The sequence below is a fragment of the Magallana gigas genome, chromosome 7 (assembly GCF_963853765.1).
Source record: "Magallana gigas chromosome 7, xbMagGiga1.1, whole genome shotgun sequence".
NCBI classification, from domain to species: domain Eukaryota; kingdom Metazoa; phylum Mollusca; class Bivalvia; order Ostreida; family Ostreidae; genus Magallana; species Magallana gigas.
Window position 1 is genome coordinate 15,166,095 of NC_088859.1, and position 60,948 is coordinate 15,227,042.

Genomic DNA, 60,948 nt, shown 5'->3' on the forward strand with positions numbered 1-60,948 from the left:
ATGAATATAAGAATAAAACTATTACAACTTTGAATTTTAAAAAATTGGATTTTATCTTTACTAAAGAACTGTTTTCAGTTAAGGGCAAAAATTAACATATTTAAGATTTTAAGGTATATCTTATAAATGAGTAAATTGTTGACCACTGAGCCTCCTTAAACACGTACAACTATGCTACATTAAAAGGAAGGGGGAAGCAGAAGTAAAGTGAGGTTACTGTTTTCGATAACGTGCGCTCCTTGCCGAGGTGTTGCACTACAGCAAGGATGAAAGGTGATACAAGGATGTGTCTGCGTTCGTGACAAAGTTTGTGATAATTGCGTGGTCTCAGTTTCAAATTCCTTAATTATGTTGCCTGTTTTGTGGGAAATGTCAAAACCAATATAATTTTAGATAATTTGTCATGATTGTAGCCTTTTCAGTGGGAACAAATTATCATTGTTCTAAAAAAATATGTGAAAGTTTTAAATTTAATACATACCAGAAGTTTCTGAGCTGTCAGATGTATTTCTTAACCCTAATTAACTTTGCTGAGAAAATGATGTAGATTTTGATCCATGTACATGTTTGTTTGAATACGGAAATATACTTTGGCAATACATTGTATTACTTTTTTTTTTTACAGTCCAAAGCCCTATTTACAGAGCTAATATTGCCATTGGAACAGAAGCTAGAAAATGAATTTAAAAGATCCTCGGTAGGTATCTTTCACGAATCGCAGATCCTTATTCTTTATAGTGCAAACTTTCTCAGCATTGATCGAATGCTTGTTCAAACATAGATTATGTAATATTGATAAAAAAATATATTTTCATGTGTATATATATGAATGGGTGGATGAATAAGAACTTGACATGCTAAATTCGAAGTTCGTCAAACAGGCTTGTCTCGATACTTGGTTGTTAGTAAACACAGTCAAAACACAAACTGCAGATCGAGAAAGGACCTAAGCGTACCTTATCAATATGCACTGTGATTCACTCCGTATACTTTCTTAACAGGGTGCGGAGGTGAACTTTTGTGAATAGTTGAGTTGGGTGGGAGGGATATGGGCCATTAACAGATACACATCTCTCAAATTTGGAACTCTTCACAACCTTGTTTATTCAGGACAAACAATACCCCCACCTCTTGACTTTCTCTATTGAGCACAAGTGTCAACATATCACTGTCTGATGGCAGAGACGAAATGTTGAAACTGGTTTTCATCAGTTGTGTGAATGAGCATATTGAATGTGATGAATATATGTTAAGGATATTTCTTGTTGAGTATCCATTCCTGTCAATGATTCTTAAAGTACATATTTATGAACATGATATTATATATTGCTACTTACATGTCACCTTATAAAAGAATTTTATGTCAATAATAAAATTAAAGGTTGTGTGTGAATGCTGTGTTTTATGAGTATACCATATATTTTCTCCGATCATATTTATTTTTGCCCCGGAAGGAAATGGAAAACAGCTAGCCGGGCTAATTCAATATACTGCAAGCTGCTTCTCTTTAAATGTATAACTGTGTTAGGATGAATTAGATTTAACCAAATTCTTCTACAACTGTTTTGGGGAACATATAACATTGGGCAAAAATAATCCTTTGTACAATAATACTAGTTAAACTTACGAATTTTGTGCTATCAGACTGACTCTGCACCAAGTTAGATTTAGTCAAAATCATTTGACAATGCACAGACTGTTCTGGATAGATTATACATATACTCCTACTTGAATAAAAAGTCATCTCACGGTAATAAGAATCCTGTCATTATTTTCAGTCCCAGTACAAAAAATATTCTAATGGTCACAAGGTCGTTTGGGCTCCCTACAGTAAAGCAGTGGAATCGCTGAAGAAATTTCGCAAAAAAAGTCGAAACAAACCCATGTTTGAAGAGCAAAAGGAATCCCAGGTACATTTTTTTATATGTGAAATGATTGGCAAATAATTATTGCAATTCAAATTGACAAAATATCAGGTTAAGTGCATGCATGCATGGTCATGCAGACAATTGTACATATGTCCTGTTGTTTGAATCATAAACCGGTAAATATTCATACTTTTTTTTCAAAAAATCATGGAGGAAAAAAGTAAAGATGCATTAAATTCATTTCTTAATGGTACAGATTGCGTTTGAAATTTTACACTTTTATTGACTTTCCTGCAAGTCTTATGATAAATATCAAGAGTATTCTTAAATATCTTTTCAGCACATGAAAACACTTGAAAGATGTCAAGAAAAGTTGGATGAATTCAGAATGAATGGACTTAAACTGGTAAGAGAGAAACAGGATCTCACCGAGTTAACAGGTGTGTGACTGTTAGTCAATATTTTGGGTCTCAATATCTCAGTGGTTAGAGTGCTGGCACGGTATGCCAGAGGCCCTGGGTTTGAGTTCCGGTTGGGACTTGACTTTTCACCACCTGTTACATTTTGCGCCCAACGTACAAATCTGACGGTCACTCCTTTGTAGCATGTTTCACAACATTTCCTTCACTCATAGAATTCTCCTCGTAAATTCAAGGATGAATTTCTACCATGAAAGGGGGAGTATGTAGCTCAGTGGTTAGAGTGCTGGCACATTACGCCAGAGGCCCTGGGTTCAAGTCTCGGTTGATACTTGACGTTTCACCACCTGTTACAAACATTAAAAAGAGAAAACAGAATTTGTTGATTTTTTGAAAGCGATTGAATTATTATCTTCATGCATAGTCATTTAGTCTCAGCAAGGGGCTGTTGTAAATCAAATTGAAGCAATAATGGAAACTTAAATTGTGCAGCAAGACAGAAAAAGAGAAGGAATGTTATGCGGCTGCATGAGTTGCTTGTTGTAATCTCATAAATAATATGATCTGCTCAAACTTTTTGTACCTTCAGGCTCTTCTTGAGGAGAGGAAATGTCACTGTTTTCTATTGGACAGACTAAATGCCATGGCAACACTTTATGCTAATCACCATAAACAGGTGAGATACTGAATATTTTGTATTTGTGGTGAATGAAAAAAAGGAATGTCTGATGTTGGTATGGATGACCCAAAACGCAATCCCTTTTGATAGATTATTGTACAGGAGACATTTTTCCTATGTATTAAAACAATGTAAAAGGAAGAGTAATCTCCCTTTAAATGATTTTTATGTGCCTTGTTCAATTATAGTCTGCTGAAACTTTGATGATCGGACTCACAAAATGGAAGCAGCTCTCTGTCAAACCTCACATCTTGCCACCAGAAGCGGAGCGACTTTTAATGATTCAGGTACACACATCAGTAACAACTACAAAATCTGATATATTCAAGCTATATTCCATATGCTGCATATGATAATTCAGAGATAGCCTTCTAGATATTACATCAAAAAGAGTGGATATTTTCTGTTTTTATGTCTTTGGATCAGCTTACTTCTGTAGCTGATCAGATTTCCCCGTTTTCAATACAGTATGTCGATCAGTTCGTCAGTAAATTCCTGTCAAATTATTGACAGTTTTGTGAAGCTATATAAGTGTCACAGATAGACTCATGATTGGATTAGTATACTTTCATACAGTTAATGGTATTTCTCTGTCTGAATCAATGAGGCAGGTGGATGGTAAAATGGTTTCATTTAAAAACAAGCAGGATCAATTGGTATTGAGAAAGATACAGTAATTAAAACATATACATTTACCGGTACATTCAACATCAAAATTGGCAAATGCCTATCTACACAATATTGAGTTACTGACCAGCACATTACTCTCTGTGTAGATTTCCTCACATTAATGATCCATTCTCTTTGATTTATCAGCATAAAGAGGTAAGTTATGTGCCCTCTACTTGGCTATAGAAAATTAAGATGGCAAGCTATCTGTGACTCTTTCATGAATGTCATTGACATATTAGTTCATGTACGTACTTCAGTTTAGGCAATGTCGTCAAGGTCTGTCTATCATCAAAATGAAACTTGTTGGTATAGGCTGAAAATGTTATTCTTCTTACTTTGCTGTGCATATCTGGCTTATGGTAGATATTCGTTAATGCATTTTTCATAAAATTCGGTAAAAAAAGAATTTGTTTAGGTGTAGTAAATGTCCTTCACAATAGATAAGTTCTCTATGGAGACATATCTAAAGAATTTCTTTATCCCTGTGAATTATATTGTCAAGATTAACAAGAAAAATCAATGTCATTATTGATCACTCAATCTCACATTACCAGGTGAAAGACACAACTTTATACCTACCTGTCTGAGAATAACCTTGTATTTTAATGATGTCAAGGTCAATGACCTCATCTTTTTGTCTAGTCAATGCTAACAAATTTAGTTAATGGATGTGAGTTCAGATCACTAAATAGTACTTGTTAAGCAACAAGGATCTATATTCCCTGAAGAAATATATGATTGTAAGTTATTAAAGACATGTTGGCCATATTGTTTTTTACCTTTTGATGTAGGATCGGGATCACATGAGTGAAATAAATGGAGGACTGTACAGAAATGACCTTGAGACGAGGTCATTAGGAAGTCCGTACCGGAGGTCACAGAGTATTCACGATGTCCACAGACGCCCAATACCTATACACTCCGAGGGCGGATCAGACATTTACAGTAAGCCTACGATTTATCTTCTCCTCTTATAAAGTTATCTGTCAAGTTAATTTGTCAGAATAGCTATTCATCATGTAACGGTTATTAATTAGCAATACATGTAATTCCTTATTTTTTTTTTTAATCATATCTATCATAGTTAAAGATAGGTTATGTTGGCATTACAGCAAGACTTTAATTAAATTTATTAGCAAATTTTTATGATCCTGCACAATATATTTTTTTTCATTATTAATATTTGTTCATAACTGCTGCAGAAATCAATTTATCAGAACTTTTCAGCTAAATGTTTTAAGCTTATGAAAACAATTAGTTCAGTTACATAAATCCCTTTTTGAGTCATGAGACAGAACTTTTTACCATGGTTTCCATGGTGCTAAAAGAATGTGAGTCATTGACTTCCCCTGAATGGAACACTAATTCATCATATGAAGACAACATCAATGCTTCTTAAAATAAGAATGAAATGGCATTTAAAAAAAGACATTTATTTACAGCAAAGACTCTGCCTCATGGGCGGGTAGTGCCGCCACCTCCACCGACGTCGGGGCTACAGGTCAGGGCGGTGTACTCACACGACGGGGAGGGAGAAACCAAGATGTCATTTATGGAGGGTGACATGATCAACATCATTGGGGAGAAAGCCTCAGATGGCTGGCAGTATGGTCTCAACACAAAAACTGGAAAGTATGGAACTCTCTTAGAAATTTTTTGAAATGCAAGTACATAATTGAAAATTAAATTAAAGATACAAAAAGTGTAAAGTATTTAATTCTATCCTATTATTTGAAATTTGCTGAACATAAAATTGAAAAATCAAATACAGAATTTGTAACCATCAGCTTATTATATTTTTGGCATGATGAATTTTGGCTAGAGGTTCAATTTTGTTGCTTCTTCTTGTAATTTTTTCAAAGTAAATACTTAACTTCTGTAGCATTTAATTAGTATTTAAGTTGAGCTTGTATAAAAGTACTGCATGTTTATGCGTGTTATTGTAGATATGGTTGGTTTCCACTGTCTTTCACAGAACCATTCCATATGCCCCCTATGAGAGATGGGCATTCCATGTAAGTAAAACACTACGTTGTACAAAGGGAAACAACTCTTTTCATTTTTAAATACATGTATAGTACCGGTACCTAAAATACTTTAAAAACTTTTCCTTTAAACCTTGCCTATTAAACCCTGCATAATTGCAACTTTGTTTAGTAAAATTGTAAATAATAGCAGTATTTGGAAAGCATATTATGGATCAATTTTTAATTAGTGGTTACGTTGTCAGGATGAACGGTAGAGTGAAGAGTATGGGTGATTTATTGGATGATTCGCCGGAAAATGGAAGTTATTTCATGGAACACAGTATGCCAGGAAGTGCTCAAAGACCGAAATCCCTGTACGAGGGCTCGGGAACTAGATTACCCATGAACAGTAGCCCACCAGCTATGAGGGTAATTAAGAGAGTAAAGGAATTTAACTGGTGCAGGAACCCTTGATTATGGAGTAGGGTTTAGTAATGTTAATTTAGAATTAAAATCTAAAGGTAATTTTGTTAGATATTTGTAAGAAAAATATTCCATAAACTTGATGACTTTTAATTTGTTACTGATGGATACTGATATGTCCTCTATTGCAAATGATAATATTATGCATGCATGATTTATTAAATTGATTTTAAAAATTTGTGCTCATTTTATGCTGCTGTGCTTAGTCAATCTCTCATTTCATTAGTTGTAGAAACTGTAGATTTTAGCTCATATATTCTCAAACAAGCATCTGCTTGCTGCTTGGTCTGTTAACCAAATAGACTAGTTTTACTGTTACATATTGTATTCACCAATCCGTAACTTTTCAGTCACAAAACCATCACCCTGGGTGGAATGGGCCACACCCTAACGTTATGGGGTCTTATTCTTTACCACGGCAATTCACAGGGCAAGGGCCATATATGAGCTCTGATACGGACCACCTTTACCAATTTCTGCCCTCAGACCAACAGGTATATTGCCTGCTGGAATGTTGTCATATGGACCTGTATTATATATGGATACCGCCATACCTTGCATGTTTATAACAAGAAAAGGTGTATACTAACTAGATGGGATGGGGTTTATTAATTATTGAATTTTGGAAGGATCTTTGGAGTGGTGGATAAAACTAGATGATCTTTTTTTATGAATAGAAAATTCATTTATATAAAGGGAAATAATCCCGATCTGAATGTGCCATTTTTTTAATAATAAGCAAGAATATGGTTATGCTCACGGATAGCTTATTGATAAACAAAAGCAGATTTTATATCTGAAAAATCAAGATACCTGTAGATAATTATTAGAAAAAATATGTTTATTTTTTATATTTTCTGTCTTTTCAAATAGATGGCCTATCTGGATTACAATTTTAACTCCTTCCTCTATTAATGTTGTTCAACAGACTTGTTAATTAATATTAATGTTCATCATGTCACGTTTTTTATCGTCTTTTATGTACCAGTACTAAAAACACAACGGTGAACATGAAAAGAAAATAACCAGCAAATCCTATTAATTCTTAACAGAGTTTTAATAAATGTACTAAATTTTTTTTTTTATTTGTGTTATAATAGCGATATTTTGGAACAGCAATATTTTTCTCCTGAATTTTACCTCTTTGTATACAGCATACTGGAGACAGAGCACCCAATGCTTATCATCATCAGGACCCTCATTTTACTGAGGCCAGGGGCACTAACCCCCCTTCTCCCCCTTTACCCCCACCCCCTTCCCCCCTCGCCTCCAAACAATCCTCCCCGAGGAATGGTACTCCCTCCTCCTCCCATTCTTCTGCCTCTCCTAGCATAAGCTCCTCCTTCAGATCAGAATCTCCAATCAGAAGAAACGCTGCACAACAAAGTCAAAAATTCAACCAATCAGCTTTCACCATTCCACCAGCACCCCCTCTTGCTCCTCCTACTTCTGCACCAATCACAAACACTCATGCTTCAACTGCACAGTCTGAGAATTCAGTTTACCACAATTTATACCAGAGCACCCAAGGAAGCATGCCGGGGTATGGGCACCTGTCTCGTCAACAACACAGCATCCCCCCACCCCTTCCTCCCGCCCCTCCCGGGCCCCCTCCCATCGGTGGACAACAGCGAGGACCGGCAATGAATTATGGGACAGATGAAGAGGATTCAGAGTAATATACACTAGAGATATTTATGAGTGAACTATTGTAAATCATTTAACATATGTATGGTAAACCTTTGATAACATCGATTCTAGATGACATTACCTGCATTTCTAGACACAATTAAAACTGACAACATTGATTGAGGATAAACATGATCAATTAAACTCCTTTGGAACCTGTTGCTAATTTTTCTGTATGTGTATTCCATTTAGCAATAGAACCCTCTAGTAAGAGTGCTGCTAAATCTGATGTACTTGAGTAGATTTATTAAAACCATATTTCCACCGCATGATATATATTTACATAAATCCAAAAATATTCAAGCAATGCAACTGTTTTGTTCTCCTGGGCTGCATGTTACTAACCATCAGGTCTATATAATGCTATTGAATAAAAAGTGCAGTACTAATTTCTGTGTTTAGTTTTGGTTAAATTATCTCATATTTTTGCATGGGGTTGTTTAAATCAATCTTCAGTTTTAATTTAATTTATGTATTGGAATTGAATGCATTCACAGGCAAGAAGGAAAACCAAAAGTGCATGTAAAACATGAATCGGAAAAAAAAAATAGAAAATACATGTCAATAAAAATGACACAGTATCAAACATGTGGTATAAAGTTATAGTGTTTAGTTATGATTTGTACCCGATTTTTATTTCAAGTAGAGAAACCAATTTTCCTTAGGATTTTCAAAATCTTGATTCCCCAGGGAAGAGGCTTACCGTAATTATTTCTGCAATGCTGGAGCCAAAATTTTCTAACATGTTTTAACAATAAGAACAATGCTAATGATATTAAAATAGGATAATGATATTAATATTGAACTTTAAAAAAACTAAAAAAATTATTTTAAGACAATGATCTTTGTATAGATTTTGAGTAAATACTCTGTAATTATTAAGATTTAGAAAATTTGCATTTGCTTTTGTGATGAAAATGACAAATGGTGTACATATTTATGACAGATTTGTATTATTTTCTATTGACAGTTTCAGAAGAAATCCTAATTTTGCCCACGTCAGTTTGAGGAGAACGGTGACCAATGACAGATCAAAACCTCGATTTTAGTTAACGGATGGACATTAAACCTCATATTTTATCTATGGATGGATGTTAACCTCACTCTACTCCATGGATGGATCTACAGCTCATATTAACATCGCTAATTTGGATCTAAAACTTGGCTGGAATCTGTGAATTGCAGGATTATTAAATTTATAGATTGGTTCAGTTCGTGAATTTGAAACTGATATGTCAAAATGGTCTATAGATATGAATATTGATTTTATTCTATGGATGTAAGTTTTAGATCACGGAATAGGTGCTATTACATTAAATGATTGACTCTCGGAACAAATTTGTACATGAACAGATACATATTGAACATCTTATTTGTATTGATTCCTGATGCCTTTTCATGTCCTTTAATATCGAACCCTTTTAATGCTTCCATCTCTGTAAATTCAATGTCTAACTCCATAAACCGGTATTTATATGTTATACGGTAAGGTTCTTGAAATCTATATCAATATACAGTGTATCAAGTGCTGTCATATGAAAGTTACGACTATATGCTACCTTAATCATGTTTCTAACATTACTATGCATAAAAAACCTTTTTGTGTACACTATATCATTCAGTGAAAAATGTATATTCTACATGAAATTATAATCAGTAAATGCATGTACATCATAAATGAATTGGTTGGAGTCACATACCCTTAAATATACCTTCGACTTTCGTATCCTAATTAATAATGTCAAGATGCATTGTGAATTTCAGCAATTTGTGTAAATTAATGTATGTCCCTGCTGCATCTTTAAGTCAGTGGTATCCACTGAACAACAATGTAAGATGAACAAATCTTTTTCAATTAAATGCAAATTTAATTGTAACACACTTTTATAAAAAATGTAGTGCATAGGGCTTAGAGGTACCTTAACTATAATCTATTCAAAAAAATTGTATATCCTTAAAATTACTCTCCTTCCAAACTTTGGATGATCATTAAAACTGGTTCCCAAAAATTAAGATTCTCTTTATACATCTGATATTGATATTGAACATTGATTTTTAAGTGCTGGTGTTCATAATTTGATAAAAGTCCCCATAAAATATTTTTGTTTTATTTTCTAATCATGCTTGTATCATTTTTCAATTACAGCATTATATTTTCACACAATTTTTATATTGCCAGCATACAATTTTCTTAACTTGACTTTTTGCATTGGATAAACAAATGATGATTTTTTTAAAGATAACCTATCTGTAATGCCTACATATGTAATTACAATAATGAAAGTGTTCAATGAAGACAATGTATCTAGGATATGTTCGTATAGACTCAGGGATACAATAATTAAAGGCTAGTTGGCCAGTTTTTACAGGTGCATTACAAATGGACCAAACCCACTAACCCCTAAAACTTGCCATGATGCACACATCTTTAAATATTAATATTTATATTCAGAATATATGTACTTACCAAAAAGAAAATGTAATATTTGAATACGTTCTGTTAAACTAAACAAATGTAAACCAAGAAAATTCATTATATATGGTACTTTTAAAAAGATTTTTAAATGATAAGGTTCCTTTATATTGTATATTCCGGTTGTTGTTTCTTGTACATTTTATCATGATCAAGTTTTTTTTTTCTATATTTGATATTATATTTCATGTGTGGTTATATCAAACTAACAATGTCTATGATGAATAATATTTTTGACAATATTCTGATATGTACCTGAACTTGTAAAATCACTGAATATACAATACTAAAACTGTATGTACAAGCATACAATGTATATCATCAAGTAGTTACTGTATACAGGGTTATTTTCGCCCCGTGTAATTTTCGCCCTTCTACACTTGAAAAGAGTTTCGCCGAGTCTTGAATTCGCCAAGAAACAGTTATGTTTAAAGAAAGATAATATGAGACATTGGCATTCGTCCAGTCTTAAATTCGTCCGCTGGCAACGAACCAGGGCAACGAGGGTGATAGGGGCGTAAAATAAAATGGGGACGAATTTTTCTCTGTACATACAGTAGAATCTACTTAAATATGTATGCATATATACATTGTGAAGAAGGGTATTTCATCATCTTTTGAACACAAATATATATATATATATATGAACAAGTATAGTAATACTTTCTCTCTCAGAAATCTGACATCATGTATTTTCACAATTTTCTTCCAAAATTCTCCAATATTTCACTATTATTATTAATCTGTGACCTTACATTGTTGAACAATGCTTGCAGCTTTAGGTATCAATATATATGCAAAACCTGCACAGAAAAGCTGAGTATGTTGTTACAAATTGTTATATATATTATCTATAATATCCATTGTTTAATGTTAATAAACAAATATCTATAAAATGTACGTCTTCCTTATGTAATATTTGGTAATTTAATTCCACAAGGTTGCCCAGGCCACGGCCTCTTGTTTCTGCGATAAAGATTAACACTTTCATAATTATTATTATACTGTCAGGAGTAAACTTTATCGCAAAAAAGTGCCTGTTCCCCAGGCACGTAACAACGGGGGGGGGGGGGGGGGGGTAATTTAATTTGACTACGTACCTGTTTCTTTAAATTTTTTTTTAAGAGTACAAAGTACAAGCCACTCGCCCTTCCAAAATCATTTTTAGCCTCTCCACTTTGAAAAAACGTGTATGTAGCTTTAAACAAATTTTTGTTTGTTGTCTAAAACGCACGGATAGAACCTTTACTGGTATCAGACGTTGCAACTTTTGAAATTTGCACGTAAATATAGAGCAATTAATATATTTTAATTTCTGACAAAAACAGGATGAAATAACGGTGGTCACATAATTTATTCACATTGCGAACTCCAAATTTCTATGATTTTTTCGGGAGACAATCCATGCACAGTGAACACAAAAGGCCCCTTGTACCAGCAAGAGGGTTTGAAGCGAGGGTTGTAGTGATAGAATCCAGCAAACTTGGTCACCTTCAGGTTCAGCTGTTCAAGACACAGACCTATGTACACGTCCTCCAGCGGGAAAAACGGCACGTTTTCCGCCATATCGTGGATCCGTTTCACCACTGGCAGTGACGTCATGTAACCAGTGCCACTGCAAAATGGCGGGAAAATTTTCTTGCTGTATAAGGTCTCTGGTATGTAATACTTGGACTTTGGGTCTCTGTGAGGCTTTTCGTCCTTCAGGCATACACCCCCGATTTGCTCTTGGAATATTTTTCCAAATCTTGGCAAAGCTATGGACATGATATTGGGAACATTGATCCACATGTCGTCATCAGTTTTCATGACGTATTTGGCACTAGGACAGTCTTCGACCGTCCATTTCAGGGCCATTCTTGTTTTCAGCGTAAGATTGCCGTAACTGTCCAAGAAGCTCCCTTGTATGATGTCACGATGACGCTCATTTTCTTCCACAATCATATCATTGACAGAACCCTTGGAAGACTCCCCAAGCAAAAACACGTGCTTAACCAGACGATCTAACTCTCCGGTTAGATTTAACCACGTCATACGTAAGGCATTCCGTTGGTTAAATCCATCCACTGCAGACGCGATCAAAAACACTAATTCTGTCGAATTGTCGCATATGTTCGAGTTTTTAATCACATATTCGTTAGTGTATTTAAAACAACCTTTGCATGTAAGATTCCGTGTTGGAATTAAGGGTGTACTGCTGATGTGAGCGTATGGATCCATCAGTGCAGTGGTATGCGAATCGTGTGTATCGTCTGTTGTTCGAATCCTAAAGCCTTTATCATTAAGTATTCCAATATTCTGAACGTGAATCAATGATAAGTCGGTACCCAGAAATGGATTTATTATCACTATGGCGTGGGTCTTCAGATACCTGTGGGTAAAAGTGAATATTGCAAAAAGAATGAAGTTTACAATCACCGCTCCTAGAAGCCCGTATTGCAAACAAGCACCAAGGTTGCTTCTTGTTTTCCAATAGATCATCTTTGATCATCTGAAATGACAATACTGTTTCAAAGTACAGGCGTTGATAATAACATATGTATTATTTTCTTCTAAGGCGGTATTGTTATAGAATTAGGTAGTGCCAATAGATAACAATGACCCCAAATGTTGGAAATGTTTGCTCAAGATATTTTTTCGAGGAAAAAAATGGGAGACTCCATAGCTTTAGCCATACCTATTCTAAGAACAAATTAACAAATGAACTTATAATAATGAAAAAGAATAATTATATAGAAATTTACCTCATTTGATAAATAAAATCTTCATGACCATATCTCTGTAACCTTATCTGACTTTGATCACACTGAGGGATATAGAACCAGTATTATGATAAAAATATCAGTGAATTCACGACAAACATGTTCGGCGATTTTCAAATAACCATGTTGCTGCGATGTTTGAACCTTTTTTTTAAAAGATGCCTCACGTTTATTTTTTGTTATGGTATTGAGAAGAAGAAAAAAGCCCAAAATTGCAGATAACCTTTGAATTTCTGAATGTTGATTATCAAAAGGACCGCTAAAAGGTCTGGATGTCATGGGAATATTTTGAATTGTGGATAAGGAGAGAACTAATTGGTTTTGTCAATCACTCGCTTAATAAAATTGTCACCCGACGTTCTTATAAGTAACGGTATAACTAAATAAGATTATTCTAATAAAAAAAAGGTTAGCTCTTGAATAAAAGAAAAACGAACAGACAAAATAAGCCATACAGCAAAGATATTTTTTAAGTCCTCAAAAGAGCTATGATTCGCTTGAATGTAATTCGAAACAAAGTGAATGGTTTATTTCACTGGGAGGGTAAGTATGAGCAGTTTGAGAACGAGAAAGATGTGGACTCCCATCAAACGCAAAGTAATGTTGATGATGGTAAAATCACGGTGTGGCAAGCAGGATGGAATATTACAAACGCTATTCAGGTAAATTCAAACTTCGTTGCTTTGGAATAAATACTTTTTAGGACCGATTTCTGAGAACAAATATTTGTGAGCAACGCGAAAAACTCGCAAATCACATACATTTTTTTCTCTTGCAAATTCATAAGATGTCAGAACTGCTTACTGGATGTTTCGAATGCATTTTCTATAAAATTCTAAACGCAAAAAGATGTTGGAGTAAATATGAAATATTCTGATATACATGTAAGACATGGTTTCTTTGACATTTTTTTCTTTTTTTTTAGAGAAAAAAATATCGTAAGCTTAAGGAAATATACACTGTAAGGTCTCAATATTCTTTTCAGGGGATGTTTCTGGTGAGTTTTCCATACGCTCTTGTACAAGGAGGGTACTGGACACTACTAGTCATCAGCGTTACCGCCGCTATCTGCGCCCATACCAGTCAAATCATCGTGGAATGCTTGTATGAAGAGGATGCATGTGGACAGATGGTTCGAGTCCGGAATAGTTACGTTGATATTGCGAATCGGGTCTGGGGCCCAAGAGTCGGGAGAGTTTTGCTGACTGCTGCGCAGATAATAGAACTATCCTTTACTTGTATCCTCTACATTCTTGTTAGTGGGGAGCTTCTGTATGGCTGCTTCCGGTCACGTGATGTAAGTCTTGCCGCCTGGACCGTCATAAGCACCGTACCACTTTTACCGTGCGCGTTTCTACAGAGTATTCGACGAGTCTCCAGTTTAAGCTTTTGGTGCACGATGGCACATGTCGTAATAAATGCCGTAATCATAGTATATTGCTTCACCAAAGTTGCTGACTGGCACTGGGATCAAATGCCAGTAGAAATTAAAATCTTCGAGTTTCCCCTGTCTCTTGGGATCGTCGTATTCAGTTACACATCGCAGATATTTGCGCCAACACTGGAAGGTAAAATGCGTAATCCAGGACGGTTTTCTCGAATGACGCTTTGTACGCACATCTGTGCTGCCGTATTTAAGAGCGTGTTCGCTTATGTTTGCTTTCTTACTTGGGGCAAAGAAACAAAAGAGGTTATCACCAACAACTTGACCATTCCAAGTCTCAAAACTTCTGTGGACTTGGTATTGGTTGTAAAGGCCCTCCTTTCATACCCGCTTCCTTACTTTGCTACACTGGAAATCATCGAACAAGAATTCTTCACCTTGTTTAAAAACTCATGTTGCACTCCATGCTTTGATGATAAAAACAAGTTAAACACATGGGCTGCTGCAATGAGGATTGCTTTCGTTCTCGCCACAATGTTGCTCGCTGTGTTTCTTCCGCACTTTTCTATACTGATGGGCTTGGTAGGGAGTTTTACTGGAACCATGCTTTCTTTAGTCTGGCCCTGTCATTTCTACCTGCAGATCCACGGTCAGAGACTGTCTTGGCATAAGAAGTTTGTTAACTGGATCATCATCGTCCTGGGACTCGCCGTTTGTTGCATTGGAATGTTTTATTCCGGACTTGCTCTCCACCATGCCGTACATGGTCAAGGTGTTGCCATGTCAATGACCTTTAACCTCACACAGTTGTAGGAGTGCTCATAAGGATTGTTGTAGTTCATGTTGTATGGTAATGGCTTTTTCACCACTGCATTTTTTATATTCAATGTAAAGTGGTCATAAAACGGCACGGCCAATCCAATATATAATTTATTCGTACATCAAAGCGGGACAATATATATGCAAGACTTGTTTTAGAACTATGCTGGAAAGGGATGATTAGTAACAAAATTGTTAATAATTAGATGTCAAAATTGTAACAGTACATAGAGACCGGTAAGTAACGATGGCGAATTTTGTGTTACATCTTCAAATTAAACGTGTTATAGAGAATTTTAATAGAATAAAATCACAGAAATAAACATTGTTATAACCACAATTAATTTGTTACATTTTTACAGCGTAGTAAATCTTCGTAAAAACATGAGTTTAAATACCGTATATAATTGTGATTACTGCATGTCTGTAACAGAACTAAATACTAGAGTCATTTCGTTAGTTAGTTATGTAATGTTTAAATAAACTTATTTCACGACAAATCTTAAAACTTGTTCAAAAAGAATTTGTTATCATAATGTATTACAGTGGTTCAAACGCTTAGAAATTACTACATCGGTAATGAAGGTACAATATAGTACATTGATTTGTGCTCTTTTGAGACCAACAGAGAGTTCACTAATAGCTATAAACTTTCTGGGTGACCAATTTTATAATGATTTACCATAGGAACTCCTAAAGCTTGAAACACATTAAGGATTCCGCAAGACCATCAAAACACTGTAGTTCAGGCATGAATAAGAAACATTGACCAGTAATATTTCAAGACTGCGAATTTATTTATCCTACTCATCCTTTTATCACGTTTTAGATATAAAGCTTCTATTATTTTTTTTTGTCATCATTCTACTAAGACGTTTATTTATAGTATCTCTTACGCACATCACTTTTATTAACAACAGTGCACAGCGCATAGAATCTACATGTATATTTTACGGTCTATAAGTCAATATAATAATAATATATCAGTTCTTGTGTATTTGTCATGTTGGGTGTTCAGCTAATGAGTAATATATCACCGGTCGATTGGATTAACTGATCGGGGTGTCCCCAGACTAGTGAGTAGTGTTCCCTGATAGATGTATCTTTAGCCTAGTCAAGCGTACCCTGGTTCCCAAAGCCTTCCGAAGTCTTTGCATAATCGGAAGGCCTCGGGGGCTAGGCAAGATCAGGCGCCATTGGCTCAGTGAGTAGTGTTCACCGATCAGGGTGTCCCCAGTCTAGAAAGTAGTGTTCACCGACCAAGCGTACCCTGGTTTCCGAGGCTTCCGAAGTGTTTGAACATTCGGAAGGCATCGGGAGCTATTCTTGGTCAAACGGCCCTTAGAATAGTGAGTAGTGTTCACCGATCTGGGTGTCTCAAGCCTAGTTAGTAGAGTTCACTGACCAAGCGTACCCTGGTTCCCAAAGCCTTCCGAAGTGCTTGTACATTCGGAAGGCATCAGGAGCTATTATTGACCATATGGCCCTTAGCCCAGTGAGTAGTGTTCACCGATCGGGGTGTTTCCAGCCTAGTGAGTAGTGTTTACTGATCGGAATGTATCCAGCCTAGTTAGAAGAGTTCACTGACCAAGCGTACCCTTGTTCCAAAAGCCTTCCGAAGTGCTTGCACATTCGGAAAGCATCTGGAGCTATTCTTGGCCATACGGCGCTTAGAACAGTGAGTAGTGTTCACCAATCGGGGTGTCTCCAGCCTAGTGAGTAGTTTTCACCTTGGTTCCCAAAGCCTTCCGAAGTGCTTGTACATTCGGAAGGCATCAGGACCTTTTATTGGCCATACGGCGCTTAGAACAGTGAGTAGTGTTCACTGATCGGAATGTATCCTGCCTAGTGAGTAGAGTTTACTGACCAAGCGTACCCTGGTTCCCAAAGCCTTCCGAAGTGCTTGTACATTCGGAAAGCATCAGGAGCTATTATTGACCATATGGCCCTTAGCCCAGTGAGTAGTGTTCACCGATCGGGGTGTTTCCAGCCTAGTGAGTAGTGTTTACTGATCGGAATGTATCCAGCCTAGTGAGTAGAGTTCACTGACCAAGCGTACCCTGGTTCCCAAAGCCTTCCGAAGTGCTTGTACATTCGGAAGGCATCAGGAGCTATTATTGACCATATGGCCCTTAGTCCAGTGAGTAGTGTTCACCGATCGGGGTGTTCCCAGCCTTGTGAGTAGTGTTCACTGACCAACTGTACATTGCTTCCCGAAGCCTTCCGAAGTGCTTGCACAACCGGAAGGCATCGGGAGCTAGGCTGTATCATGCCCCGAGTTAATAAAACTTCTCGAGTTTAATCTTATGCTCCAAATTGTACTCCGTGCTACCTTACTCATACTCAGGGTTTCAAGGTTAAAAAACTTTTCAGACTTATCTCCGACTTATACAAAACGGCGATCTTCCGAGTATGTTATGGACAAATTGAGCTTTCTCAAAGTCGAACTAAAATATTTAATCTAAGCAAATGCCATGCGTATAGATTGTTACATCTTGTTAATATTGACGTGATCTGCGCTAATATTTTATCATTAATACATGTATATAAGGAAACTTGTTACCATTCTTATTAATGAGAAAGTACGAATTACAACCAAAATTGTCTATATAACGTTTATAGATATACATTTACATTTACCAAGTACATGTATTATTTCCTCTATTTCAAATGGAAACTTATAGTTAATTCATAGCTCTATAGAAACAACCAGACTGAAATTTACACGCCACATTTATCGATTGGTCGAAATCTACGGCGGCTGAAACTGACAAGATACGAAAAGGACTGAAATTGACACGCCCTGTTTATCGATTGGTCAAAATCCACCAAGACCTAAGAAAAATCACGGATTGCACGAAATAATCATGATGATGTCAGACTCGAAGTCTCTCAGGAGACGATTTGGCTGTTTCTTTTAGCTAATTTTATGTGCATTAACAGTAATTTAGTGAATTTTAATAACTTTTCATAATCAATTTATTGATTATAAAAAAGAAAGATATTGATATAAACAATAGAATGCTTTCTTTGATGATTCATGCGGGTTATGAAGGTTGCGAACACTGCAGAAATTTACATAACCCGCTAACACGGGTTATGTATTTTTTTCTGCAATGTCGCTACCTTCATATCACAAACGAATCGCCAAAGAAAGCTTTTATTGTTTAAATAGAGACAGCCAGACTAAAATCTACTGGTCCTATTTATCGATTTGTCAAAACCTGCAGCGACCTAAGACAAGAGGTCAATAGGCCTTAACGGTAACCTGAGTAGCATATAACCCATACACAAACTTGTCGAGGAGTCTCATATATGCATTTAATTAGGCTTCATTCTGGAGTAGAAAAATTATAAATTTGTAATGACGACCACCTCCCTGCCTGAAATCTTTAAGAAAAGAACTATGAAACCTATAATTTTGGCAAAAAACTGAAAGATCTGGTCTACAAAATCATGAATTCAGTTTTCCTTTCAGGTGTGTGGGAGCAAAGATAATTTTTAAACAATATGCATTAACACCTATACATCCATTTTGTCCCTGCCCTAGAGTCAAAACCCATACTCCAGGGGACATGAAATTTAAAATTTTAGTAGAGGACTTCCTTGTAAACATAATTTTGAAGTGTGAAAATAGAAAAAAGATTTTATAACATTACATGCATTAACACTATATTGCCCCCTCCCCCAATGTCCAGAGCCCCTGACCCAGGGGGCATGAATTTCACAATTTAGGTAGAGGAGTTAGTGGACATCATAACCATGTATCAGTTTTTTTCCCACACGTGTGGGTATAAAGAAGAAGATTTTTAAAGATACTATAGAGCCATATTGGCCCCACCCTAGAGCCTGAACCCCTGACCCAGGGGCCATGAATTTCACAATTTTGGTAGAGGGCTTCATGGACATCATAACCATGCAACCAGTTTTTTCCTCACATGTTTGGGAGTAGAGAAGATTTTTGAAAATTTAGCATTTTTTTGCATATTTGGCCACACCTGTGGGGCCCCGAGGGCCGTAGGGCCATGAATTTCACAATTTAGATTCCTTTTACCATAAAGATGCCTCACAGCAAAAATGGTTACAATTAGCATTGTAGTTTTTAAGAAGAAGTTAATACATGTAATGTAAAATTGTGAATGCATGAGGACGGACGAAAACTGATAGCAATAGGTCACCTGAGTTTACTCAGTTGACCTAAAAAAATCACGGACTGCACGAAATAATCATGATGTCAGACTTGTCTCACAGGAGACCATTTGGCTGTTTCTTTTAGCTAACATACTTCTGTACATTAACAGTAATTTAGTGAATCTTACGAAATTTTCATAATAAAGAACGAGGTACACTTTCAGTCATATTTTGTCCTGTTTTAGAGTGATTTTTAAAAGTATCACCAAAAATGGAAATGAAAAATTTATTTACACAAATATAGGCCTACCCATAAACTAAGAATCTCTAGTTACCTGCTTAGACGTTCACAAGGGTAATTGTGACGTCACAAACACTGCATTTTCCCGTAATTTTCATAAAACTGAGCAGAAAACACCAATTCCTCTGAGGTTTTTTGAACAGAAAACTATGTCCGCAGCCATCGCCCATGATGAAACTCAGATTATAACTTTATCATGTTAAAACACATAAAATGTATTAATTTTGTTGTGGGCGACGGCTGCGGACACATTTCCTCTTCAGAAAACTATGAGAAAATATGCCATTTTTAACCATTTTTTGAAACAAGATAAAAATGTATAACTTAGCATTTCATATACACACCTGTTCAAGATAATATATGTGTATTTTCAGAAGATTTAAACAACTTTTGAATTTTAGGGCAAATATTAAAAGAAACTGTACCTTCTTCTTTATTAATTAGTTAAAAGAAATAAATGAAATGCTTTCTTGCAATTGGATGATTGATGCGGGTTATGAAGGTAGCGATCATTGCAGAAATTTTTTCTGATTCCCTCTATATCCTTGAAAAAAGAAAAGAAATTTGGCAGTAAAAATCAAAATTTGTGTATTTTTCAAATTGACTTACAAAAATTGAAAGTACAAGATGACAAAAAGTTTTAATACCAAACATTTTAAACCCCAAATATATATTTTCATTCCATCTGCTAATGCCATTTATGAGTAGGAACAATTAGCACTGTATGCACAAAAAGGTGATACAAGCAAATGAATAAACTTCGTACAAAGATTATATCACAAATGGTAACGTGGCCTTTCTTATCACATCATATAATCACATAAATTTGTTTAAACAGCTCCAATCAATTAAAATCTTTAAAATAATCAATTCATCAATCAAAACAATTAATCAAAATCTAGTTCCCAAAAAGGGATGAATCACACAATATGATAACAATTAAACAACAATTTCTTAATAACTGAATTTTTTTTTAAAAGAACAACAGTAATAGCAATAAATCTGCAAATATCATAAAAATTATTCAACTTCATTATTAAAACATCATGGATAGCCAAAAAAGAAAATCACGAGTAAAAATCTAATCTGATAAAGAAATGTATACAATTTTTACAAATGATTCACATATTGATCAAGGAAAAATCCAGAAAAAATTCCAAAAAGTAAATAAAAATATTTTCCTTCCTATCATGGCTTCCTATGAACCATTTGCAATATCTCTTGCCCTATCACAATATAAAAGTACATGAGATCATTTTTTGGTGCGGAAAAATTTCCTGAGTGGGGACAAGATGCCTTCCACCACTGGGACGCTCCAAGACTGGCCAATCAGCTTGTGTCGGGCGGTGACCGACATATTCCCTACGTCTGTGTAATGCTCTGGAAACCCAAAGACTCTAAAGTAAAGAACAAAAAAAGTCATTATAAATCAAATACATTTTCATTTTAAATATTATTATAACTATTCAAGTAGTGGGTTCAATAATGAATGTGGGGAACGTCTACAAAATAAATGAGTTAAGTGATGAAAGCAGAAATCTTTGCGTATTAACTAAGGGAAATAAAAAGATCGCTCACACTTGTAATAACTTTCTAAATTGTTGGAATAATTCATGTGAATCCAAAAATGACCCTATTTTCCTCAAATGTACCAATTTCAAGGACAAACATGAAAATCACACATCGCTAAGATTTCTTAATATTGTTTACCAAATTTTCATGAGAAACCACCTTTTTTGTGATTTACTCCTGACATACATGTACTGGTTTGCAGCAACTTATTTTCATGACAAAAACTATGTGATTAATTTTCAACAAATGTTAAAGACACATTACAAAAAACTAGTTTGCAGCAAGAGATATTCAAGATGACAAGGTTTAGGAGAACTTTATATTTTCTCGCATGCAATTAAAAGTTTGTTTTCAGTTTCATACTGTGGAATCATTCAAATTTGAGGGGGCAAATTTTTGTGGATTGCTTAAATTTTACAGGTTTGTGGGGACGTAATTTCATGCATTCTCTTATACCTACAAAAGGAAATATGACTTTATAACTATAAAAATTATAATTCCTAGAGGATGTTAATTCGTTGATGAGAGGTACAAATGCATTCCAAGAAAATTGAGCCACCACGAAATTTAATGATTCCACAGTATATAAAGATTCGTCCAATATGATGCTCCGGTCCTGGTTTTACCTCTCTATTTCAGTGATCCACATGTTGTCCTCTCTTCCGTTCATCAGAATGACAAACTGGTCTTCGTTTCTCCCCTGCTTGAGAGAATTCCTCTTCCCAGTGATACAGCGCACCGTCTTGTACTAAAAATTATAACAACAAGTAATCTTTATAGTACACCTTTATAGATGTACTAAAGACAGTAACTCAGCGTACATTTTCTGTGATTCACAGCAAGACTGCAGCATCAGATGATTGTGATTAATATGTTAATGTTAATTAAGATAATGCTATACTGTAAACCAATTTTGATTTTCATGCAAACATTTTTTGTGAGGTTTGCTGGAGCCTCATTATCGTTAATATTTCTCTCTGTAAACCGGTCCTCAAATGCCTCTGGAATCTTATTTATCAGATTATCCACATCTACATAAATTCTGCTACTCACCCTTGATGATCGAATGTTTTGTAAATACAGGACATCATTCAAGTGGAAATCTTTGATGGAGTCTGGATTTTTTAAGAATGGAGTACTAGAAAGAAAAAATAAAGCATTTAATACCATTTTAATTGTAAGATATGTACATAGCAAGTCAAAACATATACCGATAAAATGAATGTTTATACATAGGCAATTGTAGAAAAATTCTATTTTGAAATTTATGCTGATGCTCTTTTCATAAGAAATTTATGAGAAGCCCATTTAGCCTTTGTTGCAGACAATTGTCTTATATACCTGTACATGCCAGGGATATTTCCCCAAAAGTACCTGGCCCGTGAGGCAGGGGACACATACTTAGCATCCCACAGGGCAGGGGGACACTGAAACATAGGTCAAAGTTCAAGGTCATAGCATTAGTCAAACAGGTTCAGGGAAGAAGAAGAAAATGTAAATAGTATTTCCCAGTACAGTAGAAAACATTGGCATAACCCGACACATTTGATCACAAAAGCACTTTTGAGCCCCATCCTGATTTAAATTAGCAAAAAAGGAATATTCCATCTAATTTTTCAGTTTCTGAATGAGTATGTTAAATTTTCATAATGCCAAAATATTACAATTGAAAGTGTTGAATAAATAGAGATCTGCTTAAGAGCATTACAGTACTGACTCATTCACAATACCATTGACAGGGAACAATGGTGATGGGGGTGATATAAATACCTTGAAGCATTCACTGATGGTGTCTCTGATGTCAGCCCTCATTGATGCCACATTCTCAAACATCCAGAACAGATGCTGGCCCCTGGCCCTGGACACAGATTGCAGGTACTCCAGGACCCTCCCAAACTCAAACACCAGGTGCCCTGTCCCCTCTGAAAAATTTACATAATGACATACTGTATACAAGGTCATTTTTGCCATTTTACATTTGCAAACAGTTTTCCCCCGTCTTGAATTCGCCAAGATACAGTTGTGTTTAAAGAGAAATTATTTGAGACATTTGAATTTGCCTAGTCTTAAATTCGTCCGTTGACAATGAGGGCGGAAGGGGCTAAAATCTATGAGGGGAAATATTTCCCTATTACAGCAATCTGTTTTTTGTATCCATTTTGCCATATTTTTGTTGATTTAAACTGTGTTTTACAGAGATTTAGAAGGTAAGTAGCTTTAGATCATCCAGAAATATAAAAAAAAATTTATGACAATAATTTGAACAAATGAATCTGCATCAATATTAAAATTCTAGGATATCAAATTTAGACTACTGTAACATTCAGATGAGATATATATGACGTTAATTCCAGACTGAAGTGCTCCAAATGTTTAGGGTTGGGTTCTCACTGACTCTAGGGGACGCAAGTTAATGATATGGTATATTCTTGATGTAACTCACCCTCACTCAAACCTCTTCTAGCTGGGTTGACTATAGAGAGATCATTACATGGGGACCCTCCAATCAACAGATCTATTCTTCCAAGTTTGTCTAGCTACAGACAGACAAAGGTAAGGAGTAGAAAAGCAATTTTACCATTATTTATGATAACTCATAACTGAAGCCAATTTTGTTATAGACATAGTCTTACCTTTTCACTGGTTAGACTCCGTACATCTCCAAGATGCTGAACAGAATCTCTATGGTTCACCATTGAAACCAAGATGGCGTCATCATCAATCTCACTAGCGTAGTATTCTTCCACATCAAGACCAATATTGTCCAAAACTACCTTACCTTAAAATCAGCAAGAACTTCATATGCTTTAAATGTACTCAAAAGCTTGATTAAAATACAATTTTCCTAAGTCGGTTAAATGCACCCATGTACAAATTGTTTGTATGCAAATACAGGAAAACTTGGTTATAGCAAAGCAAAAGGACAAGCAATTTTGATTAGTTATCAAAGTAATTTGTTATAACCAATTGGTTTAAAATGCAACTTTAAGATTAAGGGAATGAAACTTAACTTCGCTGTAAGAGTAATTTTGGGATAAGCTTGTTTGCCATAACCATGTTCTACTGTATACTGTTGCTATAGAGACAGAGATAAAGCTCTTTACCGGTAGAGATTCCATCGAAAAGAGACAGGGCCCTCACTGCTTGTTTGGGACCTTTGAAAAATGAAGGCAACATCTGAAATAATTTTCATGAAAGCAAGTCATTTTCAAAAACTCCTTTATTGAGATTTTGTCTATAAAAACAACAAAAAACAACATCCAAATTTATTCAGTGTGCCATAATCTCCCTGAGCAGAGCAGTTCAAAAATAATATACAAATGAATTGTATAGTAATCTACAAGTACATATAAAAGAGCAAACACAATTAATTTTGAGCCAATTAACATAGCTGTTAAATGTAGAGATCAAGAAAACTTTGTCAATGTTTTTAGAAAATAAAAATATCACACACATATAAGAAAATTTTTGTCAATGTTTTTGGAAAATAAAAATATTACACACATAAAAAGCACACAAACATCTCAAAGTACTAGAAGCGCCACACACAGACACAACATTTAAGCATTGTAGCATCTCACGTCAGTTCTGTATCCCGAGTCAAAGATGTGCACTGTCTTGTCTCGCCAGTTGGGCCTCGGGATCAGGTAGCCATGGGTGGACTTGTTGTACAATGTACACAGGAAACAGTTCCACACCTGACTCTCCTTTATCTAAAAATACATTGTATTTACATTTTCCAGTGTCTTTGTGATAACACTATGAATTAATTTTGTAATGTATGGTCCAATACATTACATCAATGACTATTTAAATATTCAGTTGGGCAATTGCTGAAAATTACATAAATATTAGTAATAAGGAATCATTTTTTGATTTTCATGAGGTGACCAAATATGGTCAGGCGTGATCAAATCTATCATAAAGCCTTTCATGCTTTGTTGGATTTGATCACCCCGACTGTATTTCATCACCTCACAATACTCAAAATATAAATCCTTATTCCTTAAAAAGTGCATGCATATTAATTACAAGAATGTATAAAATCACAAATTATATACAGTTCAAAATCATCTTATGAAGAAAACATCTTTTAATCATTTTACTGGGTTTTTTTTTTAAAAAAACCCGTTTTCCTATTTCTTACTCTTTTCAGCTGCCCTTCACTGAGATAATTCTTGATGCATTCCACACAATATGACCTGAAAAAAAAAAACGTTCACCATAAGAAGACCTACCAGTATGTAAAAAAAAATTATTTGAAGGGGAAATGTCACAAATATGTGTGGAGTTACCTCCCCTTTTCATATTCATTAAAAATCCCTGAATCGAAAATGAAATAGACAGTACAATATAGAGCTAGCATTAAGCTTACTTTCCACAGTTGACGTCTTCACAAACGACTAGATCCCCACCAGTTGAACAAATGACACAGAAGGTCTGTAAAAGTTCAAAACAATTCATAATAATAGAAGTCCATTTAGTATGTTATGAATCTTAAGACATATAAGAACTCATAAATATAACATGAGTCTGCCAATGTTAAAACCATATGTGCTAAAATTATATGATTGTATGAATCAATGAAAGTCAAAAGATGTACTGTATACAGGGTTATTTTTGCTCCGTGTAGTTTTCACCCTTCTACACTTGCAAAGTTTTGCCCTTTCTTAAATTTGCCCAGACACAGTTCTTTTTTAAAGAGAGGTAATTTCAGACATTGGAATGCCCTGTCTTAAATCTGCTCTCTGACAGCGATGGCAAAAGGGGTGAAAATAAAACGGAGGCAAATATTTCCCTGTATAACGTAATGTTACTCACGTTTGTTTGGTCATCATCATAGATGTGTATGCTCTCCTTCCACTCTTCCTGTGATAAAAAATTGAAACTTGGTAAATTTGCTCACAATAGTTGTTAATGCATTCAGCATACACAGGAATGAAGTTAAGACATTAAGTGTCTTGCAGAGGAGACAAAAACATTAAAGATAACATATTGAACAAAACTGCAGAAAAATAGGTCCTAATTCTGTGACATTAGTCAAACCTTGCAGGATTTACAGAGGCCCCCAAAAAACAGTGGATGATCTTCCACCTCCACATTCTCAATGTCATCACAGGAGAGGCATATCTCTATCGATGGAAATAAAATTCAAACATTGCTTACATTGAGTAATTTTTTTGTCAAATTTTTATTATGTACACAGTAAAATATTCAGATTATTTTTTTTCAAAAAAAATAAAACCATTATGCAATAAATCAGTAACAAACATACCAGACAATTCCTTTTCACCTGCTCTTAAAGCCTTCACTGCACTTTCTACAACAAACCAAAGTTAGCAACATTATGATAAACAGAGTTTTCTCCCTTTATGCAGACTATAACAGGACCACTCTACTCAGTATCAGTACATGTTCATATGAAACACATCGATACCATAATCCGGTGAATATAATACGCACTTTTTTTCCAGGATTTTTTACCGTGAGAAAGGGGTGCGTATTATACATCCCTATAGGATTTTGACATATTTTTCCCTAGCTGAAGCACGGGGTATCATACTGCCTTATTATCTATGCTTTTCACAGACAGGACCGATACCCCGCTATACATCGTAACATTACTTCATTATCACATTTATATTATTTTTTAACCCTTAGGAAATGATTGTCATAGCGTGTAATTAAAGAAAATGTATACTTAAAGTCTGTTAATAAATAAACGGTTTCACAATGGCCTATAAAAATTAATTTGAACTGCCTATTCTTGATTTGAACTGCCTATTTTTGATCTCCGTATACGCCGCCATTACAGCTGTTATTAATAGAACGCGGGCTTGGAGGGCCACGTGCTATTTGTAACCGATCTTTGAAAACAGCTTACACATCATTTGGCTCATTTTTAATCATTTTCATGTAATGCTAATTGTTTTATTGCTAATATTTATAGATATAAATAATTCTATAACCTATTCCGTTAATTGAAGCCATTGTTGTGCTCCCCCACCGCTAACGCTTGACACCTTGGGTATCTCAGACACCCCCCTTGGGCTATGTGTACTATACACAACACAACTATTTGTGCACATATTTTATTATGTTCCAGGCCTCTAATTGATCACTTTGATCGGAATCATTTAAGAATTTAATTAGGTCCGTAATCTCCATACCTGTACATCGTCCATTTTTCATTACACAGGGGTTGTAATGACTAAACAATTATATAACGCTTGTTAAACTGTTAAAGATGTTAAAAGTAGTTGATTTTATTTACGGTAGAATATTTAATACTAGGTCTATTTAAAACATTGATTATGAAATTAAGATATTACTGCGATGTATTAGTAACAATAAATCCGTATTTAAGAATATATTGTGTTTTTCTTATTTCCGGTAGTGTATTCCCGCGATGAAGTTGAGCGGGTATACAAAGTATAACTGCTTTGTTGTTACTCAGGATTACCGTTTGGTCAATTTTTTTGATGCGTATTATACATCCCAACAAGCTTTTTTTCACCACTTTCAGACCCAAAGGGGGGGGGGGGGTGCGTATTGTACACTACTGCGTGTTATATTCACCGGATTACGGTACATACGAGGTTGTTTGGCTTCACTTACTGTTTGGAGATCTTTTCTTGGATGTATCTACAAGCTTCAGATTATCCTTAATCTTTGTGAGGTAGGTCTTTACCATCTGAGGCAATGGGTCATCTGCAGTAATCGATAGAAATCAAACCATAATAACACTTACTAGAATTGCAAACTAATGATACATAATGCAGAAATGCTTAACATAGATTTGATTTTTAGAAGGTTATTGTACCCACTGAACTACTTTATTTTAAATTTTTACATGTGTTACCCTACAGCCTTAGCCTCTCTCTCTCTCTCTGTTCTACCTGGATCAGGGAAGAAATGTCCTTGACCTCTGGGGAACCCCTCTTTAGCCCAGCCCAATAGTTCCTCCTCAGTCATGTCTTCTGTGTTGTGAGCGATTCTTTCAGCACAGATCTGCAATGATTTCTTGAACACTAAATATTCACAGATAACCTTTGTATTGCTTCTATGATAATAATTTGGGAAGAATTGTTAAGGTTTGTACAATCTATACTCAGTGATCATAGTCCTTTAATGAAAAATTAATCCTGCAACATTCAGATGGTGTTTAATTGCTAAGGTAAAGATTTGTTGCTACTTGTTGCAGAAAAGTGTGGGGCAAGTTTCTAATCTAAAAACAGAGACTCATAAATAATATATCAAGCTATAAGATTAAACAAGTGTATTAATTGAGCAAGCTTACCACAAGTTACTGACATACCTGTATAGCTTCATTTATTCCTTTAATGAAGTTTGGACAATTCTTCACTGCTTTATTGCACAATCCGAATTTGGTAAAGTTGGATGCAAAGTCACCTATGTTACTGGCCATAACCTGTCACAGAAGAGCACCATCAAGAATAGAGACAATTCTTTTTTTTTAAGTTTACAAGAGTTTTAAAACATTATAAAAGATGTGAGGGGTTTAAGAAAATGTAGCGGCTAGAGGTTTTCGCAACGCGTAGCAAAACACCTTGTTACTTATTATTTCATATCTCAAGAGTCAAGAGAAAGATAATGCAAGGATCTGAAATTTTGAATATTGTTCGACAAGGGGTGAAATAATAACATGTAGTTGTCTTTTACATGTACAGGTACATAAGTAAACTGATTTTCAGTTTTGTGTTCAGTATATGTAAATTTAGACAACCCTCACACTTATCAGCCTTTGACAGATTATTTTTTTCAAAGTTCATATTTATATATATATACAAGAAGTAAAATCAGTTTGAATCATGTAAAAATCTTATTTTTTGTAATTTGCCTCACCATGTGACTCTGAAGAAAGCGTGTTCTATTGAGCTTGATACGCGATTTGTAAATTAATATTTTTAATGTCATAATTAAAATTAAGCAAAAATAATTAATATCTAGGATATTTATGGTTAGGTTGATAAATTACAGCAGTTTTCTTAAAATTTGTAAGCATCATTTTTCGTGGAATGAGTAAAAGTCATAGTTTTTAGGAAATGTAAATTGAAAGACAATCATCCTATCAGTACCATGTAGATATTGCACTTCAATGAACATTTTATTTGATGGATTAAGTCAACAAAAAAGCATGAAAATCAGGATTCAACGAATAATGAAACCACAGTATAACAAAATCAGGCCAAAAGAAATCATCAAAATGTTTCAAAAACAGTAAATACTGTGCAATCATTGGAATTCCAAGTGGCTAAATTTTCTTGGTATTCGTGGGTAGCCCCCAGCTGCAAATTCACATCCTCGACGAAAACAAATTTAAGAAGATTTGGTTTTCCTACTGAAACTAAATAACTGGCACATCAACGAAATTACATCCCCACAAATAAGCAAAAAATCCACAATCCTCGAAAATTTGCCCCCACAAATTAAATAATTCCACAGTACCAGTACTTGGATTTTCTTGAGAAAAGGATTAAAGCAATATGAGCTGTATTTTTTATGGTTTTATTTTAGTGCAAAAACCTGCTAGTATAATAAGTCTGCATGTAACTTGAACTTTTATGATAAAAAAAGATTAGAACAAATCATTAATTTTTGTAAAAAGAACGATTTCTCTTCTAAGGAATATATAGCAAATCAATTTTTGTACAGGACGACAATAATTCAATTTTGTTTCAATTAAGGCTTCTTAACGCCTTTTCTTACAAAAATATGGATAACAGAAATTTAAAAGCTATGATATTTTTGGTCTTTTAACTAGAAAATAACATTTTCGTGGAAAAAAATTTCTTCAACATGAAAATTGCAGCTCATATTGCTTTAACACTTATCAGTCTCTTTCTCCTGGAATAAAATACAGAAACAAAAACAACTACCATAATTCCTCACCTGAGATATTCTGTGATCTCCGAACCAAAAGATCCAGAGAAATCCTGATTTTTCTGATTTATTCACTTCTTTCCCTTCTATAACGATGGCTGGCCACCATCGTGAGATACTGGCGCTTCCTTTCAAACTGGCAAACACTATATTCCCAACTTGACTATCCTAAAATCAAAATTTAAATCAAATGAAAAACTGTAAATGATGGTGTCTCATTTTCAAACTTGGGATGATATTCTGTTTTCTCAATTTTTCAGTATTGATTTCACAATATTTGTGTCACGATACAATATGTATCACAATATTTTTCTTTTTTTATAAAAAGTATGATGTTGATTTAAAAAAAATACTTTTTACTGAAATTATCTGAAATTGTTGAATTATACACTGTCGTTGATATGGATACCATTTTATTAATAAATGTAATGTAGCCTTCGGATTTAGATTTATTCAATTTTGAGTTCTCATAATATTTGATGTTTGTAAATAAAATTCAAAGCATAGAAAAAAGCTGGAATTTCATTTTCTGTATCAATATTTTAAACACACACATTGATACATGTAGTATTCTCTTCACATTTTATCAATATTATCCATATTTCTATAAACTGTCTTAGCCCTAAATCATTTTGTCTCTTATTCACCAATCGGTTTCAAATTGTGTATTTTCCATCTCTTTCAAGCAAGAGATGGATTATGCAACTTCTAAACACAAACTTGATGTGTTCAGTCTCTGTGCCATTGATGCAAAGCAGATGACAGTTTTATCAGCCATTGTCATCCAGACACTAAACCATTGAGGCCCAAGAATCATATTTCTTTGCAATGTGAGACCATGGTTGTTAATATTTTTTAAGAAAGACAGTTAGAAATGCAAATTCTACTTATACCGGTATTTAATCTGCAGTAATTGGGTTATAAAGACCATGATATCACAGTTTTGTATAGAGATTTTACATATTTCATCTGTCTGTATACAGATCATGATATCATTATATATGCCATTGTGGTATCTAGAAGACTTGCATATTATTATAAATGATTGAGGCAGGTAGTGTGGGCCCTGTCCAAACAAAAATGTTCTTTCTAAACAGAATTGTTCATTCCACCTTTTAAGGAGGCTTGGTGGTCAACAAAATTAACATCAAATTTACCTTAAATTCTTAGATAGGATTTGTTAAAGGGGCATGGTCACGATTTTGGTCAAATTCTATTTTTCTGTTTTTATTATTTGCAATGCTTTAGTAATGCATTTCTATTGATCAAATGGAATTTGTGAGTCAGTATTAAGAGTTATGAGCAAGATACAGGGCTCACAATTCTTTTTCATGTAAACAAGGCTCGTGCCCTGATTTTGTTCAATATACCAGTAAAAAATCTTTATCAAGCTGATTTGGCTATCGTCTTATTCATTTGAAGCATAAATAAACAGTTCCTAACAATTAACACAGCCATTTTAGGTCTAAAACATGAACTTTCACTTCAACATTAAAAATGTAAACAAAGACTTTGTTTACATAGCAAAGAATAGTAAGCTCTGTAACTCGCTTATAACTCAACGAATGACACTCAAATTTTGGTTGCCTATTGAAAATGCCTTACTGAAACATTGTAAACGTTAAAATATTTTTGACCAAAATCGTGACCATGCCCCTTTAAGCTATAAACTATTATTTAGTCAAGAAAAATCCCATAAACTTCAGCTTTTAAATTTGAGCATTTTCCTATATCTTAATATAGACTCTTCTAAAGGAGATCAATACAGTCCTAAAATGTCACGACTATCCAGCCCTCTTAACTGTATACACATTTATCAGTATAACCTGGAATCGTTTTGCACAATTTTTTTTTAAAAACCTTAATCGCAAGCAAAACTCCCCACAGCAAGTTTCCAATTTGGAGCAAAATTAATGCTTTTTCTCTTATCAACTTTCATATAAAAAGTAATGGAAATGTTCTGGGTGGTGGAAACTTTGTAAGAGATTACTTAACTATCGCCACAGAGTGCAAGCAGCTCTGTCAAGGTTAATATGGCTGCTTAAGTGTGTTTGGTTGCATGCAATTTCTTTTAATTACTTTTCCAGCTGGGAATCATAATATAAATTTCAAAAGCTTGTATAAATGATAAATTTACACACCGTTAAAACCTCATCATGATGAATTATTTATATATTAAAAACATTCTTGTCTGAAAAACTTCGGAATTTTTTTCACCTGATTTTCTTCCGCTGATGAAGATGAGGTAATAGACTCTAAAACAGACTCCGAGTCTGATGGCATTGCATCATCTGTCATAGAACTTGCTACATCATCCGTCATGGAACTCGCAGTGCTCTCAGAAGAGCTGCGAGTCTTTCTCCTATTGTCGTACGAGTACCCCTGGCTACTCTTCTTGGGGCCACCTTTCTCTTTGTAACTTTTTGACTCTGTGCCACGTTCGTCAGAGTGGCCCTCTTTCTTTTGGGGGCTACTCTCTGACCCCTTGGGCCTCCGAACCACACTATACAAGGAGGTGGTACAAGAAATGTGACACTGTAGCTTCTTATTGGTCAGTGTCGTCTTCAACTTCTGGTTGAGAAAAAAAATCAATATTTTCAGCAAGTTTTAAAATAAACAAAATAAAAATAGATAGCAGAATAAAAAGATGAACACCATATATTTATCTTTTCGTTTTTTTTTTAAATCATAACTGTACATGTATTGATTCAAAAATGATCAAAGATAAACTAATTAAGCAATTAAGTGTCTCATAAATATCTGGTATGAAATCACTGTCAATTTGCAATTCTAAATAATTCAAACCCTGTAATCTTAAATATTGTATGTGATTTGAGTATCCAATATTACAATATTTTAGATTACAGTGAACAAGATTTGGTCAGCCAGGCAAAAGAGTAAGAACGACCTCCCCCTTCCCCTCAATATCTCAGTTTTATTTTGTCTCTGTGATCTATTTTTTTTTAAACAGGTATAAATAAATATACATGTACAAGATATGCTATTTAACTTATACCCCATAATATCCAAGACTCTATCAATTAATTTTCCTTGACAAAAGAACAACACCTACCCCTCCCCCTCAAAATTCTATATTTCAGTTTTATCTCAAGTCACAGTGAAATCAGTTTTTATAACTTCTATCCTTAGGCAATGAGAAAAATATGCTATCTGTACACCCCATACTCTTTAAAAGACATCTGATTCAACCTTTTTTTCCCTTGACAAAATATCAACATTCTTTGTAATTCAGTACTTTAATAGCCTGCAAATATTAAAAATAATTGAAATTTGTTACCATTTTCTGTAATTTTAACCTCCTATACATGAACGGTCTCCGGGAGTCTCTGTGCTGCCTGAATTCATCAGTTTTCGGCTTCCGTCTCATTGATTTTCCTGAGCTGGCAAAGTCTGCAACAATATTAAATCTCCTATCTCTTGAACTTTTTCTTGCTTTTCCCGGAAGCTTTGCAGCCGTAGCAGACTCCGGAAAATCTATTGGACCCGAGACAGAATTTGGGTCACTTTTTGCTGAGGAGCTGCAACTGTCGTGAAGAAAATTCGGTAATGAAAAATCCGAGTAACTCCGAGCTTGAGTGGGAATGTCAAAACCCTGAGAAAAAACATACACACACTTGTAAAAATTTAGATATCCATGTGGTAATTCACCTAGTTTCTTTTAATATTTACTGACAAATGTGTCTAGACGAATAGACCAGTGCACATTGGATGCCAAAATATGTCACACAATTCCACTATGCAAACAAAGTGCATCAAAAGGGGTTTTATGATCGGTGCAGTCCCGTTATCAGTTTAATTGACGGTTTTAAATTTCCAGCCTTTAGCAGCAAAAAAAAAAAGTTTGTCTGCTATTTTCACAACTAGACCACCTATGAGTCACTAGATCAACCGTTTCCTACACTAAACGGTGCAAATAAGTCCCATAATGATATGGAAATGGGTCACAGTACTACCTTCCATAATTGTTATAAAATATGTTGGTAATTCAAGATCATAAATTTTCATACAAAATGCAAATTGAATTTCTCGCCATACCTTGTGAACAGCGTACTTTTCCCACATAATACTGGGGTTCAACGAGGGATGATAATAAAAAAAGAAAACCTTTTTACCTTGAAAATGGTAAACTTTTCTTTTCCTTGCATCACGAATTGCGAGGTCCAAGATGGGGGCAAGGAAAACTCTCTGTGCAACCATGCCAATGGCGATATTTTCATCTCTTTATTTACTGTAAAATTTTATTGTGTTAAATTAATTTGAATGACATTTTCCCGTCGTGTTTTCTTGATGCAATCGAATGCACTGCAGATGATCTAATACGCGATAGCCCTAGATTTCAAAACCAAGCAATTAGTGTAAATTGGTTGGGGTTAAAAACGTTGCTGTACATATTGAAATCGACACGAAAATGTGCACGAGTTTTTGTAACGCGCACGTCTGAGAAGTAAAGTCTTAAGAAAAAGTTTCCCGGCAAAATGTCAATTAATGGATAAATGTGTTGTTGGCTTTAACCTGGCATATTTTTTCCCAGTGTTTTACCTTCCGACATCCTGTGCACCCGCCAGCCTTATAAGTCTGGGTTAAATGATGCGCAGCAACTGTCGCGTTTCCGCAGCACGTGGTCTAAAAAGAGCTTTAATACAAAATTGAAATGCATACGTTTGCATCTAAATCTATAGTGAAATGCCATAATCGTGATAATTCATTCGTTCGATACTCGACGATTATCATAGATGTACAAATAAAATAGATAAATAAGCCACCTGCCTTGCATCAGTTTTAACATCAATTTAGATTCTGAATGTTACGTAATTTTTCTTTTCTAAAGCATTTTTCTTCCTGAATATATGTCATTAAAGTTGCTCCATCTTTCAGCATATGCTCAAACACCTGCACGTTTCAACTCTCCAATACAGTGTATCTATGCATTGTGCGTTTGCAAATACACAAAGAAGGGGGTGTTATGAGGAATTAGAATGATTATTGAAATTCTATTATTCAAGTTAAAATTATAACTCCAGTGAGAAAAAAAAAATCACCGAATTCTGTTATTTACAGTCAAACTTCATTATCTCGAGCTAAATGGGACTGTTTTAAAAATTCAAGATATTTGAGTTTTCGAGATAACAACGGTGAAATATTTTAAAAATAAGTGGTTTGGACTTACAAATCACTTCGACATATCCATTGTATTCAAGATATCAGTGTTCGAGATATCGAAGTTCAACTGTATGCAGCCTTGATTAATCATGTTCTCTTTCTGTTGATAAAATATACATTCACGCCCCCCCCCCCCCCAAAAAAAAAACCTATAACAAAAGAATAGTTTTTCAGGCACCAAGGCATTGATTACCGGGTACTGCTGTTCTGAAAAGGGAAAGATTTAGGAGAAGATCCTTCCCACAGCAATTTGGGCCTCGCCCTCGCAATCAAAATAAAGATTTACTAATTTGGGGTTATGAGGATTAAGATTACTTTTTTATATGGAAATTAAAAATGCAATCAAAATTAATACCGGTACTTCAAATATAAATTGACTTATGAGGATATTAGTGGAAAATACAACTCACAATTTATTTTAAAAAATATCAACATCATGACAGTGATTTTAAATCAACTGAATTTTACAAATAAAATGGATGGTTTCAATTAAAACAAAATCAACATTCAATCAATTTAATCATACTATTGAATCACTTCTATCTTAATTTAAATTGATTTGAAATGATCTGTTCCGATATTTCCTTTGCATTCACAACTTCTTGATACATGTACTTCATTGTAAATGTTCAACAAATTTTTCCTTCCATGATTGAATAATCCCTTCTGTTATCAAACCCAGTCAAGCATAAAAATATGTAAAGCATATTTGGGACAAAAGACAAAAAATCAAATAAAAAAAACAAGCTGTGGAATGATGTGCATGATTATACTGTTATATAAATGGAGTGATGGGTGGATGTATACCTACATACAACCTTCATCAAACAATTATTTTGCTGAATAAATATACTCATATTGGACTGAGTGTCTGTATGTGAAAACTTGACCTTTATCAAACAATATTGCAAGTAAAAGTCACAGAAACAAATATACTTATCATTACAAATAATTTCCAAATTACCAGTACTAAATAATGCAATGAAGTTATAGAGATTACCGGTACCAGAAAAAAAGTAGAGTCAAATCAACAAAGATATTACACATTGCAATATATGCAATCCTCCAAACACATTTTAATGCCATAAAAATGAAAGACATTGCTGATTAAATTTTCAATTATATGGGTGAAAATGGCCTGCATCAAAAATAATGGTACTTGTTCAGTTTTCCAAAGGACTTGGGTACATTTCTTAATGTCAGTAGAAAAATGAAATTATTAAAATCTACTTGAAAACAGTACTATTTGGTTTTCTTTAAATTAAACAAGCATTGGAAATTCAAAATAATTCTTTTTTAGTTTCTTGACCAAAATAAGCCTAAGAGCAAGACATAAAATCAATCTGATTAAAATCAGATCCTTTGATCCGCTCACGAAGATCGCTACACTAGGTAGCGATCTTCTTGAGCGGATCAAAGGATCTGATTTTAATCAGATTGGACATAAAATTCAAGTCATTTAAAGGACTGCTAATAGTGTTGATCAACAGGTCTAAATATGTCTGTATCACCACTCCTACACATCTGCTTCAACATTAACCAATATCCAGATTCAGATCTGCTTTTCTATTTTCCATACAGATTAAAATCCTTGATCATTTATCAATTCACTCAAGAATCTTCACTCAAGATTCAAAAGCAGTTTTTACTACTTTGTAATTTCCTCTTAGGATGTATATCTTTTATCTTCACATGCATAATAATAACAAGCATAAACATATGCATCAGTGTTCTGTTGAGATTCAAAATAGGTTTTCCTAATTTCCTTACAGGAAATGTTGTCTTTATATTTCAAGTACGTCTTCGGTAATTGAAGTTTTTCCTAATTTCCGCAATGGAGATCTCTTGTACGGTACATGCAGGTCCTTATTATTCTGTAGCAATGCTTTACTCAAAAATTAATAAAAGAAAGTCTCCAACATTTCTTTGCATGCTCCAATCATCAAGTGTCATCTTCCTCCGAGTCGTCATCAAACATCAAAGTCTCCCATCCATTCTCTACATGCTTAACCACCACATGTCATTTTCCCCTGAGTAGTCATCCATCATTTCTCCACACGATCCGATCATCACGTGCCATCTTCCTCCGAATCATCATCAAACTGGCCATCCTCGATCTGGGGTTCCGCTCTGTCTTTGGACACTGGCTGTACGTGGATGTCATATGGAAGACACAGGTAATCATCCACCACATACCCTGCCTCGGCCAGAGTCTTGGGTCGTGGATGCTGGTAGATGTTGTTGAAGTAGTTGTCATCTACAACAAGGATTTCTTAATGAAACAGGACCCCAAAAACTTAATCTACAGTTACTCACACCAAAATGTATCAGGTGACTTATTTTAATGGTAAGAGTTATCTCTCCTTTAATCATTATTTAATGGGGAACAACTCTGAGTCATTACATTAACTTTATTTGAAAAATGAGTAAATTCCCTCTAATTTACAGTATTTTTTTCCAAACTTACCATACTGAACATTGAAGGGATCCATCACCTCTTCCAGCTCATCGTCCCAGTTTTCTCCCTCCATTGCTCCTGCAATGGCTTTATACCCATCATCCATGGTATTTGACATAGGTTCAGTAACTAAAATAATAAGTTCCATAATGCTAGTGTTATCATGGCAATTAATTTATAAACATGAAGTGGTATTTTTTAAAATTCAAAGAAAACACAACCTTTTTTATCTACCTTAATTGATGTCTTCAGAAATTTGCATTGATAAAGAAAAGTTGAAGATATATTTTCAATACTTTTATTGTTCTCCCAGATTTTTTTTTAAAAATTCATGTTTGTTGAACATTATACATTTACCCTAAAAAGAAGTAAATGCTTGAGCAAGTATACTTGTCTTAAAAATCAAAGTTGGAGAATCCTCAATAAAAGCAAGAAACTTACCATTCCTGGGCTGAAAAATGGGAGGTTCATAATCATCTTCTTCATTTTCCTCCTCTTCCTTTTCACTTTCACTCTCTTCCTCCCCTTTTTCATCTCCCCTGTAATACTTCCTGTTCCGAACCTCCAGGAACTTAAAATCGTCCTTACGCACAAACTTTTGTCTCCTCCCTTTCCCCTCGTGAGATCTCCAGAAGGACATTCCGTGGTCCACAGCATCCCGCAGCAGGTTCTCACTGAATCCCAGGTCCTTGGCTGGGGCTTCAAAGTCCACCCCATCCTCAGATACATCTACCTATCAATTCAAAATAATAAAAAATCAGAACATCACTTACTGTAAACCAATTTTTATTCGTGACAACTTTATTTGCGATTAACTGCCAATAAACTGGTTTGCGACGACTAATGTTAGCGACCAAGCCTTATCCAGACCTGTATTGTTATAAAAACTATAGACAAAGGATTGGTTCGCGGCGAGAAATATTCGCAACGACAAAGCTTTCGCTAACCTCACGAAAATTTCTTGCACGCGAATAAAAGTTGGTTTACAGTATACATAATGTACTAGATACTGCTGTCCAATGGCATGGATTATACCTCAACATGTTTAGAAACCTTCTGCACAATTGTTCCTATAAATGTAGATGAAACATGACCATGTCTCTGAGCATTACATAGTCTGGGTAATCATTTTTGAACCGCAATGCCAAATTTGATCTTAAACTTTTGGGTAGTTGTGTCAAACAGAAACATGACATAGCCAAGGTCTTGTTCAAAAAGGCTCTAATGATATGTTTCTAGACACCTCCATCTTGCATAGTCAACATATTGATGATTATATCTTACTTAGTTGGATATTCTTTTTTAAATTACCAATACAGTTAAAAAGTTTTGGGAAAAGGCAAATGTTTGCAATTGAAGAACAGCAAAACAGACCAAATTAAGATGCCTCCTATCTCATTCAGAAACCTAATACAAAGTAAAAATTAATTTTGGTGATAATACGTGGACACTAACTGGTAACAACCACAAACCCCTTCATGTCTCAAATTTGTTCATGTAGTACCTTTATGACTTTATCCCCCAACATGGACAAATCTTGCCTAGCCCTGCCCCTCCAGTTATCCTTCAGTTCTGGGTCTCGCTGGGGGTACTTTGATTGCGTTACGATTTGGGGAACGTCATACCAAGGAATGTTGAATCGATTCTGAAATTAAAAAATAGTCACATGACTTTTTTCTGCTTGTAATAACCTGGAATTGGTCAAGAAAATACCTGGTACATGTATTTCAAATCTGAGATTTTAATTTTTTTAAGCAATGGCAAGATTTTAACAGACCCAACCCCATACTAGTACTTGATTGATTTTTTTAACAGTGGTGAAAATTTTGATAAATACATACTTCAAAGTAGTACAGACTTTCATTTTTATATTAAGAAAAATTCATAAATTCACACATCAAATATGGCATTTGGTTATATATTATCATGACAAGTATGATTGTCTGGAAAATCATTCTCATATAAAAAAAATCACATCATTCAAATTCAAATTAGAAGGCCATGAATCTCCATCAGTAATTTTCAAGCAGCTAATGGAAAGCTATCAAATGTAAGTGTTGAAACTTATCACCAAGAAAAAATCTGTTTGAAATTCTACTCTAGGGGTAATGAACTTGCAGCTTTTATAAACCTTGTCACACAGAAGTCATTACCTCTGACAAGTCCAGTCGAACTAATTGTTTGAAGTTATTCAAAGCATCTGGGATTTCTGTCAACTTGTTGTTGAATAAATCCAATGACTTCAGACCTGTCAGTTTGTTGAAAGACTGTGGCAGCTCTTCTAGCTAGAGAGGGAGAGAACTTTAGAATAAAATACACAAACAGCTCTAATTTTTCCATAATCTGACATAGTACCAAAAATCCTTTTTTTTTTATTATGCAATGGTAAATATTCCCATTTAAATTATAATTGTCTTAAGAAAATATTACACCAATATCTGCAACCCTTTGCTTTTCATAAAAATCTGCAGCATAAAAGCAAGATGAAAATTGAGCATGCATAAAATTTTCACTGTTCTTGTTTTTAGTGATTTACAGTCTGAAAAAAAATTCTTTACATTTTTATGACAATCATTACCAGGTTATTATCGAGACGTAGATCCTCTAGTGCAGAAAGGTCACCAAACTCAGAAGGAAGAATCTGAATCTTGTTTTTGGACAGTTGGCAGACTTTCAAAGACTTCAGCTTACAGAAAGAGTCTGGTAGCTCATGCAGCGCATTCTGACCTGTAAATAATTTTTCAAAAATGTGCTTTTAATTATGTGTACCGACACAACATGTCAGTTGAACATACATGTATTTTGAATACCCCAGCCAAACACTTGAACATATTATTATCCTGACACACTGAAAATCAAATGAAATACTAAATCTAATTCTTTAGTTTACAAAAACATATTGGAGAGTTTGTTAAAGATTAACCTTCCTTACCCAAGTCAAGGAATTCCAAGTTTACAAGATTTCCAAAATTCTCTGGTAATTCCTGAAGCAAGTTTTCATCAAGATATAAAGCACTCAATTTTGTCAAATCACAGAAACTTTCAGGAAGGTAGGTTAACCAGTTGCCATTTTGGAAGGCTCTTCTCTCCAATTCACCTATACAGCTTCCCAGTTTGAGGGTCCTTATATTGTTCATGCTTCCAAAGGAATCTGGTAACCTATCCATAAAATTCCCTCCCATGTCTAGGAGGGTGAGCTTGGAACAAGTTGAGCCCATTTTTTCACTCAAGGCACACTTAGAAAATTGATTATCACTCATGGAAATTTCCAAAGCCTCCCTCATGTCTGCTAACCAGAGAGGGACATCGGTCAGTTTATTCCGATCAGCATAAAATTTCAGAACACAGTGGGCAGAATTAAAATGATCCGGTAAATTCTCCATATGATTTCCTGAGAGATCCACAACCTCAAGATTTTCGAGATCACCAAAACTATCATGAATCTTCTCCAGTTTGTTGTTTGACACATTAAATATCTTTAATGACCTTAATTGACCTATGCCCTCTTGAATGACGACAAGGGAATTATCCTCCAATTCCATAACCTGAAGTTTTGATAACAACCCAAGAGTAAGCGGAAGTTTTACCAACCTATTCTCATCACAATAGAATATCTTTAGACTCCGAATTTCACCAAAATTATCTGGAAGCACTTGAAGTTGGTTACCTGTTAATTTCAAAACTTCCAAGTCATACAGATGACATAAGGAGTCTGGCAGAATCTTAAGGTTATTCTCATTCACATGTAACTCCTTTAACTGAGACAAGTTTCCTATGCTTGGCGGCAGTTCCGCCAGGATATTCCCCACCAAGGAAAGAACTTGTAGATTTATGCAAACTTCTCCAAAAGAGGCTGGGAGCTCTTTGATATCATTGAAATCCAACACTAATTTGGTAATATCTGGACCAATCCCATTCACTATCTGAGGGGGCACTCTATAAAGATCTTTGGACGATAAATCAAGCACTCCTCCATCAACTTTCTCTCTGTAATCCTCATTGTCTGATGCATCTGCCATGTCTACAGAAAATTGAATAAGTTACGAAAGATTGCCTACAGATAGCTAAGTTAGTAGAGCACCTGACTAAAAATTCAGACAGTCTGAGTTTGAATCCCTATCTGGTCCATTATTATTTCTCCTATCTCTTTAAATCTGGGGCCAAGACCAACCCTAACCAATACTGGGTATTATCCTCAGAGGCCCATGAGTTGTTACCTTAAGAATTTATGCCAAATTAGGTGCTTGGTTAACTTTATAACACTTAATAATAACATAATAGAAAGCACTTCTATATCTTCATATAACTTTACATTATATTCATTATTTTTTTTTCATAATATCTAGGACTGTAACAAATTTAGGGCCTTTGACAATAACACCTCCCAGGTAAAAGACCCTGCAGTGGGATGTTGATCTTTAACAGTTTAAGGGCTTAGGATCATTTAAGCAGTGGCGTAGCTAGACCAGAAACGAAGTGCATGCTTTAAATGGCAGGGGGTATGGGGGCTGCATGAGGCCCCCATTGGGTTCAGGGTGAAGCCTAGTGGGGGTCCAGGGGGCAAAGCAGAAGCTCATGGATTCTGACGATTTTTAACACTAAAAATCATCGCAGAAATTGAAATGAATGCTCACTATTCAAGCATATTTTTAGGCAGTTAAAATTGTTTTGGTTATAGTTTAGGCATAAAAGAAAATCACAAAACTTATCAAAAGCTAAAAGAAGAAAAAACTTATGACGATTGTTTTTGACCCACTCAAAGCTTTAAGTTCATTTTCACCTAGTTTATGGTAATGAATATCTCAATAAAGCTGTGATATTCTATGGGGGTTATTTAAAAAGATGTGTAAAACTAAGTTTAAATGCAAAATAAAATCTTTGCTTTATTTAATAGGTACATGCATTGTGTACTGTTTCTTTAATATGGTACAGTAAGACCACATTGCGTGTCGACATTTGGTACTTATGACGTCTTTGTTTAGCATTGATTCCGGATAAAGTAGGACCGGGTGACGGAAACGGGTTGATGGAATAATTAAGTATGGACCTTAGTATTTGAATTCTTTTTTTTTCTCTCTTTATTTTTTTACTGAGTTTCTTCCTTTTTTTCCCGAATGATGTGCACGCTCAGGAATATAAGCATTCATGGTAGCTACGCCACTGTTAAGGGCTGGCAGTCAGACCAGTTTGATCACTGGTGCCAGATATCTAACTATACTCTGTCCCAAGATATTTTGGATTCACGTTTGGCTTAATTGTTTGATATTTATAAATAACTCAGGATCCAAACGATGTTCATTCAAAAGTATGAAAAATTTCCAAGATTTCTCAGTCAAAACGCCCCTGTTAGCTTATCAGGTTTTAATACAATGCTAAAAAATGTGATGTCTACGGAGATTTTGCATTGCAGCAAGCCCGGATGATAACGTTGAAATATTGCGCGATGTATTCCGAGTGTATTCCGAATGGAGAAAAGATGTAAACATTCCCCATTATAAATCTCCGTAAGGAATCTGTTTTCGTTCCTGTGAATTTTTCCGAGTGAAAGATGATAATGTGTCAATGAAATTATCTTGGAAAATATCCCTTTCAACTATTTCAATTGCACTTCTTTCACAGGTAAGTGTAATTTTATTAAAAATCGTCCAAACGTGAATCCAAAATATCTTGGGACAGAGTATAGTTAGAAACCCTGACTAGATATTTCGGACGCCTGGATTTAAATCCCAGTCTGGCATGTCATTATTTTCCCCATTGCATATTACAATTACAATTACAATGACATCGACTGCAATCAATGTATAGGATAAACAATCATTTTGAATTTAAAAATTGTAGATCTTAGTTTAACATTTGAAAGCTCCAGCACTTAACTTGTTTCAGTCTTTCATCAAATTGTTTTTCCTACTACATAAAAAATGATGTTTTTTTTTTTAGCACTTCTCCAACGTACCATATTAAAAGCTAAACAATTTCTATGCACTGCCCATAGCATTTTAAAATAAAATAAGATTGAAGAGTTGTTAAAATATGTACCTACCTGATTCAAGATAAAATATACATTCAAATAAGCAATATAGCAGAGTGCAACAATTTCCACACGTTTACTCACTGAGTCAGTCTGCACAATGTGCTCCGTGGTCAGTTTACGGCCGGAAGTTTATGATTACGATATAAACATCTGAAAAAAATAATATAATAAAGAATCATATTCACTATCATTAGTTTTATATCGGTAAAATTAATATTTTGTAACATTTTATAACCATGCAAATATAATTGATCACTGTTTGAAGTGATTATAAAGTAAACCCGGAAATTTTGCGACAACCAAAAGACAACAATAACAAATTTTAAAGTCTGACAGGTGGCTTGAAACTTTGATATGTTCAAAACTGAATGCATACACAATTTTTGCAAAATTTTGATGATTAGAATGGTAAGCTAATAAATCTGAGATGATGTCTATGGAAATTTCATCTTAATTTACCTACATGAAGCAATAACAGCACATTTACTGTGCACTTGACAAGCCTCAACATGTATCATTGGGAATCTTGTGTTTGACTTTCAGTGCTCATGATAAAATAGATACATTATGGATACACAAGGGAACTGGAAAGAATTAGCAGCACAGAAAGAAAGGGAATGGAAAGAAGTAACAGAGTTAAGGTATTATTAATGCCATCATTTTGCAAATATTCTTAATATATTGTATTAACATATATTATATTGAATTCTGTGGGCATTTTTGTTGGCATTTCGTTTTCAATATTCACTAAAGGATTCAAACATTGGAAGCAGCACTCAGTGGAAAAGAAAAAGATTTGCAAGAGGAGAAAGCTAAATTTTCTAAACTGAAGGAAGACTTTAAGTACAATCTTAAAGTTTTGGAGGAGCGAGATCAAGAATTGGAGAGATACGATGTTACTTTTTCAGGTAATGATGATGTTTTCAATTGATTAAATAAATTTTAAGTATCATTAGCTAGTTAATGTGATATTTTTGCCCAAGTCCATATTCTCTTGAATTGATCAAAAATTTAAAACATCTTTTTTTTATTGAATTGATAAATCTCATTATCTTTTGAACTGCCTGAGAGGATTTACAGGTAAAATGACTCAGTAAAGTTAAAATAAAACAAAATATTTTTCACTGCAAGTATGGGATAATGAAACTATAAACATTTTTCTTTGTTTATACAGTTTAAAATTGTCAATCATGGTCTTCCTTGCTATAGACTGTATGATTTACTAATGATATCATAGTTGAATGAATTCTATTTCATAGAGCTGAAGGCACAATTAAATGTGAAAACTGCCGAGATCAGTGAATTGAAAATTCAGTTAGATGATGCTAAATCCTCAACAAAGAGAGAAGTCTTGGCTCAAGAAGATCTTCAAAAACATTATCAACATAGACTTAAAGAGAAACAAGCAGAAATTGATTCCTTTAAAAGGTATTGTAAACCACCTTTCAAAGACTATTTGTTTACATTCTCCAAACACAGTGCTTAAATTTTGAGTCGTTAGGTAGTGAAAAATTATTCTTTTAATGTTGTAAGACAATGAAATAACATCAAAATCTGCCAACAACCACATTTTAAAGTAAAAAAAAAAAATTCTCATATTGTTCTTTCAAATATTTGTAGTTTTTAACTTTTTAATTAGTAAAGAGGAAATTTTTAAAGATAGCCTAACAAGAACTTAAAATACTTTAAAAGTGATGTCTTAAAATAAGCTAGGTCACATTTCTTATTGCTTTGGCAAATATTTTACAAAACAGAAATGATTAATGCAGCTGATATTTATATTCAAATTCATTTGAAGGTATATGTATATTTGTAGTAAATTATCAAGAGAACAAATCATGATCTGTTATCTTAAATTTACTGATTTAGCTCAAAAGATTCAGAAATTAATCAAGAGAGGAAAGAATTTGAGATGTTTAAGAGAAACTTACAGCGACAGCTGAAGCAGGTTGAGGATGACCTGGATACACAAAAAAGAGAACTGACTATAAGTGAGTTAAACAGTGTGTAGAATAACTGTTAGTCAGAGTTATATTATGAATTAATGAAAGGGAATACCAAGCATACTAAAACATATTTTGGTTTAATATTTCAGTATCATTTTAAAATCTTCAAATGTAATTTGTTTTATGATGAATTCAAATGGTATTTAGCATTATTGGAATTGGATGTATTGCATTCTGGGTAGCATGATACTACTTTTTTATTTTACCAGATTTTGAAGATGCCCTGAAGAAAAGGGAGCATGAATTTAGACTGCAGAAAGATGAAATGAGTGCCAAAGTCCTTGAATATGAGTTAAAGGTAGATTAATACATTTTTTTAAAAAAACTTCATAAACTAAACCATGAACACATGTAGATTGTACATGAATATTAAATAAATCATTTTTTGGAATCATCAGATTTCTTCGAAGTCACAAATTCCATAGGTACACCTTACCAATGAACAAGTGTCCCCTAGAATTGCAACACTGATTTAGACTTGAAAGGAACTATGACTTTTTTTCAACAATTAAACTTCATCCGTAAAATCATTGCTACATAAACTTTTAAAATTTAGTCAAACAACAATGACACCCCACCCACCCCTCCCCTTCAAACAAAAGAAAGGAAATTTATTTTTTTCCTTGCTTGATTTGATCTTGACATTGATCATTTCAGGCAAAGCTTTTAGCCAAAGAGTTGGAAATAATGAGAACCAGCCAAGCGAAGGAGAGTGAGCAGTTTAATATGGTGGAGAGCAGTCACAGGGACCTCGAGAAAAAGCTGAAGGAGAAGGAGTGGGAGCTGGCAGATGTTACCTCCATGAAGGATGCAAGGTACATCCACATGTACATGTATATTAATCATTTTTGTTCTACTGGAATTCAACATTTTATTTATTAGAAATGAGTCTTACCAGTACTCTGAAGTTTTAATTTAAGCTTCTTGCCATCAAATGATTTCCTTGTTGCAAACTGAATCAAACATGCTTTGATAAAAGAGGGATTGATGTGGATGGGGGTTGATGACAGGAAATCTACATTGTGGATGAAATTTATTAGTGACTGGTGTCACTATTAAAGTGCTTCGTTTAATGTTGTATTTTGTTCTCAATCAGAATATCAGAATTAGAGATCCAAGCACAGCAACTTGAAACCATGATGAATCGGATGAAAGAAGACTTCCAAAGAAAGTAAGAACAGAATTCGGATTTCTAAGTCTTAGTTTTCATATTCACCAAATGACAGTTAAATTGAGTGACAAAAAACAAAACTGCTTACAGGCATGCAGAGTTAGACAAACTGGCACGTGAAAAGGAAACAGCTTTGACAAAGATCAAGGAGGGATATACAGAAAGGGAGCAGTCATTGCAGAGCAATATCAGAGAACTACAGGCTAAACTTGAGGATTGCCAGGTGGAGATGCGGAAACTAGAGTGGAACAAATCTGATCTGGAAAAAGAAAAAGATCTACACATTGAAAAGTAAGCAAATTATGAATAAGTTTAGTTACCGGTATGCAATGCACGAAAACTCTCTCAAACTCTCTCTCTCTCTCTCTCTCTCTCTCTCACATTATAGTGAATATTTCTGTCATATTATTAAACTGCTGCCCCTTTCAGATAGAAAAAGAAGAATATTTACTAAAAGCTACAAACTCTGCTATATATACTTTTTTATATCTAAATTTTTGTACAGTGTAAAACATTTACAGGGTACTTGTACATGTACATGTATGTGTACCAGTATTTTGAAAATATCAGTGTAAAGGAGTTGTAACATAACAATTTTTTTCATAGATTACAAGAGGAGCTATACCAGCAAAAGGAGAGATGGGAGAAACAGATTGTAGATGTTTCTAGAAGTCAGGTCAGTAAAGATGTGGAACTCCAGCGATTGAGGGAGAATGAAGAAAAACTGAAGTCAGAACTTCTACAAAGGAAACAGGATATTGAAAGGTACATGTTTAGCCATAAAGAAGTACATGTAAAAGAAGATCATTTTCTATTTTTTATTGGTCAACATTTCACAGTCTGTGACATGGAGACTTATTAACGGTAGTACATCTTAGGATGAAACATTATTGGTCTTCTGCATGAGAGAGCAAAAATATTATATTAGTACATTTGATAAAATGTAATAGGAAACTTGGGGTAATCAAGAAATGAATTATGCATGTATCTTGTTTCCAATCGTTTACCGTACCCTAATACATGATATAGATACAAGAAGGACCTATCTCTTGCTGTGGAGAGAGAGAGGTCCATGGAGCGGAGCCGGACTCAGCTGGAGCTGGACTGGCAGAGGCGGTACGAGGAGAAGGAGTCCAATCAGTACGAAAAGTCCGAGGACCTGATCAAGAAACTCGTCAAAAGCAGAGACGAGGTAATCTCAGAATCCACGATTAAATTAGTTTAATTTCATTGCCCTGCTTGGAGTTTTTACATGTACATGTATATCAAATGGGTTTGTGCCTGTTGGTGAGAGGCCATGCAATTATATATCAAACTTCATTTTTTTTAATTCATCAATTTGTTACCTGTTATTTTTCTCAAAATATAGAGAAGGGTTTGTACAATGAAGATTATTTTTCATTTGTATACAAATTGAATCTTTAGAGTAAATGTAAAAAAAAAAAAAAACCACCAAAAATTTTTAAGTTACATTTATTAAGTTTGAAGGTCCAATCATTTACCAGTATTCATGTTCTTCAGATAATGATGATAAAAACATTTAATCCTTGTTATATGGTGTAAATCTGTCTACAGGCTCTAGCAACAGTCAAGGAGAGGGACCGAGACATTCTACAGAGAGAAGCCTTGATCAGAGCCCTACACAGGGAGAGGGAACAGGCCCTAGCCACTCTGAAAAAACATGGCCTCCCTGTCAACAAGAATATCAATGTGAGTTTACATTACCATCCCAAAGAGAAGAGCTACATTCTAATACTTTACATCTTCACATTAAATTCTCCTTCCGTTCTTTTAATAGGGTTTATTATCACTTATATGTACAGGAGTTTCTGATAACTAACGGTGTTGTTTATTTTGAAGTTCACAACTTGGACTTTAAAAATGTAAAGAAGTTGTATCAGTTATTTGTTGCATCTTAATACAGTTGTGAAATATTCAGTAAAATACCTTTGTAGGTTGATATAGACAAAGTATGGAAGTTTGCAGATCCAGAGGAAATTCTTTCTCTAAAGGAGCAAAATGAGAATCTCAAGTCAGTAGTCAAAGAAATGCGAACTCAGATGGAAATTCTAGGACAAGAGTTGCCTCCCCCAGAGAAAAATGCAGAACCATCCTCAACAGCTGGAGGTATTATTACAAAATACTTTTAAATACCGTAGATATTGCAATGGGTCTCAGCGGGTTTTTTTTTCATATTGGGTATTTATCTTACAAATATGAAATCTATTAATTGTTTCACCTAGAGTATGTGCAGAGTTTGGAAAACGAGGCCAGGGCACTGCGAAAAAGAAATCGTGAACTTGAGCATGACATGGATACGTACAGGAAGTACGGGAGAGCACCACCTGTGGCTCCATCTAGTAAAGAACAGGAAGAGGAAGTTCAGGAAGAGGTTAAGGACAACTCGGCTGTTCGCTCTCATATACAGTCTCTTAATGATCAGATTGGTGAGTTCAGAGAAAATCTACCTGTATATGTACTTATGGGTATGGAACAGAACAGTAAGGTCACTACCATAATAGAAAATAATGTTACACTGAAGTACCAGGGAAAGAACATTAGAGGCTGTAAATGGTAGTTCTTTAAAATGTATTCTTGTTATGGTAAATTGAATTAAATTTTTACAGTCTTTTACTTAAAGGGATGATGGTTTTAATTTCACTCTGTTTATATTGACGACAGCAGTTCAATCTGTTTTATGAAGATATTGCTTTTGGTAGGTGCACTGAGGTCAGAAAAAATTGAAATGACAGCTCAACTTAAGAAACAGCAGGCCAGAATTCAGTACTTGGAGGGTATGGTGGAAAAACTTAACAAAGAGGTTTGCATTGTTAAAAAATTGTCTGTGAGAGGTTTTTGAACTGCAGTAAGATAAGGAATGTGAATATTTATATCATTTTCTGTACTTCAGCTTGTTAATTTTTCCTTCACAGCCAAGGCAGAAACAAGTTGAAATTGACCAGTTGAAATATGAGTTGAATGCCCAGAGGAGGAGGGACCAATCAGAGATTGGGGCTCTGAACCAGAGAGTGGGTGAACTGGAAATTCAACTGGTGGAAGCTCGTAAAGAAGCGGATGAATATTACAAAGCTACACTAGAAAGAAACATGGAGGTCACCTCACTACATCAACAGGTAAAAAAAATATTTTTTAAAAGGAACAAGGAATTTATATTTGTAAACATGGACAGTAAAATTTAATCAAATAGTTATCACACTTATCTAGTAATTTTCCCTCTATTTCATTTGTATGTGCAGATATCAAGTTTGAAAGTAGAACTTGCAGAAAAAAGACCAGAACTCAATTTTGGAGCACAGGTAAAAAAACTTCTCTGCAAACGAAGATGATGCATATACCTGTTCATGTATATGAAAAATTTGCTATTTTATGCTGTTGCTTTGTTATTTTGTTATGTTTATCTTTCTCAGTTTGATCATTTAATCTTTTTAATAATGTGATAGGAGTTAGTCATACAGCAGTTACAGGATGAAATTCTGAACTTGAGAAAAGGAGCCACCAATGCCCTAACAGCAGACATTGCTGCCACAAACAACAGTTCTCCTGTACAAGAGCTGAAGAGTAAGCTGAAGCTAGCTGCTAAACACATCGCTCAGCTAGCCAAAGAACGACAACAGCTGATAGAGATGGGAAACAAGCTACGGGCAGAGCTCAACAAAGCAGGTACTGATAAAGTACTTTATGATATATGGTCATGTTACATGATGCATTGATAAAGATTTTGGGAAGGTTATATTGTTGATGACATATGTAGCACTGGCAGTAGGCATCTCTTATTAAATTAGAGTTATGTATGTGATGTTAGACATTAAACTTTCTGTGAGAGAGAGAGAGAGAGAGAGAGAGAGAGAGAGAGAGGAGAGAGAGCATATCTTGCATGTTATTTATCACTTCTTGAAGCCAGCAATCTTTTTTGGAACTTCGTTTGCATGTTGAATTGATTCAGTAATGGATGTGATTTTCATTTCAGGGATTAAACCGCCAGCAGCCTTACAAGATAAACCAGAGCCTGTGTTCAGTTCAGAGAAAATGAACAACACTGAGCTGTCTCAGCACCTATCTCAGCAGTTCCTCAGCAAGCTCAACCAGCTAGAAAAACTGCAATATGAGCTCACAAAACAGGTCAGAATAAGGGTCAGGCTAGAATAGGTTGACTGAAACTGGTTTACATTGTACTTGCAAATTTGTAATAGATTTCAGACATATGGATGAAAAGTTATCTTAGACTATCTGGTATCTCTGAAAACGTCTAATGTTTAGTTGTTTACAGGGTTATTTTGACCTCATTTTTTTCTCCCTTTTACACTTGCAAATAGTTCTGCCCTGTCTCGAATTATAAATAAATACTCTTTCTAATTAAACAGTTATTTAGAAATTGTTTTGAATTCACCCAGTCTTAAATTTGCCCACTGACAATATGGGTGAAAAGAGCAAAAATAAAATGGGGGTGAATATTTTCTTGTATATACTACCACCTTATTTAAATTTTGGTCTTGTGTGCCTTCACAGCTTCAATACCGGTATATGATTTCTAAGTTTTACAAAAGATGGAATTACAATTTTGATTCAATAACCTCATTACAGCAATTACAGTATGCTCAGAAGTTTCCTGAGCCACAGAATCTAAACACCAACAACTCTACTGGATCTGACCAAGAATACCGACCGCCCCCAATCCTGAAGAGGACATCCAATATCGGTTAGTAAGACATGGGTGAAATTAAAGGGGAATAAATCTTAAGAAATTAACACTTTTTGTTTTTTATTGACAATTTCTATTTATAATATTTAATATTTTGGAAATGTTCATGCATTTTGAGGTCGTGCATCTTATCAGTTCAATGATACAGCAATAGTGGGGCAGCAAAGGGTAGAAGCTGGGGTTATTCTGCAGAAACATATATGTACAATATCGAACTTGTTGTGCAATGCCTTTGTTATTTTCTTCTGTCCTCTATTGGCATTATTATGGAGTGTATTAATAAGATATTTTGTTTGGAATTTTAGGTACCAATAGAGATCAACCCTTTAACAGTGTAAGAGAAAGTCAGGACACCTTCAATGACACTCGGAGATCCATCAGTCCTGTACGATTCAGCAGAGAGGGGCCTTTAATCAGAAGTCTGGATGACAGGGAGCAGTTCTTTAGTTCAGATCTAGACGACAGGGACCAGTTATTAGTCACAATGTCCTCAGCAGGAGGGGAATCACTGGAGGAAGTTTGGAGGATGTTAGATCGCCCCACACCAAGTCCATTTACCACACCTAGATACTCAGGGAAAACAGGTAAAAATCCATTATTGTACTTAAACGTTAACTTCTCGTAATCGGAGCCATTTTAATGTCAACATTGTTTGTTCAAACTTTGGAATTTGGATATTGGTATCTTGGATACCATTGAAATGTCTTAGTAATTTTTAAGTTCCAAACACCTTTTTATTTTATTTAACCTCTATTACTTTTTTGGTAGGGAAAATTTTCCACTTTTTTTCTAACATGTAAAACTTTTACAAATTTAAGACAAATCTAGGAAGAGCTCTTCGGAAGAATCATCCAATGAAATTAAAGTAAAAGGAAAGCAACCCACAATGCATCAGAGGAGTAAACCAGAATCCAAAACCTCTTCCATAAAATCACCCAAAACATCTCGCAAAGGACCTCAAAAATCTAAATTTCGAAACTACAACAAAAGAGATGATGACGATGGTTAACCAGCTGTGATATTATTTTTATTATTAGTTGTTATTTTTATTTACTCTGTTTATTTTAGTACAAAAATATGAAATAAATATACTTTTACTCATTTAGAATGTTTTGTTTGTGACATATTTTGATAGTGGAGATATACCAGGAACAAGCTTAGGACCTAAGTTCTAATGGAGGATTTGTTTTATTTACAAGTTCATGTGACTCTTCTTTTGAAAAAAACCAGATAATTCAGTAACAGGTTTATTATTTTTTTTTTAAAACAGTCAATTCTGCACATTACACTAAAAACTCTCATCCTCTCTCTCTCTCACACATACATTGTACATAATCACAAAGAAGCAACATTTTGAGAATCATATCTCACTGGGACAGGTGTGTCTCACAGAATGAGACTTTTCCTTCTAAAATACAAAACTATGTATCAAACATTTTTACAAAAGTCTGAGGAAGTGTGTAATATTATATGTAAGGTGTTGGCATATTTCCAACAGTTTCTGCTGTCCAATGAATATTCATATGCATGAATGTTAATGTCATCACTTCCTCTTGAAGTGTCTCTGGATCTCAAGTCGTTGTGTTTTCATCTTTTCTCTGTAGGTAGCAATGTGTATGTCCATGACTTTGTTCTACAAAAAGAAAATTTCGAATATCAATGATTAATGTTGTACTTAATGAACATTTGAAATCTTTAATGTTCTAAACATTTGATGCTGAATGTGTGAAGTCCAGACAGTTTTTGTGATGTCATGCAAACAATAATTCTTATTGGATTTTTGACAAAAATATGTCCCATATGATTTGAAAATCACAAAATGTAACAAAAGCTTAGGATGATGGGAGCTAAATGAAATATAATAGTTATTTCATAATTTCTTCTCAATGAATCTAAAACCTGTCCTAAGTGTAAAAAACAAATTTTGACTAAAATTTTGTTCCTATCATGCTGATGAATATGGTAGAACAGTTGAAATGATAATAAGTTCTTCATTTTTTTTTTATCATGTTAACTTCATCATAGATCAGTTGTCAGTCATGCAAAATAACTTTAAATATTGAGTATCCTGCATAGGTATTATTAATAAATATGCCTTATTAAGTGAACTTGACAGACAAAGGGATTATTCAAAGTTGGCCAATGGGGGCATTAGTTTACCATCACAAACATTGAATCTACTTACAATTTTGTTTTCCATGCTCTTTTGATGAAGATCTGAAAATTCTGCCACAGTCCAAGATTCCATGGCTTTCTTGCCAATAATGAGGAAAGGGCATTTTGGTGAATGACTTTGATGTTCTGCCCTAAAAATGAAAAAAAAAATTCTTTTTAGTAATTACCAGTAATAATCATTTCTGTAAATTTAAATGTACCCCATCGAATGGATTAATATTCATGTGCATTTATCGTAAAACCTGGATAACTTTACTTCATTATTCATATTATATTGGAAAGGATGAACTATACTGTATATTAGATAGGGAGGGAGAAAGCTGAGGCAACAATAAAAAATTTCTTATCAGCCAACAAATTCAGCAATTTGGGATTAATATTCATTTTCTATAATGATGTAAATAATATATTTATATCATATCCACAAATTGCAAATAAAATTTATATTATACCCCTTTTGTACTTAGTTATGTAAGATTAACAAAGATTTGGGCTGCGCTATTCCTACCAGGGATCATCATTTGGTTCCCATCCATCTAATTCCTTCATGCAGAAAAAGCATCGCACCGCATCAGGTTCATCCTCTGTTGGACAGTGAAAAAACCCAGCAGCAGCCAACTGTAAACAGGTGATTAAATTAATACTTTAGTATACATTCAAGCAAAATCAACTTAAATTTTTATGTGAAACAGTTAACACATTTTCTATATATGTTTATACGTGCATGGTTGGCTAGGAAAGACAGGAGTTTGGAATTACCAGTGCAATTCAATGCAATGTTATACAGATGTTATATTTCCACAGAATTACTGTGGAAGCAGTAATTCATCACTGACATCAGATTTTAAATGATGATTCAGATATTCATAACAGAAAGCAGAGACATAAATAACATTACAGTATGTTATTTATGTATCTGCAGAAAGTGAAGACTTCATATCCTTCAATTGTGCTAGGTTCATTTAATGTACAAGATTCGACTTAACTCTGATTTATCACTATGGAATGACACAACGACGAGCTATATCTCCAAAATTGGTCCAACCAAGCCAGAAAACTGAAAAAATCCGATTTCCATTGTTTCAATTATAAAATACAATACCTTGTTGGGTGTACAGTTGCAATCAAAACCAAGAGGCCAACTCTTGAAAGTTTTCAGTCTTTCATTGGGCAAATACAGCATGTAATCATTGCTCTTAATATAATCAGCCATTCTATCTGTTTAAAAATCCCTCTCCGTCATTAAATTTACTTCCGGTGGATGAATTGGGGAAATGGGTAAATCGAGGAACAGGTCAAGTTTTGTAAATTTTACATCGATATCAACATTTGATTTTAAACTCACGGCCACAATTCTATAATTATGCCACATATTTCCTATCTCATCAGGACTTTTTACAAAGGGCAATTCTAAAAGATAATTTGGTTTGGGGGAAAAATTATTTTGCGGAAATATTTATTTTTCTCAAGTGGAGTTTAATTTTATTATATCGACGCCATACTTTGGGAAGAGGGAACTAGTCTAAACGAAAATGCGTATAATTACTGTTAGCAAAGGTTTATGGAAGGTAAATACAAATAGTTTTAGTGATGAATAATATACAATAGGGTTACTTTAAATAATTATTTTGTTCATGGTCGTCAATTACAGAATTTCAGGGAAGTATACATCGCGGTCACCAGCCCAAAGTTGGGGTCGAGGTCAAGGTACAATTTAGTCCAAAATTTCTCTGCACAATACTGAAATACCAGAAATAAATGAAACGCAAAGAATGAAGATGCCAACACTTCTAATAATATTTCCCCATGGCTAATGTGAAAACTTAAACCCTTTAGTATACTGACATTTCCTGTACATTTAATTATAGATCATTATTATGATCAGATGCTTTAAATGTTGAAATGTCTGTATTATCTATCAGCATGATCGATGTTGATCTGTGGCAAATTTTTTAGCCCTTCTAATCAGATTGTAAAAAAATGTAAGTTATCTTTAGCTAACATAGTTAAGATATGTTGTTTGAGCAAAGAAATTACTGGCTCCACAGAATCACAGAGCTATAGATCGAATTTAAGTTAGTGGCCTCAGTTAAATTTTAGGTGTCTTGGGCACAGGTACTTGATTCTGCATTGAAGTGTACTATAGAAGTGTTAGAGTAAGGCCACATAAAATTAATATTTAGATTCTCATCCTGATTTACAAAAAATATGGGGCGGGTGGGCGGATTTTATTTTTATTTTAAATTTTAATTTCTCATTTTACATGTTTTATTTCTACAATTTGTCTGAGACTTTTTGGTGTGAAATAATAGTTTCATTATTTGGCAGCAATGTTTGAATGCTGTCTTACTGTTGTCTATGCAGAAAATAAAGGCGACCATGTGATTTTTGTAGGTAAATTATCATTATTATCATAGGAGAATGATCCTAAACACTTCTCCACTGCTTTTCGTAATCGTATGAACAAAGCAAAAATTATTGCAATTCACGGAAAGGGTGTATTCGTGTAATTTTGAGTTAGAGACGTCGTGTTATTTTATATTATGAGGTAATCTTTATTGCAGAAACCAGAAGAAAGCTGAAGAGCCTCACTTTATTATTGTAACCATATGCTTTTATAACATGTTGCCAGTTGCACACACATGTATATGAATTTATACTCAAGTATTATGCAGGTCTTTAGATATTCAATGTTTTTTTCTTCTCTTTTTCAGAATCGTTGAAGATGCATCCTAAATCGCAGTTCTGGATGGTCAATAAGTAGCGAGTGGTTGAAACAACTGATTGGCCAAGATGATTTTTATTGACAATAACAATGTTAAGTATGAGGTCTGTGAGATCACAGTATCAGACACCAATAAGATTGAATTTACGCTGGAAAATGAGACGAACAAGAGAGTGGTGGAGCAGATTCCGCAGAGATTTACACCACTACAACCAGATCCTGTCACAGTCTCACAAACAGAAATCACCCCAGTTCAGCCAGGCGAACACCGTAAATGTACAATGTGCGAGAAACGTTTCACGGATACTGAATCACTTGAGAAGCATATGGGGTTACATACTTTCGGCAGGGAGCACAACTGTGAGATTTGTGGGAAGTCGTTCAGTGCTAAATCTTTTTTGAAAGTACACATGATGGTTCACACTGGAGAGAGGCCGTTTGTGTGCGAGATCTGCCAGAAAGGATTTTCCCGAATATCCAACCTGAAGGCACATAGACTGACCCACACTAATGAAAAACCTTTCAAATGTGATTTCTGCGATAAAGTTTTCACTCATCCTTCCAACATGAAAAAGCATATGAAGTCACAGCACACAGAAGGCAGACCTTACAAATGTGAATATTGTGATAAAAGTTACAAGCTTTCCAAACATCTAAGAAGGCACATAACTACCCATGATCCAGAGAGCAAAAATATCAAGTACGCCTGTTCCATTTGTAATAAAGAATTTTCTTCATTTAGAAATGCACTAAGACACAAACAACAGAAACATCAGTCGCCATCTTCAACTGAAGTTCATGAAAATGTGGTGCCAACTTTAGTGTGTGAAGAAATCATAGCTGATGAAAATGAAATTTTGCCTGGGAAGAGAGAAACAGTACATATATTTCCTTATCAAAGTTCTCAGAACGAAATCACTGTTCCATCAGATCTTTTACCCAGAGTGCCAGGTATTACAAAGATTAAATGTGTTCACTGCACTAAGAGATTTTCTAATCAGACTGACTTGGACAAACACATGACTCTGCATACAGGAGAAAGACCCCACAAATGTCCAGTTTGTAAGAAAGGCTTCAATGCTAAATCATTTCTAAAGGTGCACATGTTGACACACACGGATGAGAAGCCATTCAAGTGCGATGTGTGTGGGAAAGGATTCAATCGTCCCTCCAACCTGAAAGCTCATAGGATCACTCATGATAACCCAAAGCCTTACTCCTGTCACATCTGTAACAAGATGTTCTCACATCCATCTAATGTCACCAAACATATTACAGTTCACACAAATGAGAGGCCTTATCAGTGTGAATACTGCCAAAAATGTTTCAGACAATCCAAACATCTAACAAGGCACATGCTAATTCACACCTCGGCACCCGGATCGTTGCGTTGTTCTAGATGCGAGAAAAGATTCCTAGATGAAAACGAGTTTCTGCAGCACAAGAAAGAACATGAGGAGAAGAAACAGTTCCAGTGTGAAGTCTGCGAGAGAATTTTTTTCCGCTCATCTCATTTAAAACGACATTTAATGACTCACAGCACCGGCAGGGTTAACACGTGCGACTATTGTGGCAAACCGTTCAACTCCATGGCAAACCTCAGGCGACACCTGATGATAAATCACCAGAAAGATACCAAACATCAGTGTCAGGTTTGCGGACAAATGATTTTGCAGCCGTCTCATCTCTCAAAGCATGCACGTGAACACCAGTGCGCTATGGTAGCTGGGAAGGAGGGGGAAATTATTTTTCAGGAGGAAACTGGACATACTGAGCAAGCTTTTAAATGTTACATCTGCAAAAAGATATTTAAGGAACATGGTCTTCTGAAAAAGCACCTCCAGGTTCACAGTAATAAGGTCCTCTACAAATGTGGTGCTTGTGAGAAAATTTATCCTACAATGATGGCCCTGAAAAAGCATATGGTAATCCATGGGGAGGGTCCTTTTAAGTGTTATATGTGTGCAATAGAATTTGAACAATACTCTGACTTCAGGGAGCATCAGAATAAACATCAGATATCCGCAGACGAAAAGAAATATCCTTGTGATATCTGTGGGAAACGGTTCAAATATCGCTTGTCTGCAAGAAAGCACAAAGAATTTCATGAGGCGGAGGAAGATAACTCCCCCATGTTTCAATGTGACATTTGCTCCAAGAGGTTTCGCCATGTTTCTTCTCTTTCAAGACATAAGAAATCCCATGAAGTGAACCAGTTTGGGGGAAACGAAGGCATGTCTCAAACAATACGTTACGTTCTAGACCACAGTGCCCCAGCTTCCAATGAATTGGAGTTACCAGGACATGACCAAACAGTACAGCTGGTACAGAATAATGAAGTGTCTGGAGATGTAGCCCAGATTGAAATCCCTGGCAATGCAGTTCCATACATCACTGAGGTAGAGGGACAGCAAATATTACACATAACAATCAATGACCTAGATGAAAAAATATCAGAACTAGTCCAGTCAGTGCAAGTTATTTCTTATGATGAAAATACAAAAAGTTCCGTTAATGGCAACCCTGGAAGTGTAGCAAATAGAAACTCTAAAGCAAATTTACAAGTTTCTGCAGCTGAGGCAGTTAAAAGTGGTAATTATCAAATTGTTGCAAGTCATGGTGGACAAAACGAATATCAGATCATTGAAACTGACAGTAATGGAATTCCAGAAGTATTAGTAGTGGCAGCTGATAAAAGTCAGGAGGGCAATCCAGCCACCAGCAAGGCTGTAGAGGTGCTCCATGTTACAGAAACCCCAGTCAATGCTGGATCACAGGCAACATATCAGGTTGTTGCTTCCAACATTCCTAAAAATGCAGCAACAAATGTTGCTGCTTCAGCAACAGGGTCAGTGAAAGGCGGGATAGCAACAAATGTAGCAAATGATAATGCTCAAACCGTCACAGAAGTGCAGCTAATAAGAGAGCAACCAGGTACCACAGCGGCGGTAGACTTTGATGAAGGAAGCACAGTTGATAAGGAGTCGAGTGACAGCATTTCTGTGGTAGTATCCGGTGAAGAATCAGGCAAGCAGTATATCCAGGTTACCCCAGAATTACTCAAAAAACTGCAGTCAGGGAAGGCTTCAAATGACAGAGTGGTGATTCAAACTGAAGAAACTTCCAACATCATTTCCCAAAGTCCACGGACATCTGTTGAGAATTTTAAAATCTTGTACACTGATTCATTAGGGAGTCGCGGTTCTGATGATCAGGGACTCATCGAACTTGCAGAGAGAGCTGTCAATTCCAGTTTAATGGAAGAATCTGTGCAGCTTGCAGAGACCGTTGTTATTTCTGAACCACCCTCCCGAGTTCCCGACACTGACCATTCCTATGTTAACGTAGCCGACAAAGACATTACCTCTGGTATAGATATAGTTTACTTCTAAGCCAAGATTTTAAGAACACTGTTTATTAAGGAAGGGGGGGGGGGTACCACACATTGCAAATTTTGGGGAAATGAACTGAATTTGTAACATTTTATTTGTCTAGGTCAATTTTTTTTTTTGGTAGTTTTAATTTATCATCAAAATTGGGGAAAAGAGATCAGTGTGAATATGATCATATAATATATTTTATCATGAAATGATATTACTTATAGATATCAAAGAAGTTGTAATTTTCTACAAACCTGCTCAGCTTCTACTATGAATTAGTTAACCAACTGATATTTGTTTCCTATATACCCTGTACTGTTTTGTCCTACAAGGTCATAAAATGCCACTCAAATCTGCATTCACATACTGATGCATGGTATTTCATGTACAAATGTACTAGTATTTTGACCCATTACTACAAAGTACAACTGAAACTTTCCTTTTCATTTATACAATTGATAATATGATACAATTAATAATTGATGTAAAGGTGATGGTTTACATAAAAACCTGAAACATACAGGGTATTCTAAATTGGTATACATTAATAAATGCACTTTTTTAAAAATATGAATTGGTGTATAATAACTTTCATCTGAATTGTTAAGTATTTTGACTCTCTCCTTGTTAAGAAAGACAGTTGACATGGTCATTAATTGGCATTATACATGTATTTTACAAGAAATCTTCATGTGTTTCTTCAATTATTCCTTGTTTTTCTTCAGTGCCTTTTAAAACTTATAATAAACTGTCCATATAAACCACATTTATAATGGCTTTGTTTGATTTTGTTGGGAGGGAGGGGGAATATACATTAGGGTAACTTGAATTTAAAAAGGCTTTTTTGAGCCTTTAAAACTATAAGAGTAGTTGTCAAGACTGAAAATTTGCTTTGTCATACAATTCAGTTCATATAGCCTGTTATAAGTTTATTAATATATAAATATATTTATGCCCCCCTTCGAAAAAGATGAGATT

General features: G+C 34.8%; 8 protein-coding genes across 16 annotated transcripts in view; 4 read left to right on the forward strand and 4 right to left on the reverse strand.

The window, feature by feature from the left end:
- The window catches only part of LOC105334028 (BAR/IMD domain-containing adapter protein 2), an 18,778-nt gene extending 9,671 nt beyond the window's left edge, over positions 1-9,107 (forward strand). Inside the window, exons 5-16 of one of the 5 annotated variants that reach the window (XM_034457571.2) lie at positions 626-697; positions 1,779-1,910; positions 2,209-2,274; positions 2,877-2,963; positions 3,155-3,253; positions 4,430-4,583; positions 5,081-5,270; positions 5,585-5,653; positions 5,869-6,034; positions 6,439-6,582; positions 7,243-7,763; positions 8,748-9,107. In XM_034457571.2, the coding sequence (XP_034313462.2) occupies positions 626-697; positions 1,779-1,910; positions 2,209-2,274; positions 2,877-2,963; positions 3,155-3,253; positions 4,430-4,583; positions 5,081-5,270; positions 5,585-5,653; positions 5,869-6,034; positions 6,439-6,582; positions 7,243-7,763; positions 8,748-8,826 (1,779 nt within the window). In that variant the 3' untranslated portion in view covers positions 8,827-9,107. The remainder of the gene's footprint in view (positions 1-625; positions 698-1,778; positions 1,911-2,208; positions 2,275-2,876; positions 2,964-3,154; positions 3,254-4,429; positions 4,584-5,080; positions 5,271-5,584; positions 5,654-5,868; positions 6,035-6,438; positions 6,583-7,242; positions 7,764-8,747) is intronic. The other 4 variants (XM_034457572.2, XM_034457573.2, XM_034457576.2 and 1 more) reach the window with 4 other exon arrangements.
- A 2,445-nt stretch (positions 9,108-11,552) lies between these two features.
- LOC105334029 (beta-1,3-galactosyltransferase 5) lies at positions 11,553-13,080 on the reverse strand. Its single transcript, XM_011437316.4, has 2 exons — positions 12,995-13,080; positions 11,553-12,741 (listed from the first exon to the last, which is right to left on the reverse strand). Exon 2 carries the CDS (start codon positions 12,729-12,731, stop codon positions 11,604-11,606), a length of 1,128 nt encoding a protein of 375 aa, XP_011435618.3. The 5' UTR covers positions 12,732-12,741; positions 12,995-13,080; the 3' UTR covers positions 11,553-11,603.
- Positions 13,081-13,083: 3 nt separating this feature from the next.
- Positions 13,084-15,619, forward strand: LOC105334052 (vesicular inhibitory amino acid transporter-like). The gene is made up of 2 exons (XM_066066014.1): positions 13,084-13,674; positions 13,998-15,619. The coding sequence occupies exons 1-2, from the start codon at positions 13,501-13,503 to the stop codon at positions 15,207-15,209; spliced, it is 1,386 nt and encodes a 461-aa protein (XP_065922086.1). The 5' UTR covers positions 13,084-13,500; the 3' UTR covers positions 15,210-15,619.
- Positions 15,620-20,218: 4,599 nt separating this feature from the next.
- Positions 20,219-34,767, reverse strand: LOC105334030 (DNA (cytosine-5)-methyltransferase 3B). Of its 3 annotated transcripts, XM_011437317.4 has the most exons (22): positions 34,684-34,767; positions 34,257-34,372; positions 33,422-33,736; positions 32,341-32,694; positions 30,133-30,291; positions 28,538-28,651; positions 28,119-28,230; positions 27,838-27,930; positions 26,495-26,539; positions 26,266-26,351; positions 26,041-26,088; positions 25,595-25,659; positions 25,367-25,421; positions 24,801-24,932; positions 24,324-24,396; positions 23,853-23,998; positions 23,663-23,756; positions 22,990-23,141; positions 22,561-22,646; positions 22,273-22,357; positions 21,846-21,967; positions 20,219-21,044 (listed from the first exon to the last, which is right to left on the reverse strand). In XM_011437317.4, exons 1-22 carry the CDS (start codon positions 34,691-34,693, stop codon positions 20,900-20,902), a joined length of 2,607 nt encoding a protein of 868 aa, XP_011435619.3. In that variant the 5' UTR covers positions 34,694-34,767; the 3' UTR covers positions 20,219-20,899. The 3 variants fall into 3 exon arrangements, with proteins under 3 accessions (XP_011435619.3, XP_034313469.2, XP_011435620.3); XM_034457578.2 differs by lacking the exon at positions 34,684-34,767 and having other exon boundaries at positions 33,422-33,668; positions 34,257-34,440; XM_011437318.4 differs by lacking the exons at positions 34,257-34,372; positions 34,684-34,767 and adding an exon at positions 34,180-34,221.
- On the forward strand, positions 23,749-53,123 carry LOC105334033 (coiled-coil domain-containing protein 57). 2 transcript variants are annotated; one of them, XM_066067764.1, is made up of 22 exons: positions 23,749-23,772; positions 44,337-44,434; positions 44,547-44,701; positions 45,053-45,221; positions 45,663-45,784; positions 46,009-46,097; positions 46,457-46,614; positions 46,896-46,970; positions 47,061-47,261; positions 47,577-47,735; positions 48,000-48,162; positions 48,546-48,680; positions 48,926-49,097; positions 49,214-49,417; positions 49,691-49,791; positions 49,904-50,104; positions 50,228-50,287; positions 50,432-50,651; positions 50,959-51,110; positions 51,573-51,687; positions 51,996-52,274; positions 52,509-53,123. In XM_066067764.1, the coding sequence occupies exons 2-22, from the start codon at positions 44,361-44,363 to the stop codon at positions 52,697-52,699; spliced, it is 3,195 nt and encodes a 1,064-aa protein (XP_065923836.1). In that variant the 5' UTR covers positions 23,749-23,772; positions 44,337-44,360; the 3' UTR covers positions 52,700-53,123. The 2 variants fall into 2 exon arrangements, with proteins under 2 accessions (XP_065923836.1, XP_011435624.3); XM_011437322.4 differs by lacking the exon at positions 23,749-23,772 and adding an exon at positions 44,083-44,201.
- Positions 35,694-43,926, reverse strand: LOC105334032 (leucine-rich repeat protein lrrA). 2 transcript variants are annotated; one of them, XM_011437321.4, is made up of 8 exons: positions 43,875-43,926; positions 40,695-41,783; positions 40,341-40,489; positions 39,916-40,047; positions 39,267-39,407; positions 38,204-38,495; positions 37,772-37,891; positions 35,694-37,561 (listed from the first exon to the last, which is right to left on the reverse strand). In XM_011437321.4, exons 2-8 carry the CDS (start codon positions 41,779-41,781, stop codon positions 37,374-37,376), a joined length of 2,109 nt encoding a protein of 702 aa, XP_011435623.3. In that variant the 5' UTR covers positions 41,782-41,783; positions 43,875-43,926; the 3' UTR covers positions 35,694-37,373. The 2 variants fall into 2 exon arrangements, with proteins under 2 accessions (XP_011435623.3, XP_011435622.3); XM_011437320.4 differs by having other exon boundaries at positions 43,803-43,920.
- On the reverse strand, positions 53,007-55,130 carry LOC105334034 (baculoviral IAP repeat-containing protein 5). The gene is made up of 4 exons (XM_011437323.4): positions 54,968-55,130; positions 54,374-54,483; positions 53,876-53,996; positions 53,007-53,323 (listed from the first exon to the last, which is right to left on the reverse strand). Exons 1-4 carry the CDS (start codon positions 55,076-55,078, stop codon positions 53,234-53,236), a joined length of 432 nt encoding a protein of 143 aa, XP_011435625.2. The 5' UTR covers positions 55,079-55,130; the 3' UTR covers positions 53,007-53,233.
- Positions 55,131-55,306: 176 nt separating this feature from the next.
- LOC105334035 (zinc finger protein 271) lies at positions 55,307-60,732 on the forward strand. The gene is made up of 2 exons (XM_011437325.4): positions 55,307-55,433; positions 56,580-60,732. The coding sequence occupies exon 2, from the start codon at positions 56,659-56,661 to the stop codon at positions 59,980-59,982; it is 3,324 nt and encodes a 1,107-aa protein (XP_011435627.3). The 5' UTR covers positions 55,307-55,433; positions 56,580-56,658; the 3' UTR covers positions 59,983-60,732.
- Positions 60,733-60,948: the final 216 nt, after the last annotated feature.

Coding starts and splice junctions, on each gene's coding strand:
- LOC105334029 (XM_011437316.4), bottom strand. CDS start 12,731: ATGATCTATTGGAAAACAAGAAGCAACCTTGGTGCTTGTTTGCAATAC.
- LOC105334052 (XM_066066014.1), top strand. CDS start 13,501: ATGATTCGCTTGAATGTAATTCGAAACAAAGTGAATGGTTTATTTCAC. Junction 13,675..13,997: donor ATATTACAAACGCTATTCAG/GTAAATTCAAAC, acceptor TATTCTTTTCAG/GGGATGTTTCTGGTGAGTTT.
- LOC105334030 (XM_011437317.4), bottom strand. Junction 25,422..25,594: donor GAAGACGTCAACTGTGGAAA/GTAAGCTTAATG, acceptor TTTTTTTTTCAG/GTCATATTGTGTGGAATGCA. Junction 23,999..24,323: donor TTTCGATGGAATCTCTACCG/GTAAAGAGCTTT, acceptor GCTGATTTTAAG/GTAAGGTAGTTTTGGACAAT.
- LOC105334032 (XM_011437321.4), bottom strand. CDS start 41,781: ATGGCAGATGCATCAGACAATGAGGATTACAGAGAGAAAGTTGATGGA. Junction 40,048..40,340: donor TACGTCTCGATAATAACCTG/GTAATGATTGTC, acceptor CTCCCTCTCTAG/CTAGAAGAGCTGCCACAGTC. Junction 39,408..39,915: donor TTCGACTGGACTTGTCAGAG/GTAATGACTTCT, acceptor TTTTAATTTCAG/AATCGATTCAACATTCCTTG.
- LOC105334033 (XM_066067764.1), top strand. CDS start 44,361: ATGGATACACAAGGGAACTGGAAAGAATTAGCAGCACAGAAAGAAAGG. Junction 48,681..48,925: donor CTGTCAACAAGAATATCAAT/GTGAGTTTACAT, acceptor ATACCTTTGTAG/GTTGATATAGACAAAGTATG. Junction 49,418..49,690: donor GTCTCTTAATGATCAGATTG/GTGAGTTCAGAG, acceptor TGCTTTTGGTAG/GTGCACTGAGGTCAGAAAAA.
- LOC105334034 (XM_011437323.4), bottom strand. CDS start 55,078: ATGGCTGATTATATTAAGAGCAATGATTACATGCTGTATTTGCCCAAT. Junction 53,997..54,373: donor GAACCAAATGATGATCCCTG/GTAGGAATAGCG, acceptor TTTCATTTTTAG/GGCAGAACATCAAAGTCATT. Junction 53,324..53,875: donor AGAGCATGGAAAACAAAATT/GTAAGTAGATTC, acceptor TTCTTTTTGTAG/AACAAAGTCATGGACATACA.
- LOC105334035 (XM_011437325.4), top strand. CDS start 56,659: ATGATTTTTATTGACAATAACAATGTTAAGTATGAGGTCTGTGAGATC.